Source organism: Durio zibethinus, chromosome 12, assembly GCF_047325235.1.
Source record: "Durio zibethinus cultivar Kanyao isolate XHJ-2024 chromosome 12, ASM4732523v1, whole genome shotgun sequence".
Lineage (NCBI taxonomy): Eukaryota > Viridiplantae > Streptophyta > Magnoliopsida > Malvales > Malvaceae > Durio > Durio zibethinus.
The window spans coordinates 1,748,978-1,807,376 of record NC_143173.1 but is presented as its reverse complement, the minus strand read 5'-3'; the positions used below and the strand labels follow the sequence as shown (position 1 = coordinate 1,807,376).

General features: G+C 31.6%; 2 protein-coding genes and 4 pseudogenes across 2 annotated transcripts in view; all 6 read right to left on the bottom strand.

Annotated features, from left to right (window-relative positions):
- Positions 1 to 19,730: 19,730 nt before the first annotated feature.
- LOC111286855 (peptidyl-prolyl cis-trans isomerase 1-like) lies at positions 19,731 to 20,164 on the bottom strand (annotated as a pseudogene).
- Positions 20,165 to 20,901: 737 nt separating this feature from the next.
- Positions 20,902 to 21,953, bottom strand: LOC111286856 (ethylene-response factor C3 pseudogene; annotated as a pseudogene).
- Positions 21,954 to 24,670: 2,717 nt separating this feature from the next.
- Positions 24,671 to 25,642, bottom strand: LOC149515539 (peptidyl-prolyl cis-trans isomerase 1-like; annotated as a pseudogene).
- A 25,721-nt stretch (positions 25,643 to 51,363) lies between these two features.
- LOC111297379 (peptidyl-prolyl cis-trans isomerase CYP19-3-like) lies at positions 51,364 to 51,675 on the bottom strand (the record flags this gene model as incomplete). The annotated part of the gene is made up of 1 exon (XM_089741709.1): positions 51,364 to 51,675. A coding segment is annotated over one exon (312 nt), but the record flags the coding sequence as incomplete, so codon positions are not given.
- A 926-nt stretch (positions 51,676 to 52,601) lies between these two features.
- Positions 52,602 to 53,279, bottom strand: LOC111284083 (ethylene-response factor C3 pseudogene; annotated as a pseudogene).
- Positions 53,280 to 55,171: 1,892 nt separating this feature from the next.
- Positions 55,172 to 58,399, bottom strand: part of LOC111284084 (receptor-like protein EIX2) — a 3,269-nt gene continuing 41 nt past the window's right edge. Inside the window, exon 1 of the mRNA XM_022872819.2 lies at positions 55,172 to 58,399. This exon is cut by the window's right edge and continues 41 nt beyond it. Within this exon, the coding sequence (XP_022728554.2) occupies positions 55,263 to 58,399 (3,137 nt within the window). The 3' untranslated portion in view covers positions 55,172 to 55,262.

Sequence of the window (58,399 nt, the reverse complement as noted above, 5' to 3'; positions counted from 1 at the left end):
AACATCGACAGAGATTTCACAAGAAAGAGCCACAGATGGTGGAAATGAGCAAGAAACAAAACTTGAGGATATGAATGAGCCAGCCATAGTTGGTGATGAGCTAGATGTAATTAGTTTTGAGCAAGGGGAGCAATCCTCTGTACCTGAAGGTGTTGAGCAGGCGGAGCTACCTTCGATATCAAGTGATGTAGAGTCTCAGCCCAGGAGATCTACTAAAGAGCGCAGGCCATTTACCAGGTATCCAAGTTCAGATTTTATTTTAGTTACCAGTGAATGAGAGCCAGAAAGCTTCTAAGATGTGCAGACAACTCCGGATATAGAGCACTGGTTAAAAGTAATGAAAAAAGAGATTGAGTCATTACGAAAGAATGGTACTTATGATCTTGTTAAACTTTCAACAAGGAAGAGGCCATTAAAGAATAAATGGGTGTTCAAGTTGAAAAAAAATGGTGACAAACTAGTGAGGTACAAAGCTCGATTGGTAGTAAAAAGTTTTTCTCAAAAATCAGGTATCGATTTTGATGAGATTTTTGCTCCAGTTGTAAAGATGAGTTCTATTCGAGTAGTACTGGGATTAGTAGCTAGTTTGAATCTTGAGCTTGAGCAACTTGATGTTAAAACTGTATTTTTGCATGGTGATTTGTAGGAGGACATTTATATGAATCAACCTGAGGGTTTTGAAGTGAAAAGGAAAGAGCACTTAGTTTACAAATTGAAGAAAAGCTTGTATGACTTGAAACAAGCTCCGTAACAGTGGTACATGAAGTTTGATTCTTTTATGGTGAGTCTTAACTATAAAATAACAGCAGCAGATTCTTGTGTGTATGTTAAACAATTTTCTAATGGTAACTTCATTATCCTATTATTATATGTTGATGATATATTAATTGTAGGATAAGATGCTAGTATGGTTTGCAGGTTGAAAGAACAATTGTCTAAGTCTTTTGATGTGAAGGATTTAAGTCCAGCAAAACAGATTCTTAGTATGGACATTATCCGAGATAAGAGAGCTGGAAAGCTATGGTTGTCACAGAGAAAGTATGTTAAACGAGTGCTTGGTAGATTCAACATGCAACATACTAAATCAGTTAGCAGTTCACTTGCCAATCATTTTCATCTAAGTAAAAAATCTTATCCAGTGTCTAAGGAAGAGCAACTAGCTATGTCTATTATTCTTTATTCTTTTACAGTCGATTTTTTAATGTATCTTGTCATAACGTCTAGATCCGGGGATCTATCGCTAGACATTGACTTAAGGGAGTCGCCACCAATCTTTTTTATCTAGGTGCGATTGGCCACCTAAGGAATCTGTCCTTTCAGGGAACACCTAAGCTTGAGGGTCCCTAAAAGAATAGGTTCAGGTCTGCTAACCAGAACAAAGTTCGGGAGTTCGGTTACGTGTGAGGAAGGTTGTAGCACCCTCACAACGCCCATCAAAAGATGGTACCAGCTTAAATTTGTGTTATCCAAAAGCCTTAAAATTTTACCAAGTAATTAGTTGTTGGAAATGATTCTCAATTGACTCTAATACTTTTAGCAGAAAATTGAGAAAATTCCCTCACCTCAGGAGTATGCAAGAAAAACTACTGTTTCACTTGCAGGGGCTCCGTCGTCGGATTTATTAAAGAAAAAACAAAATCATCCAATTAATTATTGGAAATTATTCTCAATTAACTCTAATACTTTTAGCAGAAAATTGAGAAAATTCCCTCACCTCAAGAGTATGCAAGAAAAAACTACTGTTTCACTTGCAGAGGCTCCGTCGTCGGATTAATTAAAGAAAAAAAATCAAAATCAGCCAAGTAATTAATTATCGAAAATTATTCTCAATTGACTCTAATACTTTTAGCAGAAAATTGAGAAAATTCCCTCACCTCAAGAGTATGCAAGAAAAACTACTGTTTCACTTGTAGAGGCTCCGTCGTCGGATTAATTAAAGAAAAAAGAAAAAAAAAATCAAGATCAAAATCAAAGTCAAATAAAAAAAATTCAAAAAAAAAAAAAAAAAAACCTGGAGCGGCTCGGATCGCGGCTCGGCTTGGTTCGGCTCGGCTCGGCTCGGCTCGGAGGGGCTGAAACGCGCGGGTCAGAAAGCGGGTCGACGCTTCGGGTCGGGTCGGGTTCGGCAAAACGCGCGGATCCTCTTATTAACTTAAAGCCAAAACGACGTCGTTTTGGGCGGGTATAAAAGGCACCTTCCTCCGTTTTTCAGCAGACCGTTCCTCCCCTCTCTCTCTCTTCTTCCCTTCTTCTCTGCCTTCTCTCTAGAATTTGAAGAACGCCGGTGCCGGATTCTGGAAATTTCGCCGGAATCTGGGAATTTCGCCGGAAATTGGCCGGAAGTTGGCCGGATGGTCGCCGGTTTCTGGGATTCTCCGTCGGAAACTGGGTCTGTCGCCGGAAACTTCAAAGTTCGCCGGAATTGTCGCCGGAAAATTCAAAAGTCGCCGGAATTTTCGCCGGAATCTGGAAATTTCCCAGAAATTTCCAGAAAATTTTTTCGCCAAATTTTTCTAAAAAATTTTTCTCACTGCCAGAACACTCCTAAACTTTTCCTTAGCTCTCTAAACACCCCTATTCTCTCAATCAGTAGCTTTTGCTTCTGTTTTCTGTGTGTTCTTGAACTGTTCCAGGGGGGTCCCTTTTATAGGGGTTGATCAGGAGTTTCTGATCAATCCCAACTCCTCCTTGGACGGGAATTCAGTCTTTGAATCCAATTGGACTCTCTTGATTGAATTCCCATTCCCAGTAGGATTCTCCAGCTTCAATCTTAGCCCTCCAAAATCAAAAATAAAAAAATACTAGATAATAATCAGATAAATCAAAAGATATTTAAAAAAATATATATATATATTTGATAATCAGGAAAAATCAGAACAGATAATTAAAAATAATAATAATAATAATAATAATAATAAAATAAGATAAACCCAAGTATATATTACAAAAAAAAAATAATAATAATAATAATAAATATATAACTATATACATATAAATCTAATCTAATAAAAAAATAAATAAATATATACATAATAATAATAATAATAAAATACATAAAATACAAAAGAAGAAAAAAAAAATACAGGATTGAATTGGGCCTTACCCATTTGGGCCAGGCCCAATTGATCTGGGCCCGGACCCAATTGGGTGTCTACAGCTGCCCCTCTTTGCACATTTTCTGTGAAACAGAAATTGTGCAAAGACGTAGACACCCAATCAAAATTCAACTCAACATTTTTATTTTTTGATTTTTTTTTTTAAAAATTTTTGTTTTTTTTGTTTTTTTTTGTTTTTTTTTTTTGTTTTTTTTTTGTTTTTTTGTTTTTTTTTTGTTTTTTTTTTTTTTTTGCCGAAGCTCCTCTAAACAGAGGCAACACGACTTTGGAAAGATAAATTGCTCCTCTCAACAGAGGCACCACGACTTTGAAAAGTAAATTGCTCCTCTCAACAGAGGCAACGGACTTTGGAAAGTAAATTGCTCCTCTAAACAGAGGCAACGGACTTTGGAAAGTAAATTGCTCCTCTCAACAGAGGTACCACGACTTTGGAAAAGTAAATTGCTCCTCTCAACAGAGGCACCACGACTTTGAAAAAATAAATTGCTCCTCTCAACAGAGGCACCACGACTTTGGAAAAAATAAATTGCTCCTCTCAACAGAGGCACCACGACTTTGGAAAAAATAAATTGCTCCTCTCAACAGAGGCACCACGACTTTGGAAAAAATAAATTGCTCCTCTCAACAGAGGCACCACGACTTTGGAAAGATAAATTGCTCCTCTCAACAGAGGCACCACGACTTTGGAAAAATAAATTGCTCCTCTAAACAGAGGCACCACGACTTTGGAAAGATAAATTGCTCCTCTCAACAGAGGCACCACGACTTTGAAAAGTAAATTGCTCCTCTAAACAGAGGCAACGAACTTTGGAAATTAAATTGCTCCTCTAAACAGAGGCACCACGACTTTGAAAAGTAAATACTCCTTGACAATCATGTCCAAAGGAGTTGAAAGTTGTGTTTGAGGGAATTTCAGGAGATCATGCCCAAAGGTCTTATAAATCAACCCTGATACCCAAAGACATCCTATTTCAAGGATTAGGAAACTTACCTGACAAGCTTTCTCTTTTTCAGTTTTGCAAAATATCTTCATATTTGTCTTCTCTATGTGGGACGTTGGAACGCCCCTGCATCTTGAGTTTATACACTATACTTTCCTAAAAAGTAGTGTATGCTATGCAAATGCATGTGAATTTCAATGCATGCTATGCAAATGTTGGCCAATCAATTCATGTTCAATGTATGGTACTCAAGTTTCTCAAGCTCTTTTTTTCTTGGGTGTCAAGCCCTTTGATTCTTCCAGGATCCAATTACACTGCTCTTCTAAGATCGAACCAGTGTAGCTCTCAATTGTCTTTTCCACTCACATTCTTCCTTGTTCAGTTTCTCAATACCTTGGAATAAGCCTCATCAAACATTCAATGAATTTCTCAGCACTAGCAAATTTCAAAACAAATTCCATCCACCATCATTGGGTCATTGTCTCAGCATTAACCGTTCCAAAACAAACTCTGTCCACTGATTGTTCTCATCATTCAATCATAACTTGCGAGTCATATCGACCAATTCATCCTTGTACTCATCTCTTGGTTATACCACTTTTCAAAATTTGCCCCATTATATTCTTCATTTGGTCACATCATATATCCTTCTAAATCATCTCTTTTAGGTTTCTACCATTTCTTCATCATCTTAGATTTCTTTTCAAATGAATGCAAGACTCTTTTAAGCACATATTCATTCATTCATTATCATTTCAATTCTTGACAAATACAATGCAATCAAGCATTTTCTCAATTCATTCTAGGGGTGAAACAATGAGAGAACGCAAGGTGAATTATGGTAAAGATAATCAATGAAGATCTGTTTTGGTACAAAACAAATGGGAAAGGAAATAAATTGGATGTCATTGAGATGGATGGTATGTCCAAATGATGAATATTCAGACAATTCTCAACATTAATCTAGGATTCTTTTTCAAAAACTCATTCCATTTACTGTTGAAGTCATCTTGAGCTTGGCGAACTTTGCCCCAGTCTTTGAGGGATCTTCAGATGTCTTTGATCTTCCATTCATGTGAGCCATTTGACCTGGATTTTTTTTTTTTTTACCAAAATCACCCTTTCAGGTTTTCAATTTGAATCTCTTTTTTTTCATTTTCTCATTTCTTTCTTTTTTCTTTTTTTCTTTTTTTTTCCATCATCTTTTTTCATTTTTCATCCATTGTTGATATCTTTCATACATCAAACTTTGGAGCATGATTCCATTGCTTCCTCATGAGCATACCTTCGCTCAACATATGATTATTCAAGTTGAGTATTCACACTTGATCCAAATGGACTTTTCAAGGTTGTAATGTAGGCCAAGGTGAAGGGTCATAAAAAAATGGATATAATAGGCTCAAAACATGTATTAAAAAAGGTTCAAAACCGAAGGATCATTTGATGTAGCTTGGCATTTTGCCCCCACATCATTTCACCACTTTTTCTTTCCTCACACAAAGGATTCTCATTACTTTGCCCCAAGTCATGTGTGGCATTTATTTTTTCTTTTTTTTTTTTTGAGACCTTTTGTGGTGTTTTTTTTTTTTTTTTTTTTTTTAAAAAAAAATTACCCTCCAGTGTAGAGGGTGATCCTTGGTTGGGGTTCTTCAAGAAAAAAAATCATGATTGGCTCAAAGGGGTAGCAATAAATGGTTTTTCCAATGGTAAAAGAAAGATGGCCATTTTTCATCTCAATTGTGAATACCTTTCTTGAATATCATCTATTGAACAAAGCTCATGATCCTGTATGAAGGATTACATATCTTCAAGACATATCTCTCTACCTTACTTCTTGCTCAAATCATCTTCTCATATTAAATGTGGATGAGTTCTCAAAATTAAATCCCAGAATTATTGTTATCATTGTCTAAATATTCATCATCTGAAATTTAAGAATGGGAATGTAAAGTTATGAAAGGTAACAGGGCATGGAGTAATGGTCAAATGAAAGAGAAAAATGTAATGAAATGCATTGACTTGCCTTTATTAAAATGATAACAAGTAAAGTCATGTTGCAAAAAGAAATCCCACATTACTTGAAAAGAAATCTTAAAGTGACAAAAAAAACCTTCAACCCGCCTTATCTCCATTAAAAATTAGCCCCCTATATGATCAGGTGAAGAAATCCCCATTGACATCTTGCCCCTCAATTCATTGTGACTCTCCGGACCCTTTCTGTTCTTGACTTTCACTCAGGGCACTGACATTGGATGTTGTTGCTTTTTCTTGATCAAAACTTACCATTCCATCATTGATCAACCGTTGCACCTTATGCTTTAAAGCAGTGCAATTTTCAGTAGAATGGCCAGTAATTCCATAGTGATAGTCACAGTGGGCTGTAGGATCATACCACTTTGGATAGGGTGGTTTAAGAGGTTCCACATGGCTGGGGGCAATCAAGTGGCTATTATAGAGTTCTCGATATAACTCTGTATAGGTCATAGGGATTGGATCAAATACAGGTTTTTCTCGAGCAGTCCGTTGTTCTCGCGAGCCACTGGCTGGGTTAGTAAGGCGGATTTGGGTTCTTACAGGAGCTTGAATGTTAAGGCGATAAGTGGATGAATAAGATGGTTGAGGAGCTAGCTGGTATGGGTAGGATGAGGCATTGTTCACAGCAGGATAGTATGGAGAGTAGCCTTGGGATGGATAGGGTTGATAACCCCTGAATTGTTGTCTATCAAAGCTCACAGCTTGAGCTTCAGCTTCTTTCTTTTCTGATGCCTTCTTGATTTCTCCTCCTTTCAACTTACCATTTTTTATGGCACTTTCAATAATTTCTCCAGAGATCACCATGTCAGCAAAATTTTTTGTTGCATTCCCTATCATCTTTTCATAATAGGGAGGTTTCAAAGTGCTAACAAACAGCACTGTGGTCTCTTTTTCTGTCAGAGGAGGTTGTACCTGTGAAGCTATATCTCTCCATCTTTGGGCGTACTCTTTAAAAGATTCGTTTGCCTTTTTCTCCAGATTCTGTAAAGACAAACGATTAGGAGCCAAATCGATAATGTGTCGATATTGACTGATGAAGTCATGTGCCATATCGCTCCAAGAGCGAATACGAGTCCTATCCAACTGAACATACCATCTGGCGGCAGAGCCAGTAAGACTGTCCTGGAAAACATGCATTAAGAGTTTTTCATCATGAGCATGAGCTGCCATCTTCCTGCAATACATGGTGATGTGGGTTTTGGGGCACTTGGTACCATCATATTTTTCAAATTTTGGTACTTTGAACTTATAGGGAATAACCACATCAGGGACTAGGCAGAGCCCCGCAGCATCTACTGACCCATAAAAGCTAAATCCTTCCACAGCCCTTAGCCTCTGCTCTAGCATACTAATCTTGGAACTTTCCTCAGCTTCCACTCTTATCTTTTCCTTCTCTTTTTCTTTTAAATCATCTAGATCAGGAATTGGTTCTGCTGCCTTTTCAGTGAAGACAAGATTTATATAGCTATTGTACTACCCTGGGTTGAAAGCTGATGGCATTCCGGGATATGCAAAGTGTTGTGGCGGGACCTCTTGAGCAGATTGGGCTTGAGGTGGGCCAAAACCAGGAGGGTACAAAGGGTCAGCCACTTCTTGCTGGCTTATATTTCCTTCAACTCCTTTTCCTTTATTCAAATTATTAAGAGCCTCCAGAATCTTGCTTAGTTCACTTTCAATCTTCTCTTGAGCTTTTTCTAGCTTTTCAAATCTATGGGAACTTTCTTCCTCCATTTGCCTTGCTCTGGATCTTGTATTGTATGGATGAGCAAGGTTTTTGCTAGATGGAGCTATCCTCGGACCTTGAGTACCATACTTATGATTAGAAATATTATCCTATGCTTTATGTATGATGCTTTGATACACAAATGAAATGTACATTTTTTTGAATGAAATCTAGTATGAAATGAATGCAAATGATTGTGTTAAAATATGATCATGAAAATAATGCAGATGCATACAATCAGACAAACAACATAGTTAGTTCCATGGATGAAATGAAAGTGATGCTGATGCATAATGTTACATATGATAAAAATAATACACAAAGTTAAGCAATCAAAATGATTAGATAAACACCCTTTTTGTGTCCTAATTTCAGGGTATATCTATCATTGGGTAGAAAGGGCTCTATCCTAGGGTTAAGCACTCTTAAGGTTCACTACATGTGGTTTTAAAGTCAGAGTCTAAAGGTCCTCAAATTGTTCCTTACATCCTTGTCCATCACAGACTAGTAAGGCACCCTAATCCTCACCCATTACAGGCTACAAGCGGAAAAGGTTCAATTTGAGTGGGAGTATTTCGCTAGCCACTGCGGAGGCATTAGACCTCACGAAAGCAATAGGTACTTTACTCCCTCCTAGAGGGACAGAGCTCGGGTGTAGAGCTCATGTTATGCACATGCACATGAATGACATAATTAACATAAACATGAATAATAACACATATATACAAACAGGTTCAATTTTATTAGGCTTTTGGATAACACAAATTATTTGCTGGCCTGACTCTCAAAGTCCCCAGTGGAGTCGCCAAGCTGTCATAACGTCTAGATCCGGGGATCTATCGCTAGACATTGGTTTTAGGGAGTCGCCACCAATCTTTTTTATCTAGGTGCGATTGGCCACCTAAAGAATCTGTCCTTTCAGGGAACACCTAAGTTTAAGGGCTCCTAAAAGAATAGGTTCAGGTCTACTAACCAGAACAGGGTTCGGGAGTTCGGTTACGTGTGAGGAAGGTTGTAGCACCCTCACAACGCCCATCAAAAGATGGTACCAGCTTAAATTTGTGTTATCCAAAAGCCTTAAAATTTTACCAAGTAATTAGTTGTTGGAAATGATTCTCAATTGACTCTAATACTTTTAGCAGAAAATTGAGAAAATTCCCTCACCTCAGGAGTATGCAAGAAAAACTACTGTTTCACTTGCAGGGGCTCCGTCGTCGGATTTATTAAAGAAAAAACAAAATCATCCAATTAATTATTGGAAATTATTCTCAATTAACTCTAATACTTTTAGCAGAAAATTGAGAAAATTCCCTCACCTCAAGAGTATGCAAGAAAAACTACTGTTTCACTTGCAGAGGCTCCGTCGTCGGATTAATTAAAGAAAAATCAAAATCATCCAATTAATTATTGGAAATTATTCTCAATTAACTCTAATACTTTTAGCAGAAAATTGAGAAAATTCCCTCACCTCAAGAGTATGCAAGAAAAAACTACTGTTTCACTTGCAGAGGCTCCATCGTCGGATTAATTAAAGAAAAAAAAATCAAAATCAGCCAAGTAATTAATTATCAGAAATTATTCTCAATTGACTCTAATACTTTTAGCAGAAAATTGAGAAAATTCCCTCACCTCAGGAGTATGCAAGAAAAACTACTGTTTTTACTTGTAGAGGCTCCGTCGTCGGATTAATTAAAGAAAAAAAAAAGAAAAAAAAAATCAAGATCAAAATCAAAGTCAAATAAAAAAAATTCAAAAAAAAAAAAAAAAAAAAAAACCTGGAGCGGCTCGGATCGCGGCTCGGCTTGGTTCGGCTCGGCTCGGCTCGGAGGGGCTGAAACGCGCGGGTCAGAAAGCGGGTCGACGCTTCGGGTCGGGTCGGGTTCGGCAAAACGCGCGGATCCTCTTATTAACTTAAAGCCAAAACGACGTCGTTTTGGGAGGGTATAAAAGGCACCTTCCTCCGTTTTTCAGCAGACCGTTCCTCCCCTCTCTCTCTTCTTCCCTTCTTCTCTGCCTTCTCTCTAGAATTTGAAGAACGCCGGTGCCGGATTCTGGAAATTTCGCCGAAATCTGGGAATTTCGCCGGAAATTGGCCGGAAGTTGGCCGGATGGTCGCCGGTTTCTGGGATTCTCCGCCGGAAACTGGGTCTGTCGCCGGAAACTTCAAAGTTCGCCGGAATTGTCGTCGGAAAATTCAAAAGTCGCCGGAATTTTCGTCGGAATCTGGAAATTTCCCAGAAATTTCCAGAAAATTTTTTCGCCAAATTTTTCTAAAAAATTTTTCTCACTGCCAGAACACTCCTAAACTTTTCCTTAGCTCTCTAAACACCCCTATTCTCTCAATCAGTAGCTTTTGCTTCTGTTTTCTGTGTGTTCTTGAACTGTTCCAGGGGGGTCCCTTTTATAGGGATTGATCAGGAGTTCCTGATCAATCCCAATTCCTCCTTGGACGGCAATTCAGTCTTTGAATCCAACTGGACTCTTCTGATTGAATTCCCACTTCCAATGGGATTCTTCAGCCTTCAATCTCAGCCTTCCAAAATCAAAATAAAAAAAAAATAATAGATAATTAGAAAAGATATAAAACAATAAAATCTGATAATCTGAAGAAAATCAGAACAGATAATTTAGAGAGAAAAAAAAAATAATAATAATAATACATAAATTATAATATAATAATAAATATATAACTATATAAATATAAATCTATTCTAAATAAAAAAAATAAATAAATACATATATACATATATTAATACATAATAATAATAAATATAAAAATACATAAAATATAAAAGAAAAAAAAAGAAAAAAAAAATACAGGATTGAAATGGGCCTTACCCATTTGGGCCAGGCCCAATTGATCTGGGCCCGGACCCAATTAGGTGTCTACATATCTTATGGTTTGTACAAGGCTTGACATTTCTCATGCAGTTGGTGTAGTGAGTAGATTTTTTTTTAATTCAAAAAAAGTTCACTGGGAAGCAGTGAAATAGATTTTTAGATATTTGAGGGGTACTTCAAAAATGTGTTTGACTTTTGGAGTTTCACAACCAGTTCTAGAAGGGTTTACTGATGCTGACATGACAGGCGATTTTAATGGTAGAAAATTTACTTCAGGGTATTTGTTCACTTTTATAGGATGAGCTGTATCTTGGTAATCTAAGTTACAGAAGTGTGTTGCTTTGTCAACTACAGAGACTGAGTATATTGCAGCAACCAAAGCATGTAAAGAAATACTTTGGATGAAACATTTTCTTCTTGAATTGGGATTGAATCAGAAAGAGTATGTGGTATTTTGTGATAGCCAAAGTGCTTTAGATTTGAGTAAGAATATCATGTACCATACTAGAACAACGTACATTCATGTTAGATATCATTTGTTACGTTCAGTGATTGAAGAACAGCAGATGCTATTGAAAAAAGTCTATACTAATAAGAATGTAACAGATATGTTGACTAAGATACTTATTAAGGAAAAGCTTGAGCTTTGTAGTAACTTGGCCGAAATGAGTTCCTTGGCCAAAGTAAGTTCCAAATGAAACTGCTATGGTGATGAATCTCTTTCTAATGGGGTTGGAGGGGGAGATTGTTAGGAAAGTGGAATCCAACCTCATGTAAGTGGTTTTGGACCAAGTAAAGGCCATGGGCCTTGATATATCATTTTACACAGAGCCCTAGCTACTTAATAAAAAAGAGGTGGGATTGTTTTAAGGGTGTGTCGAAAACCAAGTAAAGAAAGAAGAAAAGCCAGAAAAAGCAGAGAGAAAAAGGAGAAGGGAGAGTTGGTTGAACGAAAGTCGATCTGTGGTCCGATTAAGTTGGAACCTTGTCAGGAGGTTTATGATTTAGAGTTCTACATTCTTACGGTGAAGATCGGGTTTGAAGCTCTCTAGGAACAAATCCATGGTATATTTGTTGAGTCACTTATTTGTTGAGATTTCTCCAATTATTTTTCTAGTTGTTGATTAGCTCTAGTTTTAGCTAGAGAAGAACTTTGTATACCTATTATTTGATATTGAAGATTTTTCTGGTGGTCCGTGGTTTTTTCCCTCTACACTGGAGGGTTTTCCATGTAAATCTTAGTGTGCTTTATTTTTTCTACGTTTTTTATTATGATTGTTGTCTATTGCTTCTGTATTATTGTGATTATTGCTTCAGGCGCAACATAAACAACCCTACTACTGCTAATATACAAAATAAAGCCTTCCCTTGCTCCCTCCTCCCTCCTCCCTACAAATATTTTCTATCTCTATTTTCCTCACCATTCTCCCATCACCAATTGCCAAAATCCTTTCTTTTCTTCATTTTTGAACCAAAAGCTATCTCTTTTTTCCTTTCACCCCCTATTCGCACCTTCTAAAACCCTCCCAAAACACATCTAAGCTATTCCAATCCCCAGAAACCCCAACCTGTACAGCAACAACTTTACTAACCTTTTAGGCCACCCCCATCTCCATTGCTTGCCCAATTCCATTCCTTTGACCCATGAATAAGAGTCCTATGTTTTGTTAATTGTGGTCATGAATAATAAAAGTATCATGTGTCGGAAATAAAATTGTGATCCAAGTATAATAAGGTAATCAAATATATCATAAAAGAAAGGTAAATGGGTGAAAAAAAAAACCCCATGAACTAAAATTCAACATTTTTTTTATCAATTAAGCCCTTGTTAGAGAAAAGCTAGTTAATTGTTTTCGTCCAATAAAGAGCTTAATTGAATGAAAACAGATGTATAAAAGTTTAATTGAGTGAAAAAATATATGTAAAGGTTTAATTGATTTGAAATAGAAGATTTAGAGCTTGATTAATTGCAATTAAATATTAGGAACTTAAATGATTGTTAAATTTTTGTCTAAGATTTTTTTAAACCTTATCCCTAAAAAATTCATTAAAAAAATTACATAAAATTTAGAGAAGTTAAGACTCTTTTTTCTTATTATTCTTTGCTATAGTTTTAAATCAAATTTTGCTATATACGTTTGGCTAAAATTAAGCAAATTGTTGAAAAAGAATATTAATTCAAATACAACACTAGTTTTATATAAAAATAAAGTTATAATACATTATGTACGTGATTTCAAATGTTTAATTTTGCAAAATTTTAATATATCTTTCGTAGTTAACGTAATTATTTTTTTTTCACTAACTTTTAATAAATTTTAATCACCGTTCACTAACATCATTTTCTCAATTCGTGACTAAGTCTTAAGCACGTAAATAATAATGATAAATATATTGAAAAGTAACAAACACGACGCATAAACATGCCAATTGATCTACCCCGTAAGGAAGAAAGCTTGTGACCTATGCTTTCCAACCTTTCATAGTATGCTAACCACCATGATTTGATGAAATACAAAGCAAGCTTGTGACCTCCAATTTCCAACCTGAATTTTCCACAAATAGCATTTTATGATTCATTGAAATTCGATAATTGTAGAAAGAAGAACAAAAGACTTGACAAAGGAGTCAAATCCACCAAGTCTGTGGAGTAAGTCCCACAGCCAGATAATTAACACTTTAGGTCTTAGAAATGAAAAAAAAATTACAAAAAAATTACAAAAAATTTAGAGAAACTAAGACTTTTTTTATATAGTATCACCAAAATTTTTCTTTATATGTCCAACAAGCAATGGAACTAGCCCCTCACATAAGCCATGGGAAAAATTTTCTCTTCAAACTATAAGAAAAGAATCTACTTAATGACGTATTATATTTTGATTAATTGAATTTACAATAGACGTGATAAAAATTATAATATTTTTTTATTATTTTGATGAGTTTTTTTTTTTTTTAAATTTTATAAACAAATTTACATAATTGAACCATATTAATTTAAGTAATTATGTTTTTATTATTTCGTATTAAATGTTATATAAATTCAGTTTGTATAATTTAAAAACTCCAGGTGATATATATATATATATATTAAATATAAAAATGTTGGGCTAGTTGAGTTTTGCCTTAATACCACAAAGCAAATGGGTTATTATTAGAATCTTGACGGGCCTAAACAAAAGAGTCTTCCTCTTCTCCCTCCTCCGCGCAAATATCTTCTACCTCTATTCTTCCTCACCATGGTTTCATCATACTCTCTTAAACCCATCACCAATTGCCAAAATCCTTTCTTTTCTTCATTTTTGAACAAAAACCCATCTGTTTTTTTCCCCTTCACCTCCCTTTACCACCTTCTAAAACCCATCTCAGCTATTCTAATTGTTGCGCCTGAAGCAATAATCACAACAATACAGTAGCAATAGACAACAATCAATAATCAAATACGCAGGAAAAATAAAGCACACCAAAATTTACGTGAAAAACCCTCCAGTGTAGAGGGAAAAAATTACGGGCCACCAGAAAAGTCTTCACTATCAAATAATAGTTATACAAAGCTCTTCTCTAGCTAAAACTAGAGCTAATCAACAACTAGAGAAACAATTGAAGAAATCTCACCAAATAAGTGACTCAATAAATACACACTGGATTTGTTCCTAGAGAGCTTCAAACCCGATCTTCACCGTTCAGAATGTAGAACTCTGAATCATAAACCTCCTGACAAGGTTCTAACTCAATCGGACCACGGATCGACTTTCGTTCAACTAACTCTCCCTTCTCCTTTTTCTCTCTCTACTTTTCCTGGTTTTTCTTCTTTCTCTGCTTGGTTTTCGACACACACCTAAAACAACCCCACCTCTTTTTTATTAAGTAGCTAGGGCTCTGTGTAAAATAAAAGATCAAGGCCCATGGCCTTTACTTGGTCCAAAACCACTTACATGGGACTAAACCCCATTTTCCTAACAATCTCCTCCTCCAGCCCTATTAGGAGGAGATTCATCACCATAGCAGTTTCATTTGGAACTTACCTTGGCCAGGGAACTCATTCTGACCAAGTTACTGCAAAGCTCAAGCTTTTCCCTGGGAAGTATCTTAGTCAACATATCTGCTACATTCTTATCAGTATGGACTTTCTTCAATAGCATCTGCTGTTCTTCAATCACTGAACGTAACCAATGATATCTAACATCAATGTACTTTGTTCTAGCATGGTACATGGTATTCTTACTCAAATCTAAAGTACTCTGACTATCACAAAATATCACATACTCTTTCTGATTCAACCCCAATTCAAGAAGAAAACGTTTCATCCAAAGCATTTCTTTACATGCTTCGGTTGCTGCAATATACTCAGCCTCTGTAGTTGACAAAACAACACACTTCTGTAACTTAGATTACCAAGATATAGCTCCTCCTGCAAAAGTGAACAAATATCCTGAAGTAGATTTTCTACCATCAAGATCGCTTACCATGTTAGCATCAGTAAACCGTTCTAGAACTGGTTGTGAAACTCCATAAGTCAAGCATATTTTTTAGGTATCCCTCAAATATCTAAAAATCCATTTCACTGCTTCCCAGTGAACCTTTCCTGGATTAAAAAGAAATCTGCTCACTACACTAACTGCATGAGCAATGTCAAGCCTTGTACAAACCATAAGATACATTAAAGAACCGACTGCAGAAGAATAAAGAATACTAGACATAGCTAGTTGCTCTTTCTTAGACACTGGACAAGATTTTTTACTTAGATGAAAATGGTTGGCAAGTGAACTGCTAACTGATTTAGCATATTGCATGTTGAATCTACCAAGCACTCGTTCAACATACTTTTCCGGTGACAACCACAGCTTTCCAGCTCTCCTATCCCGAATAATATCCATACCAAGAATCTACTTTACTTGACCTAAATCCTTCATATCAAAGGACTTAGACAATTGTTCTTTCAACCTGTAAACCATATTAGCATCTTGTCCTACAATCAACATATCATCAACATATAATAATAGGATAATGAAGTTACCATTAGGAAATTGTTTAACATACACACAAGAATTCGCTGCTGTTCTTTTATAGCTATGACTCACTATAAAAGAATCAAACTTCTTGTACCACTGTCGCGGAGCTTGTTTCAAGCCATACAAGTTTTTCTTCAATTTGCAAACTAAGTGCTCTTTCCCTTTCACTTCAAAACCCTCAGGCTGATTCATATAAATGTCCTCCTGTAAATCACCATGCAAAAATGTAGTTTTAACATCAAGTTGCTCAAGTTCAAGATTCAAACTAGCTGCCAATCCCAGTACTACTCGAATAGAACTCATTTTTACAACTGGAGCAAAAATCTCATCAAAATCGATGCCTGGTTTCTGAGAAAAACCTTTTACTACCAATCGAGCTTTGTACCTCACTAGTTTGTCACCATTTTTTTTCAATTTGAACACCCATTTATTCTTTAATGGCCTCTTCCTTGTTGGAAGTTTAACAAGATCATAAGTACCATTCTTTCGTAATGACTCCATCTCTTTTTTCATTACTTTTAACCAGTGCTCTCTATCCGGAGTAGCCTGTACATCTTGAAAGCTTTCTGGCTCCCCTTCACTGGTAACTAAAATAAAATCTGAACTTGGATACCTAGTAGATGGCCTGCGCTCTCTAGTAGATCTCCTGGGTTGAGACTCTACATCACTTGATGCTGAAGGTAGCTCTCCCTGCTCAACACTCTCAGGTAGAGAGGATTGCTCCCCCTGCTCAAAACTAATAGCATCTGGCTCATCACTAACTGTAGCTGGCTCATTCATATCCCCAAGTTCTATTTCTTGCTCATTTGCACCATCTGTGATTCTTTCCTGTGGAATCCCTGTCGGTGTTGAAACATCACACTCAACAGTAACCTGTGTAGTCTTCTCATTTTTCTCAAAGTCTGCTATGGTTTTTTTTTCATGAAAGACCACATCCCTGCTTCTGACTGTCTTTCTCTTTACTAGATTCCATACCCTGTAGCCAAATTCCTCATCACCATATCCTACAAACACAAACTGTGTAGCTTTACTGTCAAGCTTTGATCTCTGCTCTTTCGGCACATGCATGAATGCTTTACACCCAAAAGCTTTCAAGTGAGAGTATGAAGTATCTTTCCCTGTCCACACTCTTTCTGGAATGTCAAAGCCCAAAGGAACTGATGGTGACCTATTAAGTAAATAACAAGCTGTGTTGACTGCTTCACCCCAGAATGGCTTTGGTAATTTTGCCATCCTCAATATACATCTGACTTTTTCCACAATGGTGCGATTCATTCTTTCAGCTATACCATTATGCTGCGGTGTTGCAGGTTCTGTCCTCTCATGCCTGATCCCATGCTTTGAGCAATACTCTTCAAAGCCTTTAGATATGTATTCCCCACCATTATCAGTTCGAATACACTTCAAGGGTAACCCTGTCATCCTTTCAACCATGGCATAAAATTTTTAAAAATATCGCAGTACCTGACTTTTGTATTTCAACATATACACCCAAGTCTTACGTGAAGCATCATCAATAAAAGTAACAAAATATCTGCTACCACCTAATGACTCAACCTCAATGGGACCACATACGTCAGAATAAATTAATTCCAATCTATTTTCTTTTCTCTGAGAACTTTTACGAAAAGAAACTCTATGATGCTTACCAAACAAACAATAATCACATGAATCGAGAGACATACCTTTGGTCAAGGGAATGAGAGAGTGCCTTGCCAAAACCTGTAACCCTTTTTCACTCATGTGTGCCAGCCTCCTATGCCACAAATTTACTGAAGCATCATTTTCAATGGTATTTACCTGGTTACCGTTCAATTGCATCCATGTCTTATACATTGTGCAGCATAGTTTTTCCTTTACAACTACCATAGATCCTTTGAGAAGCTTCCATTGTCTATTCTTTTGTCGGCTTTCATATCCCTCTTTATCAAGGACATTAATAGCAAGCAAGTTCATTCTCATATCTGGAATGTGTCTGACATCCCTTAAAGTTAACATGCAGCCTGTACTAGTTTGTACAATAATATCACCAATCCTAACAATCTGTGACACACTCTTGTTTCCCATCTTGGTACAACCAAAGTCTCCTGCTTTGTAAGTTGTAAACAACTCTCTCTTAAGAACACAATGATATGCCGCTCCTGTGTCAACTATCCACTCAATGCCGGGATTACTAACATGATTGCAATCATCATGTGTACAAAGCAAAGTAACTGAATCACTATCTGAATTCACTGTTGCAACATTGCTATCATCTAAACTCTTGCCTTTCTCATCTTTTCGCTCTTGCTTCAAGATTTTATAGTTTCGTTTTATATGACCTGCCTTACCACAATGGAAACACTTCACTTTACCTCTAGACTTGGATCTATGTTTAGACTTACCACGACCTTTTGAGTCCTGACCTCTGTCGATGTTTCCACCCCTATTCTCTGTGACTAGAGCTTGATTCCCAGGGTCTACATCTTTTCGCCTTCTTTTTTCATTAAGCATACTGTCCTTTACCATCTCCAATGTCACCTTATAATCAGGAGCTGAATTAAGAACAGTCACAACTAAAGTATTTCAGCTGTGTGGCAATGAACCCAAAAGAAATAACGCCTTCATTTCATCATCCATCTTAAGCTCCATAGTAGTCATCCGATTAAATATATCTTGAAAATCACTCAAGTGCTCTGTAACAGATCGTCCATCCCTGTACTGTAAAGTTACAATATTTTTAACAAGCATAACTTTATTCATACATGTTTTTCTCTCATACAATGTTGCCAATTTTTCTCAAACAATGTGAGCATCTGACTCCTGCGCTACATGATGGAACATGCTGATATCAACTCATTTTCTGATTGTAGCCAGCGTCTTTCTACCTAGCTTCTTCCAGCTTTCATCTTTCATATCTGCTGGTTTAGCCGAATCACCCAATACTGGCTCATACAAATCTTTGCAGTATAGATGATCCTCCATCATAGGCTTTCAAATTGAATAATTCGATGCTGTCAATTTTATCATAGAACTTGTATCACCCTCTATGATCTCAAATAGAATTTACTTCTATCCTGGGTTGCTTCTGTATCGATGTCTCAAAATAACCCTCGCTCTGATACCACTTGTTGCGCCTGAAGCAATAATCACAACAATACAGAAGCAATAGACAACAATCAATAATCAAATACGCAGGAAAAATAAAGCACACCAAGATTTACATGGAAAACCCTCTAGTGTAGAGGAAAAAATCACGGGCCACCAGAAAAGTCTTCACTATCAAATAATAGTTATACAAAGTTCTTCTCTAGCTAAAACTAGAGCTAATCAACAACTAGAGAAACAATTGGAGAAATCTCACCAAATAAGTGACTCAACAAATACACCATGGATTTGTTCCTAGAGAGCTTCAAACCCGATCTTCATCGTTCAGAATGTAGAACTCTGAATCATAAACCTCCTGACAAGGTTTTAACTCAATCGGATCACGGATCGACTTCCGTTCAACCAACTCTCCCTTCTCCTTTTTCTCTCTATGCTTTTCTTGGCTTTTCTTCTTTCTCTACTTGGTTTTCGACACACACCTAAAACAACCCCACCTCTTTTTTATTAAGTAGCTAGGGCTCTGTGTAAAATAAAAGATCAAGGCCCATGGCCTTTACTTGGTCCAAAACCACTTACATGGGACTGGACCCCATTTTCCTAACACTAATCCACAGCAACCCCACAAACCTCTACAGCAACAACTTTACTAACCTTTTAGGCCACCCCCATCTCCATTGCCTACCCAATTCAATTCGCTTAACCCATGAATAAGAGTCCTTGTCTATGTTCTGTTAATTGTGATCTAGTATAATTCAAGTATCATGTGTTGGAAATAAAATTGTGATCCAAGTACAATATAAATGAAATTGATCAGTTCCTCTCCTAACCAAAAATGTATAATCTGATAAAACATGACACTGAAACAAATTTTCCTTCAGGAATGCCTCAAATTTCTATTGGAACGTACATTATCAGTGACTAACAAAGTGGATAGAGTCCAAATTGCCATGTAGAAACATAAAAAAGATACAGTACTTCATCATTCCCAGCTTCTCCAATTATCTTTTGGCTGACCACAGTCTTCGATCACAACTGGTTGCAAAGTTCTCCCACTGTCTGAGCCAGCTTTTTCCATCTCCTTGACAACGCTTATCCATCCACTACTTTACCAAACACAACATGCTTTCCATCAGGCCATGGAGTCTTCTCAGTGCAAGTAAAGAATTGGGAACCATAGGTGTTTGGTCCAGCATTGGCCATTGACAAACAACCAGGTCCGGTATGTTTGAGCATGAAATTCTCATCTGCAAATTTCGTGCCATAGATTGAGTCACCACCAGTGCCATTTCCCCTTGTGAAATCTCCACCTTGACACATGAAGCTCGGTATGATTCGGTGAAATGCTGAGCCTTTATGGTGCAAGGGCTTCCCAGACATTCCGAAACCCTCCTCCCCAGTGCAGAGTGTTTGCAATTATATTGTGGGCTAACACGGTCAGTTAATCCGGATTTAGGTCAATTAATTTCAAATTACAAATAATTATAGTGGTATTATGTTGTAATATATTCGAACATGTAGTACGATTTTAATTACATATGATCCTAGTCTAATTTTGTATTTGAATCTATAACATGATGGGTCAATTTTGACTAATATATAAATATATATAAATATATATACGAAGTCGGTCCATCAGATTTTATACTTTTAATTTGAGAGGTAAATAGCAGTTCTCTCCTTTTGTACTATGCAAGCCGTTGATTGAGCACAATAGGCGGCATCGAAAAGCTAATGATGGTAACAACACATCCATGGGCTTGGATTTAAGGGGATTGTGTTCACTTCCACATTAAAAACAGTTTTAGTTATAAATTACGATAGTGATTCGGTAAGCCTGCAGCCAAATTGGTTATAGTTCAATTAGAGCTTCATCTAGTTCAAAATTGGGTCCAAATTGCCTTAGCAATTGCACATATTGCTCAAGGAAAAAGTAGTTAATATTATTCTTTCCCGAAAAGAAAATAAAAAACCTTGATTGAAAAGAAAACAGAATGGCTGTACTGATAAGGATGTGGTTGAAATATGGACAGAAATCTTATAAATTCGAAAAAATATTTTCTTTTATACCCAAAAATAAAAAGAAACGAGAATACAAATTGGCACAATGACCTTTATTTTCAAGTGTTCTTTTAAGCAAAAAAGAAAATAAAACTACTACTAATATATGATTAATATAGATGACAACTCTATGAATTCAAAATAACTAGAAATTGTTATCATATATATATGTATATATAGAAGAATGAAAATTTGTAGAAATGTTCAACTAGTATGTAATATTATTGTTGGCTAAAATTATGCATAGCACTAAACTTTGATTGTACATCATCTCAAAGATTTACAAATTCACAGACGATGTCCAACAAAAAATTTGGTCCTCCTCCACTATCTCAATTGAAAAGGGAGAAGAAACAAAAAAGAGAAGAAAAAATGTTGGTGTTTGAACTCAATTATTCACCAATAAGGAGTTGCACTCTCAGATATACTTAGAAGCTTCTCCAAATAATCAGCTCCTAAATCCTCAAACACCAGGATATTTTCCCTCCCCATTTCCTCCTTTCTTGATCTTCGTGTTCCCTGATCTTTTGCTCTTCATGGAGTACCTTTTCTCAATTGTCAAAGTAGGTGAACAACTTTCTTCAAGTCCATAGTTCATTTCTTGAAGTGAATCATAAACTGTATCCATTGGAAAACTGAGTATCACCATCGGACCTCGCATTGCGAGTGTAGCTTGATCATACACTAGCTGTAGCCTCAGCTATATCCAAGGTTCCAGGCCAAAGCCTAACACCATTCCTTATGGAATCCCTTATCTCAGCTGCCTATTTTCCCCATGGCCTCTTCCTAACTCCTCTATTCTAAACTTCCTTTCCTGTCTCATCTTCATTTGCATTCAAGTTCACTTAATGATCCTTTCTAAAACTATTAACGGATGTGGTATCGAAAGTGTTTTCCTATGCTTGATTTAGGACTCCCAAAGGAAGATTACACGGGAGTCATTTCCATTGAAAGGGTTTGGTTATGGAGATAATTGAATGATTCTAGTGAGAAATTTTTTGAGAAATATAGGAAGAAGAGGATTCAAGAGACAATTGGAGATTTGGGTATTGAAAAAATGAAGAGTCCATGTATGAAAATCAGGTCATTCTTATTATGGAAACGATTCTTCTTAGATCTTATAATTAATTCTCTTTGATTTTGCCTTTTGGTTTTGGTCATAGGAAATGAAATTTGAAGCTCAGTGTTATATATACAGTAATTACAAGCAAGGGAGGGAAAGGCTATATTAGTCAAATATTTATTTTAAAAAAGTTTAAAAAAAAGAAAGAAAGAAAGAACAAATTAAAGAAACGATGGAAAGAGAGTAAAATTATATGAACAAGTTATTAGCGTCGAACATCATTATTTAGTCGTTAATAGTAGAATCAACAGCTGAGTCAAAAGGAATACTTGTCGGGGCATTGTGGCCAGATCAAGTTAAAATTCTCTTACATCGCCCATGATGTTTCACTTTTATGTCCTGCCTATAACTTATATTTTTAGCTAATTAAAATAGTAAATCACTATGCTTAGAATGATCAATTACAATGTTAATTACCTTACATTGATGAACAAGATTTGATTAATATAGTCAGGTTATAGTTAAGTTTGTCGTAATTTTATTTTTATACAAAATAAATTAAATTTGAGAATTAAAAAAAGAATTACAAGTGCATAAATTTAAATTTTAATCCGATTAGAAGTGCTTTTTAAAATATTTGTATAAATCACTTAGATTAGACTTTGAATTTATAAAAAAATTACTTTATATATATATATGCTTTTCATTTAAATTATATAATATAATCATATTATTGACAAGGGTTAATTTTAATTTTTCATGTACCACCAATAAGTAAATGCTGTTGAAATAAAAATTTACCTATCTAATAATAACATATAATATAAAATAAATAATCAACATTTTTTAAAATATTATTTTATGGTGTGATTTTAACAAAATAAAAAAGATATATTTTTACATTGAATAGTTATTTCATATAATCCTTCTTTTATTAATTATGTCAAAATTTATTATAAATAAGTTTCTTAAACTAGCATAATTGATGTTATAATAACTTTTTGAATTGATAATAAGATGTAAAAAGTCAGTGGTCACTTTCTAGGTGCCATTATAGGTTGGTTTTACCTCTTCACTCAAGTGCTACCTTTGTTTCATTTTTTTTTTTCTTCAAATTCACACCCTACATAAGCATAACCTTCCAGCCTTAATTGGATGATTTGCCACTCTTTAATTAGTCTCTAATATTTTATTGGCCAAAACTTTGATTGTTCATATATACATTGGTCATTATTTTATATATTTTTATCCATTACTAGAATTTGATCCCACTATTAATAATTATTTTTAATTAAAATAAAATAAAATTTTAACTTACATAAATATATCAAAATTAAAAAATATTTAATTAAAACGTCATTAAATTAAAGGCGTGTCAAAGATACAAATGCAGTTAATATAATTGCATTTGAATTTTCCACAAAAACCAATTTCCAGCTTGAATTTTCCACGGAAAGGATTTATGGTCCGTTTAAATTCTACTATTGTAGAAAGAAGAACAAAAAAAACTAGACAAGTAAATCAACTCTACGGAGTTAGAATTTTCCACAAAAACCAATTTCCAACTTGACTTTTTCACGGGAAGCATTTATGGTCCATTTAAATTGCGTATATGGTCCATTTAAATTCTACAATTGTAGAAAGAACAAAAAAGACTTAACAAGTAAGTCAAGTCAACCAAGTCTATGGAGAATTTTCCACAAAAACCAACTTGAATTTTCCACGGAAAGCATTTACGGTCCATTTAAATTCTACAATTGTAGAAAGAAGAACAAAAAAAGACTTGACAAGTAAGTCAAGTTCACGGTCAAACAATTAACTCTTTATGTCTTAGAAAACAGAAAAAATAAAAAAAAAATGAAAATTTAGAAAAAAATAAAATTACAAAAAATTTAGAGAAGCTAAGACTCTTTTTCCTTATCATTTTTATGCTATAGTTACTTTCTTTTTTTCTTTTAAATCAAGTTTTAATATATGTATGGCGCCTAAAATTAAGAAATTTGTCAAAAAAAGAATATTAATTGAAATATAAAAGTGGTTTTATATAAAAATCTATGAAAGTAAAACGTTTAATTTTGCAAATTAAAATTTCAGTTTTATCTTTCATAGTTAACACAATTATTTTTTTATCCATTAACCTTTAATACAATTTTAATTACCAAATATTAGTATGATTTTCACAATTCATAATTATAGGTGTTAAAATTTAAATTTTAAATTTATTGAATGTTATATTTTAAAAATAATTATATAAATCAATTAAATTAAATTTTAAATTTTTAAAACAAGATTTCAATGCGTGATTTCATTGTACTTAGTATGATCATATAGTATCACCAAACCCTTTTTTTTTATATCCAACTAGCAATGGAACTAACCCCTCATAGAAGCCATGGGAAAAAAATTCTTTTAAATTATATAAAGAGAGAATTTACAAATTTTAATAACGTGTTGTATTTTGATTGATTGAATCTACATTTGATGTAATAAAAAATGTAATAATTTTTTTACATAATTGAACGATATTAATTTAAGTAATTATAATTTTATTATTTCGTATTAAATGATATATGAACTCGAGTTGTATAATTTAAATGATATATATTTAAATATACAAGTGTTAGGCTAGTTTTGTTTTGCCTTATACCACCAAGCAAATGGGGTATTAGAATTTTGACAGGCCTAAACAACCCTGCTGCTGCTAATAAACAAAATAAAGCCTTCCCCTTCTCCCTCCTTCCTACAAATATCTTCTACATCTATTTTTCCTCACCATGCTCTCATCAACCTCTCTTAAACCCATCGCCAATTGCCAAAATCCTTTATTTTCTTCATTTTTGAACCAAAACCATCTCTTTTTTCCCTTCACCTCCCTTTCCCATCTTCTAAAACACATCTCAGCGATTCTAATCCCCAGCAACCCCCCAAACCTCTACAGCAACAACTTTACTAACCTTTTCGGCCACCCCCATCTCCATTGCCTGCCCGATTCCGTTCGCTTGACCCATGAATAAGAGTCCTCGACTATGTTCTGTTAATTGTGATCAAGTATAATTCAAGTATCATGCGATGGAAATAAAATTGTGGTCCAAGTATAATATAAATGAAATTGATCAGTTCCTCTCCTAACCAAAAATGTATAATCTGATAAAACATGACACTGAAGCAATTTTTCCTTCAGGAGTGCCTCAAATTTCTATTGTAACGTACGTTAGCAGTGACTAACAAAGTGGACAGAGTCCAAATTGCCATGTAGAAACATAAAAAAAAAAATACAGTACTTCATCATTCCCAGGTTCTCCATCAATTTCTTTTGGCTGACCACAGTCATCGATCACAACTGGTTGCAAAGTCCTCCCACTGTCTGAGCCAGCTTTTTCCATCTCCTTGACAACGCTTATCCATCCACTACTTTACCAAACACAACTTGCTTTCCATCAAGCGATGGAGTCTTCTCCGTGCGTATAAAGAATTGGGAGCCATTGGTGTTTGGTCCTGCATTGGCCATTGACAAACAACCAGGTCCAGTATGTGTAAGCTTGAAATTCTCATTTGCAAATTTCATGCCATAGATTGCTTCTCCTCCAGGGCCATTCCCCTTTGTGAAATCTCCACCTTGACACCTGAAGCTCGGGATGGTTCGGTGAAATGCTGAGCCTTTACAGTGCAATGGCTTCCCAGACACTCCGTAACCCTTTTCCCCAGTGCAGAGTGTTTGTAATTATATCGTGGGCTAACACAGTCAATCAATTAATCCGGATTTAGGTCAATTAATGTCAAATTACAAATAATTATAGTGGTATCATATTGTAATATATTCAAACATATAGTACGATATTAATTAAGTATGATCCCAATTTAATTTTGTATTTGAATCATAATGTGATGGATCAATTTTAACTAATATATATATATATATATATATGAAGCCGGTCCATTAGATTTTATAACTTTAATTTGATAGGTAAATAGCAGTTCTCTCTTTTTTTATTATGCAAGTCGTTGATTGAGCTCGATAGGCAGCATAAAAAAGCTCATGATGGTAAAAACACATCCATGGGCTTGGATTTAGGGGGATTGAGTTCTCTTCCACATTAAAAACAGTGTTAGTTATAAATTACGATAGTGATTCGGTGAGTTTTCAGCCACATTCAATTAGAGCTTCATCTGATTCAAAATTGGGTCCAAATTGCCTTGGCAATGGCACATATTGCTCAAGGAAAAGCTGGTTAATATTCTACTTTCACGAAAAAGGATGTGGTGAGATATGGACAGAAATCTTATAAATTCGAAAAAAATATTTTCTTTTATACCAAGGACAAAAGAAATGAGAATACAATTTGGCGCAACGACCTTTATTTTCAAGTGTTCTTTTAAGCAAAAAGGAAAATAAAACTACTACTAATATATGATTAACATAGATGATAACTCTTTATGAATTCAAAATAACTAGAAATTGTTATCATATATATATGTATATATAGAAGAATGAAAATTTGTAGAAATGTTCAACTAGTATGTAATATTATTGTTGGCTAAAATTATGCATAGCACTAAACTTGGATTGTACATCATCTCAAAGATTTACAAATTCACAGACGATATCCAACAAAAAATTTGGTCCTCCTCCACTATCTCAATTGAAAAGGGAGAAGAAACAAAAAAGAGAAGAAAAAATGTCGGTGTTTGAACTCAATTATTCACCAATAAGGAGTTGCACTCTCAGATATACTTAGAAGCTTCTCCAAATAATCAGCTCCTAAATCCTCAAACACCAGGATATTTTCCCTCCCCATTTCCTTCTTTCTTGATCTTCGTGTTCCCTGATCTTTTGCTCTTCATGGAGTACCTTTTCAATTGTGATCTAGTATAATTCAAGTATCATGTGTTGGAAATAAAATTGTGATCCAAGTACAATATAAATGAAATTGATCAGTTCCTCTCCTAACCAAAAATGTATAATCTGATAAAACATGACACTGAAACAAATTTTCCTTCAGGAATGCCTCAAATTTCTATTGGAACGTACATTATCAGTGACTAACAAAGTGGATAGAGTCCAAATTGCCATGTAGAAACATAAAAAAGATACAGTACTTCATCATTCCCAGCTTCAAATAGTTTAGTTTTGCAAAAATTGTAATTTATCTTTAGTAGTTAACACAATTATTATTTTTTATTAATTTTTAATATAATTTTAGTCACCGTTCATTAGCATCATTTTCTTAATTTATGACTAAATCTTAAACACGTAATGATAATGATAAATGTATTGAAAAGTAACAAACACGAAACATAAATTGGCCAGTTGATCTACCCGTAAGGAAGAAAGCTTACCTATGCTTTCCAACTTTTCATAGTAAGCTAACCACCATGATTTGAAAGAAAATTTGTGACCTCCAATTTCCAGCTTGAATTTTCCACAAAATCTTTTTTCATGGTCCATTGAAATTCGACAATTCTAGAAAAAAAAAAAAAAAAAAAGACCCCAACAAGTAAGTCAAGTCCACCAAGTCCATGGAATACGTCCCACAGCCAGGCAATTAACTTTTTAGGTCTTAGAAAAGAGAAAAATTAATTAATTAAAAATAAAAATTTAGAAAAAATAAAATTACAAAAAATTTAAAGAAGCTAAGACCCTTTTTTCTTATTATTATAGTTTTTTTTTTGTTACATCAAAATTTTGCTCTATATGTTTGGTGCCTAAAATTAAGAAAATTGTTGAGAAAAGAATTTAATTCAAATATAAACATGATTTTATATAAAAATGAAGTTATATAAAAATCTATGAACGTAAAATGTTTAATTTTGCAAATTAAAATTTCAGTTTATCTTTCATAGTTAACACAATTATTTTTAGCTAATTAAAAATTGTGTAAATCACTATGCTTGTTCAATTACATAGTTAATTAACTTATATTGATGAACATGATTTGATTAATATAGTTGGGTTATAGTTAAGTTTCCGGTAATTTTATTTTTTATGCCAGCTAATTAACTTTTTCGGTCTTAGAAACGAGGAAAAAATGAAATGAAAAATGAAAAATTTTGAACAAAAATAAAATTACATAAAATTTAGAGAGATTAAGACTCTTTTTGCTTATTATTTTTGCTATAGTTATTTTCTTTTTTTTTTTTTTGTTTAATTCAAATTTTGATATATATGCTTGACTAAAATTAAGCAAATTGTTGAAAAAGAATATTAATTCAAATACAACACTGGTTTTATATAAAAATGAAGTTATAATAACTTTATATATATATATGTCATTTTAAACATTTAATTTTGCAAAATTTTAATATATCTTTCATAATTAACGCAATTATTATTTTTTATTAATTTTTATATAACTTTAATCACCGTTCATCAGCATCATTTTTTTCAATTCATGACAAAGTCTTAAACAAGTAATGATAATGATAAATGCATTGAAAAGTAATGAAGGAGCCTAAACCAACTTATCTACTCTGTATGAAAGAAATCTGGTAACCAATGCTTTCCATCTTTTCATCGTAAGCTAACCACCTTGATTTGTTGAATTACAAAGAAAACTTGTGACCTCCAGTTTTCAACTTGAATTTTCCACAAAAGGCATTTGATGGTCCATTGAAATTTGATAATTCTAGAAAGAAGAACAGAAAAGACTTGGCAAGTTACGTCCATCAATTTTATGGGAGTAAATCCCACGGCTAGACTATTAACTCTTTAGGTCTTAGAAATGATAATAAATAAATAAATAAATACATATTTTTTTAAAAAGTAAAATTACAAAAAATTTAGAGAAGCTAAGACTTTTTTCCTTATTTTTTTTGCTATAGTTACTTTTTTTTTTTGGTTAAATCAAGTTTTACAATATATGTTAGACACTTAAAATTAAGAAAATTATTGAAAAAACAATATTAATTCAAATATAAAACATGGTTTTATATAAAAATGAAGTTATATAAAAATCTATGAAAGTCAAACGTTTAATTTTGCAAAAATTAAAATTTAGGTTTATCTTTCCTAGTTAACATAATCAATTTTTTTATCCACTACAACTTTAATCAGTAATATTAGTTTGATTTTCACGATTTCTAGTTACAGATATTAAAATTTGAATTTTAAATTTATTAAATGTTACTTTTTAAATGTGATTATATAAATTTGAAATGCAAGGGTACCAAGGCATTTATAATTTGGAAAAAAGGTAATCACATGGAAAAAGTTATGAGTGATGGTTTATCTCATTTTGCTTTGAATAAATCCTTTCTCCTTGAAGCCAAGATCTATTCTTGCATCCTTTCTGTTGGGAATAGTGATTGAAATCCTATAAGAGATTTATTTGGGATTGATTAGATATTGTTTGATAGACAAAAAAACTTGTAGAAAAAGAATTTTAAGAGAAAAGGGATTTTTAATAGACAAGTTTGACTTGTAGAAGAAGAATTTTAAGAGAAAAAGGATTCTTAATAGGCAAGCTTTTATACTTATAAATAGGTAAAGTCTTTATAGAGTTAAGGATGAGAAAAATATACAAGTGAGTTATAGGTTTTTATAGGATAAACATCCCATAAGACTACTGAAGATTTACATCTTATGGGTGTGTATGTTTGAATGTTTATAAGTGGACTAGAGGAGACTGAGAGGGTTCACATAAGTATGATGCATGAAAGTGGATTAAAGGAGATTAAGAGGGTCCATATAGGTATAATGTATGGATACATATGGGTATGTGTTTGTTTGTTTTGAAATGATGCACATGAGTTTGTATTTGTTTAGGTTGAGAATACTTTATAGGACTAAAGAAGATTGAGAGGGCCTATGTGTACTAATTGTTGAGTGCTTGATTTGATGTATGTTTGTAATTCTCTACAACTAGTGAATTTTTTTCTTATCCATGAATGTAAGTCAATTAGGTCGAACTACATTAAATTATTATCTTTTGTGTGGTTGATTAATTATTTGATTTTGTTTCTACTGGTGGGATTGGATTAGACCTGAAGGTTCAAGACGTGAAAAGAGCTGAAAGTTCAAGTCATGGGAAAAGACACGCCTAGAGGAGCTCGATTTAAGAGAAGAGTTCGAGTTCTATTTTTTGTTTTTTTAAAATTATTTTATTTTATTTTTTATTAAATTATTATTATTATTATTATTATTAATATTATAGTGAAATGAAAACAGTAGACCCGGACAAAATCGGTGTCTACAATCTTTCATAGTTAACATAATTATTTTTTATCCGTTAACTTTCAATACAACTTTAATCACCAAATATTAGTATAATTTTCACAATTCATAATTATAGATGCTAAATTTTGAATTTTAAATTTACTAAATATCATATTTTAAAAATATTTGTATGAATTAATTAAGTTAAATTTTAAATTTTTAAAACAAGATTTCAATGCATGATTTGATTGTATTTAGTATAAGTCATATAGTATCACCTAACTTTTTTTTTTATATATCCGACAAGCAATGGAACTAACCCCTCGTATAAGCCATGGAAAAAAAATTCTTTTAAAAGTATAAGGAGAGAATTTATAAATTTTAATGAAATATTGTATTTTGATTGATTGAATCTACAACTGATGTAATAAAAAATGTAATAATTTTTTTGAATAATTGAACGATATTAATTTAAGTAATTATAATTTTATTATTTCGTATTAAATTGTATATAAACTCTAGTTGTATAATTTAAACGATATATATTTAAATATAAGAGTGTTGGGCTAGTTTTGTTTTGCCTTCTACCTCCAAGCAAATGGGGTATTAGAATCTTGACAGGCCCAAACAACCCTGCTGCTTCTAATATACAAAATAAAGCCTTCCCCTGCTCCCTCCTCCCTCCTCCCTACAAATATCTTCTATCTCTATTTTTCCTCACCATTCTCTCATCAACCTCTCTCAAACCCATCACCAATTGCCAAAATCTTTCTTTTCTTCGTGTTTGAACCAACACCTATCTCTTGTTTCCTTTCAGCCCCCTTTCCCACCTTCTAAAACCCTCCTAAAACCCATATAAGCTATTCCAATCCCCAGTAACCCCAACCTCTACAGCAACAACTTTACTAACCTTTTAGCCCACCCCCATCTCCATTGCCTGCCCAATTCCATTCCTTTGACCCATGAATAAGAGTCCTATGTATTGTTAATTGTGGTCATGAATAATAAAAGTATCATGTGTTGGAAATAAAATTGTGACCCAAGCATAATAAGGTGATCAAATATATCATAAAAGAAAGGTAAGGGGGTAAAAAAATAAAACCCATGAACTAAAATTGAACATTTTTGTTATCAATCAAGCCCTTGTTAAAGAAAAAACGATTAATTGTTTTCATCCAATAAAGAGCTTAATTGAATGAAAATAGATGTATAAGAGTTTAATTGAGAGAAAATATTTATTTAAATGTTCAATTGATTTGAAATAAAAGATTTAGAGCTTGATTGATTGTAATAAAATATCAAAGACTTAAATGATTATTAAATTTTTGTTTAAGGTTTTTTTTTTTTAACCCTTATGCCTAAAAAATTGATAAAAAAATTACATAAAATTTAGAGAAATTAAGACTCTTTTTTCTTATTATTCTTTGCTATAGGTTTTTTTTGGTTATGCTATATATGTTTGGCTAAAATTAAGCAAATTGTTGAAAAAGAATATTAATTCAAATACTACACTAGTTTTATATAAAAATGAAATTATAATACTCTATGTTTGTGATTTGAAACGTTTAATTTTGCAAAATTTTAATATATCTTTCGTAGTTAACATAAATATTATTTTTTCACTAATTTTTAATAAATTTTAATCACCGTTCATTAGCATCATTTTCTCAATTCATGACTAAGTCTTAAACACGTAAATAATAATGATAAATACATTGAAAAATAAAAAACACGGCGCATAAACAAGCCAATTGATCTACCCCGTAAGGAAGAAAGCTTGTGACCGATGCTTTCCAACTTTTCATAGTAAGCTAGCCACCATGATTTGATGAAATACAAAGAAAGCTTGTGACCTCCAATTTCCAACTTGAATTTTCCACAAAAAGCATTTTATGATCCATTGAAATCCGATAATTGTAGAAAGAAGAACTAAAGACTTGACAAAGGAGTCAAATCCACCAAGTCTATGGAATAAGTCCCACGCCCGGGAATTAAGACTTTTGGTCTTAGAAATGAGAAAAAAAATTACAAAAAAATTACAAAAAATTTAGAGAAACCAAGACTCTTTTTTTTTTTTTTTGCTATAGTTATTTTATTTAATTTTTTTTTGTATATTGTTAGCACATAAAATTAAGAAAATTGATGAAAAAAGAATATTAGTTCAAATATAAAACGTGATTTTATATAAAAATGAAGTTATATAAAAATCTATGAAAGAAAAACATTTAATTTTGCAAATTAAAATTTCATATATCTTTTGTAGTTTAGGTGGTTTTGAAATTAGAAGAGAAGTTTTTGATTGGAAACATTTGAAGCTTGAAGTAGATGAGACTCAGTATGAATTTGTTACTTGTTATAAGGTCGAATGTGAGATTTATACATTTTAGAGAAGTTAAAAGATTCCTTTTTGCTTATTATTTTTTGTTATAGTTATTATTATTTTTTTTTGTTAAATCAAATTTTACTATGTTTGTTTGATTAAAATTAAGTAAATTATTGAAAAGAATATTAATTCAAATAGAGCACTGGTTTTATATAAAAATGATGCTATAATACTTTATATATATATTAATGTGATTTTAAACATTTAATTTTGCAAATTTTTAATATATTATTCACAGTTAACGCAATTAGTATATTTTTTTTATTAATTTTCAATATAATTTTAGTCTCCATTCATTTGTATTATTTTCTCAATTCATGACCAAGTCTTAAATACGTAAATGATAATGATAAGTGCATTGAAAAGTAACAAACACGAAGCCTACTTTGCAAGAAAGAAAGCTTGTAACCAATGCTTTCCACCTTTCTTAAGCTAACCACAATGATTTGTCGAAATACAAAGAAAAATTGTGACCTCCAATTTTCAGCTTGAATTTTCCAAAAAAGTATTTTATGGTCCATTGAAATTCGACAATTGTAGAAAGAAGAACAAAAAAGACTTGACAAGTAAGTCAAGTCAACCAAGTCTATGGAGTTAAAATTTTCCAGAAAAGCCAATTTCCAACTTGAATTTTTTTATGGTCCATTTCTAGAACAAAAAAGACTTGACAAGTAGTTCAAGTCCGCATTGTCTATGAAGTAAGTCCCACGGTCAAATAATTAACTCTTTAAGTCTTAGAAAAGAGAAAAAATATAAATAAAAATGAAAATTTAGAGAAACAATAAAATTACAAAAAATTTAGAGAAGCTAAGACTCTTTTTCCTTATTATTTTTTTTGCTATAGTTACTTTTTTTTTTGTTAAATCAAGTTTTAATATATGTGTGGTGCCTAAAATTAAGAAATTTATCAAAAAAAGAATATTAATTCAAATATAAAAAATAGTTTTATATAAAAATCTATGAAAATAAAACGCTTACAGTTTATCTTTCATAGTTAACACAATTATTTTTTATCCATTACCTTTTTATACAACTTTAATCACCAAATATTTGTATAATTTTCACAATTCATAATTATAAATGTTGAGATTTAAATTTTAAATTTACTGAATATCATATTTAAAAAATATTTGAATGAATCAATTAAGTGAAATTTTAAAATTTTAAAACAAGATTTCAATGCGTGGTTTGATTGTACTTAGTATGATTCTATAGTATCACCAAGCTTTTTTTTTTTTTTTAATATCCAACAAGCAATGGAACTAACCCCTCGTATAAGTCATGGAAAAAAATTCTTTTGAAATTATAAGGAGAAAATTTACAAATTTTAATGACGTGTTGTATTTTGATTGATTGAATTTACAATTGATGTAATAAAAAATGTAATAATTTTTTTAAATAATTGAACGATATTAATTTAAGTAATTAGAATTTTATTATTTCGTATTAAATGATATATAAACTCAAGTTGTATAATTTAAATGATATACACTTAAATATAAAAGTGTAGGGCTAGTTTTGTTTTGCCTTATGGCACTAAGCAAATGGGGTATTAGAATCTTGACATGCCTAAACAACCCTGCTGCTGCTAATGAACAAAATAAAGCCTTCCCCTTCTCCCTCCTCCCTACAAATATCTTCTAACTCTATTTTTCCTCACCAACCTCTCTCAAACCCATCACCAATTGCCAAAATCCTTTCTTTTCTTCATTTTTGAACCAAAACCTATCTCTTTTTTCCTTTCACCCCCTTTTCCCACCTTCTAAAATCCTCCTAAAACCCATCTAAGCTATTCCAATCCCCAGCAACCCCAACCTCTACAGCAACAACTTTACTAAACTTTTAGGCAACCCCCATCTCATTGCCTGCCCAATTCCATTCCTTTGACCCATGAATAAGAGTCCTATGTTTTGCTAATTGTGGTCATGAATAACAAAAGTATCATGTGTTGAAAATAAAATTGTGATGCAAGTATAATAAGGTAATCAAATATATCATAAAAGAAAGGTAAATGGGTGAAAAAAAAAACCCCCCATGAACTAAAATTCAACATCTTTTTTTATCAATTAACCCCTCGTTAGAGAAAAGCTGGTTAATTGTTTTCATCCAATAAAGAGTTTAATTGAATGAAAATAGATATGTAAAAGTTTAATTGATTGAAAAAATATATTCAAAGGTTTAATTGATTTGAAATAGAAGATTTAGAGCTTGATTAATTGCAATTAAATATTAGGAACTTAAATGATTGTTAAATTTTTGTCTAAGATTTTTTTTAAACCTTATCCCTAAAAAATTCATAAAAAAAATTACATAAAATTTAGAGAAGTTAAGACTCTTTTTTCTTATTATTCTTTGCTATAGTTTTAAATCAAATTTTGCTATATATGTTTGGCTAAAATTAAGCAAATTGTTGAAAAAGAATATTAATTCAAATACAACACTAGTTTTATATAAAAATGAAGTTATAATACTTTTTGTACGTGATTTCAAACGTTTAATTTTGCAAAATTTTAATATATCTTTCGTAGTTAACATAATTATTATTTTTTCACTAACTTTTAATAAATTTTAATCACTGTTCATTAGCATCATTTTCTCAATTCGTGACTAAGTCTTAAGCACGTAAATAATAATGATAAATATATTGAAAAGTAACAAACACGGCGCATAAACAAGCCAATTGATCTACCCCGTAAGGAAGAAAGCTTGTGACCTATGCTTTCCAACTTTTCATAGTATGCTAACCATCATGATTTGATGAAATACAAAGCAAGCTTGTGACCTCCAATTTCCAACCTGAATTTTCCACAAATAGCATTTTATGATTCATTGAAATTCGATAATTGTAGAAAGAAGAACAAAAGACTTGACAAAGGAGTCAAATCCACCAAGTCTGTGGAGTAAGTCCCACGGCCCGGTAATTAACACTTTAGGTCTTAGAAATGAAAAAAAATTACGAAAAAATTACAAAAAATTTAGAGAAACTAAGACTCTTTTTCCTTATTATTATTTTTTTTTGGTATAGTTATTTTATTTAATTTTTTTTGTATATTGTTGGAGCCTAAAATTAAGAAAATTGATGAAAAAAGAATATTAATTCAAATATAAAACGTGATTTTATATAAAAATGAAGTTGTATAAAAATCTATGAAAGAAAAACGTTTAATTTGCAAATTAAAATTTCGTATATCTTTCGTAGTTTAGGTGAGTTTGAAAATATAAGGGAAGTTTTTGATTGGAAACATTTGAAGCTTGAAGTAGATGAGACTCAGTATGAATTTGTTACTTGTTATAAGGTCGAATGTGAGATTTATACATTTTAGAGAAGTTAAAAGATTCCTTTTTGTTTATTATTTTTTGTTATAGTTATTTTCTTTTTTTTTTTGTTAAATCAAATTTTACTATATTTGTTTGACTAAAATTAAGTAAATTATTGAAAAAGAATATTAATTCAAATACAACGCTGGTTTTATATAAAAATGATGCTATAATACTTCATATATATTAATGTGATTTCAAACATTTAATTTTGCAAAATTTTAATATATCATTCACAGTTAACGCAATTAATATTTTTTTTTCATTGATTTTCAATATAATTTTAGTCTCCATTCATTTGTATTATTTTCTCAATTCATGACTAAGTCTTAAATACGTAAATGATAATGATAAGTGCATTGAAAAGTAACAAACACGAAGCCAAATTGATTTTCAGTCATAGTCTTAAAATTCTCAAAACAAGTAACACTATTAGAACAACACTTCAATGGATAAAACCACGTATAACAACTGAAATTATCCATAAAATTAATATAATAACAAAACTTAGTAATAGTAATAGTGGACGATAGCCCCCAAAGATCATAATGAATTAATTTAAGAACATTAAAAGTTATCCTAGTAGATAAACCAAAAGGCAAACGTTTATTTTTTCCTACTTTACATGTTGCACAAGTTAAGTTACAAAAGAAAGAATCATTAGGGCAGATGAGCTTATTATATTTTAACTGTGTTGTAATCTTGCTAGTTGGATGTCCAAGTAATTCATGTTAAATTGTTCTAGAAACTGAAGAAATGCCACTGTACAAAACATGTTGGTCACATTGCCCCACACCAACGAATCGCCCCACATTTCTTACAGGGATCACATAAAAGTTGCCTTTAACTGATTCATCTAGAAGTACCTTTCTCGTGCGAAGATCTTTAATAACAAAACCCCAAGGAAAACAATGGAAACCACTATTATTATCTCTGGTTAACTTAGTAATTGACAATAAATTTTTCTTTAATGCTGGAATAAATAGAATATTTTTCAATGCTAATTTTGTAAAACCAACACATATAGCAGAATCAACAATATGAGTGATGTTTAGAAAATTATCATCACCAATAAAAACACCTTTATTGCCAGCATAAGGAGTGGATTGATGCACCAATGATGGATTGGAAGTTATGTGACTAGTAACACCTAAATCTGCCAGCCAGTAGGTATCATTGTCATTGTCCATTGGAGCATTAAATAGAGTATCATTTGAAGTAGCAGTAGAAAGATGAAGACCAGCAAAAGAATTGCTCAAACTATGATCAGATTTATTGCAGTGGTATTGACATGTTATGGTAGTATGATTGAATTGGTGACAAATCTGACACTTTATAGTCCGATTTGCATATTGAGAATGTGAAAAGTTCTTGTTATCTTGGTTATTTGATTGAAAGTCTCGTTAAGGCATATGATTTATGCGAGAAAAAGACCAAGAATCACGATAATCATACCTTTAATTAATCTATCCAGTGCACCTAAAATCACGACAAAGAATATTGAAACTCTGACATCGATTGTTTAGGTGAGTTACCATGGCTGTCTCATGGGAACTAATAATGGCATTCATAGGTTGTGATAACAATACTTGCATTCTTTTCAAGCGTTGCTTATGAAATAATAACCATGTTTTCAAATCATTAAAAAAATGGGATTCTCTATACTTTTAATAGTAAAGACAATTGGTTGATATTCAATGGTATTTGGCAATTCATTCAAAGTATGAGTGATCAATTTTGAATCAGAGATAAGATGATTTATGGCAGCAAAATTATCTAAAATAGATTTTATCTTGGTAAGATATTCTCCAATAAACATAGTTCTTTCACTCAAACTCTGTAACTCATCACGCAACAGATCTAACTTTGCTTGACATTATTGATGAAAAATAATTTCTAAAGTTATCCAAACATGGCGGGAAGAGGACAAACCTAAGACCTATGCTTGTGCACTTGGTGACAATGTTACCTTATGATAGGAGAAAATAAATTGATCATTCTTCACCCACTCTGTATATGCAAGATTAGATGTGGTTTCATTATCTTTAGTTATTATTTTAGGATAATGTGCAATGGTGCCATCAACATGCCCCATTAGATCACAACATAATAAAAAAGGTATTATCTGATCACGTCAAAGCAAATAATTTACTGAGCTTAACTTAATCGAGATAAAGCTAGAAATATTTGGGAAAAAATATGGTATGAAAGAGGATTGGTTGTTGAAAGCCATTAGAAGGTTTAAGAAATAATATATTATAAAGAAAGTTATTGGAGTAGAATGATAAAAAGTAATTATTTTTCGATTTGAGAAAAGGAAAAATATTTAGATCAAATTGAAGATGAGGAAAGAGGGAAGGCAGCCACTTTGATACCATGAAATGAATTTGTAAAGAACAAATGTTTTGTCCTATCCCATTTAGGGTTATAGCATGTATATTTATGTCATGAGTGAACACAAACATATTTACACATAACTAAATATATAATTATTGACAACATATTCTGAGAAGAACAAAGCAATTACTTTGAGGAAGAAAAAAGCATTAGCCACAATCAACTTCCTGCACATCTGAAATATCATCTTGGTACGCTTTTTATTCCATTGCATGATTAAAGTCCATGATACAATTGTTCTACTGGCCTATCAACCGTATAATCGAACATTGAATAGGGGTGAGGTAGGGGAAGATATATAGAATAGTAATTGGCATTCTTAATATAGTGTCATTTTCTTATCAACCTATGCATTCAAGCAAATGGAACAATTGTAACTTCAGATAGCACCATCTAATTTCTAGACTATTTTAGCTTTTTCCCAATGTCTTAATCAGATTACTCTATCTTTTTATATTTAGATTTTGCTGCAGCATTAAAGGGGTTGAAGCCATCATGAAAATCAACCAATTCTTAGGGCAAGGAGCTTGTATATTTAATTAAACTTGGGTGGCATAAGACATAGGATTTCTATAGAATAGCTCTTCAAGCAGGCATATTAGAAGTAGACTGCTTTCCAGTTGTATGCATAATTCAATTCTTTCTGGATGTCTAGCTCTTGGGGCTTGATAGTTGTAATTGTTGTAACAAAATAATGTGTGCAAAATTTTCATAGATTATTATAATTTATAGAACTCTATTTAATTGTAGAAACTATAACTATTTCATGCAAATAAAAGGTATGGGATTTGTTAGACTCAAAGCTCTCAATCCAATTGAATTGAACATTCACATTAGCGAAAGTAAAATTAAATAATCAATTAATCACATGGGAGACAACAACTTAACGTGATTTGGTATAATCGAACTATGTCTACGGATAAGAAAAAAGATCCACTAGTTGTAGATAATTATAAACATACAAATTTCAATCAACCATTCAACAATTAATGCCCATAGACCCTTTCAATCTCCTCTAGTCTTGTAAAGTATTTTTAACTTAAGTAAACACATACCCATATGCACTAATGCACTATATCTATGTGGATTCTCTCAGTCTCCTTTAATCTACTTACAAACATTCAAACATACATACCCAAACGTAAATCTTTGTAATCTTAGAGGGTGTCTATTTCATAAAACCCTATAACTTTCTTACATCTTTTTTTCATACTTATCCCTGTAGAGACTTTACTTATAAATATAAATTTACCTATCAGTAATCCTTTTGCTCTTATAATTCTTCTTCTATAAGTCTTCTTGTCCAAGTAATATTTAGCCAATCCCAAACAAATCTCTTATAAAATTTGAGTTATTATTCTCAACAGGATTCACATGTGGGTGTGTTAGCCTACTTGATATGCTTGCATAAGTTCAAAGTTGATAGAAGCAATCAAGTTGTTAATATTGTTAACAAATTGTCATGCTTCGTTTCTAGATTTGCTAATTATATTGGCAATTATATATCTGAAAGGAAGCAATATAGTTAATATAATATAGAATGATCTCATTACTTATTTATGGACCAAGTTTTATGAATTGGTAGAACATTGGGGTCAGCAAGGGTGAAAATGATCTTACGTGTATTTTTTGAGTGAAAATAATGTATTTAGATAAAAGTGCATCAAATTATATTTAACTAATATAATTGTGTTATTAATTATATATAATATAATTGTATTATATGCATTTTATTTGTTAAATAAAAATGTTAAATATTTTATAAAAATTTTATATAGATGACATGTGATAAATAATAATTGATTGATTTTAAATAATTTTTATGATTCAGCTAAAAAAATATAATTTTAATTAAAAAAAGATATTAATAATTTATAGCATAAATATATTTACTTAATAATATTAGTAAAACATTATATATAAGTTGATAGAATTAGCATGATTAAAATTTAAGTTAAAATGATATATAATTTGAAAGTTTAGAATAAATTATACATTTTGTTGTTTTAAATAATCAATTTATATATTTTCTAAAAAAATACTACTCATGTCTACTCATGTCTATCGGAATTATTTTTTAACCTAAAGATCTTGTTATTTCCAATGACTTTGAAAGTTGCTGACAAGGAAAACATCATTGAGGGAAGAAAAAATTGGATGAAAGGAGTGATATATTTTGGATCCCTTTGTCTTTTTCTCAGAAGTTTCCATCCATTGACCTTGAAGACACCTAGCACCAGCAAGCTCACAAGTTATTATAAAATTGTTACGAAATGTTCAGTCTCAACTTCATTAGATCCATATCCTACAAGTTTTTTTAGCTCTCTGGCTAAAGGCATTGCCACCATGAATGCAGTTTCATACTCGCTTATTTTCTTCTTCATTTTTGGACTACTAATTTCTCATTCTACAGCCATGGCCAAGGAGGCTGAAGCTGCTCCTACCTCCTCTTTGGGTGACATCTCTTCCTCTTATTTTTCTTGTAAGTTTTATGTGGTGTCTGCTAGGGTGTTGCGTCCTCTGAGGTCAATTCTCGTATTTATCATCCTCCTAATTTATCAGCTCCTCCACCACCACCACCACTGCCAACCCGCCACCACCATCGCCGCCATGTTCGTAATCAAAAGTCGCCACCACCATCATCATAGCGTCTGATCTCTTGAAAATGCCAAAAGTATGGTTCAAGAGCTACATCTAATCGCAGTTTATTTTCTTTTTCTTTCTTTCTTTTCTTATGAACTCTTGTATTATGTAACTCTAAACTATTGTGAAATTGTTGTTGTTTTTTTTTTTTTTTTTTTGCAATTGTATGATATTCAAAACAATATAATATTCAAAGATCTCAACTGCCCTGTCAAAGCTACCAAAATTGAAAGTAGTAAAAGTAATAAAACAATATAAAACTACTCTTCATATTCAGGGTTACTTGATTGTAGATGAACCACTTTTTCCTTCAAAGCCAACATGTGCAAATGCCCTCTAACCGAAATGCTTATGATCTTCTGAATTTTTTGTAGTTTATCCTTGTTATGCATGGCATTGAACTGTATATGATTTCAAACTACAATTAGAGCCATGTCTCAATCCGCAATGAACAGAAAAAATTAATAAAAAATGCATGATTCTGATGCTTTCAAATTTTCTGAGTTATATTCTAGAACTTAAGGGAGGTGATTGTAGTTTATCCTTGTTATGCATGGCATTGAACTGTATATGATTTCAAACTACAATTAGAGCCATGTCTCAATCCGCAATGAACAGAAAAAATTAATAAAAAATGCATGATTCTGATGCTTTCAAATTTTCTGAGTTATATTCTAGAACTTAAGGGAGGTGATTGTAAAAATTCAGTCTATATGATTGTTGCGGCAGAAAAACTGGGCAACCAATCCCAATCAAAAGGCCTTCCCCAATGCCAAGTGGACCTGCTCATATGCCTGTTCCTCCAGCACCGACTGACTGTCCAAGAGTTCTGCTGCTACTTCCACCACCCGCCAACACCACCTTATAATTCATGAATACCACACATGTCCTTTTTATTATTATTTTTTTATTTTTCCTCTCCCTGATGAATTGTTTTGTGTAACTGTTAAATCTTTATTTTTTAATGTTTTCCTGGTAATATCTGCTATTTGGACTTTATATATAAAATGTTTTCAGCAGTGTGATTGGCCGATTGCTGTTGGTTAAAGAAACAAATACCTATATCTTTCTAATCAATGAAATAAGGAAAAACTTAAATGGAATTGAAGTTCCCATAGGCTCCAATCAAGAACAGTTAGATTAGGATTGAACTTTCGAATATTAAGTTTCTAACCTAAAATCAATTAACATCATAAAAAGATTTTGTTATATTTATGTGTTTAGAATTGTATCGAATTATAATACTCTATGTTTGTGATTTGAAACGTTTAATTTTGCAAAATTTTAATATATCTTTGGTAGTTAACATAAGTATTATGTTTTCACTATTTTTTAATAAATTTTAATCACCGTTCATTAGCATCATTTTCTCAATTCATGACTAAGTCTTAAACACGTAAATAATAATGATAAATACATTGAAAAATAAAAAACACGGCGCATAAACAAGCCAATTGATCTACCCCGTAAGGAAGAAAGCTTGTGACCGATGCTTTCCAACTTTTCATAGTAAGCTAGCCACCATGATTTGATGAAATACAAAGAAAGCTTGTGACCTCCAATTTCCAACTTGAATTTTCCACAAAAAGCATTTTATGATCCATTGAAATCCGATAATTGTAGAAAGAAGAACTAAAGACTTGACAAAGGAGTCAAATCCACCAAGTCTATGGAATAAGTCCCACGCCCGGGAATTAAGACTTTTGGTCTTAGAAATGAGAAAAAAAATTACAAAAAAATTACAAAAAATTTAGAGAAACCAAGACTCTTTTTTTTTTTTTTTGCTATAGTTATTTTATTTAATTTTTTTTTGTATATTGTTAGCACATAAAATTAAGAAAATTGATGAAAAAAGAATATTAGTTCAAATATAAAACGTGATTTTATATAAAAATGAAGTTATATAAAAATCTATGAAAGAAAAACATTTAATTTTGCAAATTAAAATTTCATATATCTTTTGTAGTTTAGGTGGTTTTGAAATTAGAAGAGAAGTTTTTGATTGGAAACATTTGAAGCTTGAAGTAGATGAGACTCAGTATGAATTTGTTACTTGTTATAAGGTCGAATGTGAGATTTATACATTTTAGAGAAGTTAAAAGATTCCTTTTTGCTTATTATTTTTTGTTATAGTTATTATTATTTTTTTTTGTTAAATCAAATTTTACTATGTTTGTTTGATTAAAATTAAGTAAATTATTGAAAAGAATATTAATTCAAATAGAGCACTGGTTTTATATAAAAATGATGCTATAATACTTTATATATATATTAATGTGATTTTAAACATTTAATTTTGCAAATTTTTAATATATTATTCACAGTTAACGCAATTAGTATATTTTTTTTATTAATTTTCAATATAATTTTAGTCTCCATTCATTTGTATTATTTTCTCAATTCATGACCAAGTCTTAAATACGTAAATGATAATGATAAGTGCATTGAAAAGTAACAAACACGAAGCCTACTTTGCAAGAAAGAAAGCTTGTAACCAATGCTTTCCACCTTTCTTAAGCTAACCACAATGATTTGTCGAAATACAAAGAAAAATTGTGACCTCCAATTTTCAGCTTGAATTTTCCAAAAAAGTATTTTATGGTCCATTGAAATTCGACAATTGTAGAAAGAAGAACAAAAAAGACTTGACAAGTAAGTCAAGTCAACCAAGTCTATGGAGTTAAAATTTTCCAGAAAAGCCAATTTCCAACTTGAATTTTTTTATGGTCCATTTCTAGAACAAAAAAGACTTGACAAGTAGTTCAAGTCCGCATTGTCTATGAAGTAAGTCCCACGGTCAAATAATTAACTCTTTAAGTCTTAGAAAAGAGAAAAAATATAAATAAAAATGAAAATTTAGAGAAACAATAAAATTACAAAAAATTTAGAGAAGCTAAGACTCTTTTTCCTTATTATTTTTTTTGCTATAGTTACTTTTTTTTTTGTTAAATCAAGTTTTAATATATGTGTGGCGCCTAAAATTAAGAAATTTATCAAAAAAAGAATATTAATTCAAATATAAAAAATAGTTTTATATAAAAATCTATGAAAATAAAACGCTTACAGTTTATCTTTCATAGTTAACACAATTATTTTTTATCCATTACCTTTTTATACAACTTTAATCACCAAATATTTGTATAATTTTCACAATTCATAATTATAAATGTTGAGATTTAAATTTTAAATTTACTGAATATCATATTTAAAAAATATTTGAATGAATCAATTAAGTGAAATTTTAAAATTTTAAAACAAGATTTCAATGCGTGGTTTGATTGTACTTAGTATGATTCTATAGTATCACCAAGCTTTTTTTTTTTTTTTAATATCCAACAAGCAATGGAACTAACCCCTCGTATAAGTCATGGAAAAAAATTCTTTTGAAATTATAAGGAGAAAATTTACAAATTTTAATGACGTGTTGTATTTTGATTGATTGAATTTACAATTGATGTAATAAAAAATGTAATAATTTTTTTAAATAATTGAACGATATTAATTTAAGTAATTAGAATTTTATTATTTCGTATTAAATGATATATAAACTCAAGTTGTATAATTTAAATGATATACACTTAAATATAAAAGTGTAGGGCTAGTTTTGTTTTGCCTTATGGCACTAAGCAAATGGGGTATTAGAATCTTGACATGCCTAAACAACCCTGCTGCTGCTAATGAACAAAATAAAGCCTTCCCCTTCTCCCTCCTCCCTACAAATATCTTCTAACTCTATTTTTCCTCACCAACCTCTCTCAAACCCATCACCAATTGCCAAAATCCTTTCTTTTCTTCATTTTTGAACCAAAACCTATCTCTTTTTTCCTTTCACCCCCTTTTCCCACCTTCTAAAATCCTCCTAAAACCCATCTAAGCTATTCCAATCCCCAGCAACCCCAACCTCTACAGCAACAACTTTACTAAACTTTTAGGCAACCCCCATCTCATTGCCTGCCCAATTCCATTCCTTTGACCCATGAATAAGAGTCCTATGTTTTGCTAATTGTGGTCATGAATAACAAAAGTATCATGTGTTGAAAATAAAATTGTGATGCAAGTATAATAAGGTAATCAAATATATCATAAAAGAAAGGTAAATGGGTGAAAAAAAAAACCCCCCATGAACTAAAATTCAACATCTTTTTTTATCAATTAACCCCTCGTTAGAGAAAAGCTGGTTAATTGTTTTCATCCAATAAAGAGTTTAATTGACTGAAAATAGATATGTAAAAGTTTAATTGATTGAAAAAATATATTCAAAGGTTTAATTGATTTGAAATAGAAGATTTAGAGCTTGATTAATTGCAATTAAATATTAGGAACTTAAATGATTGTTAAATTTTTGTCTAAGATTTTTTTTAAACCTTATCCCTAAAAAATTCATAAAAAAAATTACATAAAATTTAGAGAAGTTAAGACTCTTTTTTCTTATTTTTCTTTGCTATAGTTTTAAATCAAATTTTGCTATATATGTTTGGCTAAAATTAAGCAAATTGTTGAAAAAGAATATTAATTCAAATACAACACTAGTTTTATATAAAAATGAAGTTATAATACTTTATGTACGTGATTTCAAACGTTTAATTTTGCAAAATTTTAATATATCTTTCGTAGTTAACATAATTATTATTTTTTCACTAACTTTTAATAAATTTTAATCACTGTTCATTAGCATCATTTTCTCAATTCGTGACTAAGTCTTAAGCACGTAAATAATAATGATAAATATATTGAAAAGTAACAAACACGGCGCATAAACAAGCCAATTGATCTACCCCGTAAGGAAGAAAGCTTGTGACCTATGCTTTCCAACTTTTCATAGTATGCTAACCATCATGATTTGATGAAATACAAAGCAAGCTTGTGACCTCCAATTTCCAACCTGAATTTTCCACAAATAGCATTTTATGATTCATTGAAATTCGATAATTGTAGAAAGAAGAACAAAAGACTTGACAAAGGAGTCAAATCCACCAAGTCTGTGGAGTAAGTCCCACGGCCCGGTAATTAACACTTTAGGTCTTAGAAATGAAAAAAAATTACGAAAAAATTACAAAAAATTTAGAGAAACTAAGACTCTTTTTCCTTATTATTATTTTTTTTTGGTATAGTTATTTTATTTAATTTTTTTTTTTGTATATTGTTGGAGCCTAAAATTAAGAAAATTGATGAAAAAAGAAAATTAATTCAAATATAAAACGTGATTTTATATAAAAATGAAGTTATATAAAAATCTATGAAAGAAAAACATTTAATTTTGCAAATTAAAATTTCATATATGTTTTGTAGTTTAGGTGGGTTTGAAATTAGAAGAGCAGTTTTTGATTGGAAACATTTGAAGCTTGAAGTAGATGAGACTCAGTATGAATTTGTTACTTGTTATAAGGTCGAATATGAGATTTATACATTTTAGAGAAGTTAAAAGATTCCTTTTTGCGTATTTTTTTTTGTTATAGTTATTTTCTTTTTTTTTTGTTAAATCAAATTTTACTATATTTGTTTGATTAAAATTAAGTAAATTATTGAAAAAGAATATTAATTCAAATAGAGCACTGGTTTTATATAAAAATGATGCTATAATACTTTATATATATTAATGTGATTTTAAACATTTAATTTTGCAAATTTTTAGTATATCATTCACAGTTAACGCAATTAATACTTTTTTTCATTAATTTTCAATATAATTTTAGTCTCCATTCATTTGTATTATTTTCTCAATTCATGACCAAGTCTTAAATACGTAAATGATAATGATAAGTGCATTGAAAAGTAACAAACACGAAGCCTACTTTGCAAGAAAGAAAGCTTGTAACCAATGCTTTCCACCTTTCTTAAGCTAACCACAATGATTTGTTGAAATACAAAGAAAAATTGTGACCTCCAATTTTCAGCTTGAATTTTCCAAACAAGCATTTTATGGTCCATTGAAATTCGACAATTGTAGAAAGAAGAACAAAAAAGACTTGACAAGTAAGTCAAGTCAACCAAGTCTATGGAGTTAAAATTTTCCAGAAAAACCAATTTCCAACTTGAATTTTTTTATGGTCCATTTCTAGAACAAAAAAGACTTGACAAGTAGTTCAAGTCCGCATTGTCTATGAAGTAAGTCCCACGGTCAAATAATTAACTCTTTAAATCTTAGAAAAGAGAAAAAATAAAAATAAAAATGAAAATTTAGAGAAACAATAAAATTACAAAAAATTTAGAGAAGCTAAGACTCTTTTTCCTTATTATTTTTTTTTGCTATAGTTACTTTTTTTTTTGTTAAATCAAGTTTTAATATATGTGTGGAGCCTAAAATTAAGAAATTTATCCAAAAAAGAATATTAATTCAAATATAAAAAGTAGTTTTATATAAAAATCTATGAAAATAAAATGCTTACAGTTTATCTTTCATAGTTAACACAATTATTTTTTATCCATTACCTTTTAATACAACTTTAATCACCAAATATTAGTATAATTTTTACAATTCATAATTATAAATATTGAGATTTAAATTTTAAATTTATTGAATATCATATTTAAAAAATATTTGTATGAATCAATTAAGTTAAATTTTAAAATTTTAAAACAAGATTTCAATGCGTGGTTTGATTGTACTTAGTATGATTCCTATAGTATCACCAAACTTTTGTTTTTTTAATATCCAACAAGCAATGGAACTAACCCCTCAAATAAGTCATGGAAAAAATTCTTTTAAAATTATAAGGAGAAAATTTATAAATTTTAATGACGTGTTGTATTTTGATTGATTGAATCTACAATTAATGTAATAAAAAATGTAATAATTTTTTAAAATAATTGAACGATATTAATTTAAGTAATTATAATTTTATTATTTCATATTAAATGATATATAAACTCGAGTTGTATAATTTAAATGATATATACTTAAATATGAAAGTGTTGGGCTAGTTTTGTTTTGCCTTATGGCACTAAGCAAATGGGGTATTAGAATCTTGACATGCCTAAACAACCCTGCTGCTGCTAATAAACAAAATAAAGCCTTCCCCTTCTCCCACCTCCCTACAAATATCTTCTAACTCTATTTTTCCTCACCATGCTCTCATCAACCTCTCTCAAACCCATCACCAATTGCCAAAATCCTTTCTTTTCTTCATTTTTGAACCAAAACCTATCTCTTTTTTCCTTTCACCCCCCTTTCCCACCTTCTAAAATCCTCCTAAAACCCATCTAAGCTATTCCAATCCCCAGCAACCCCAACCTCTACAGCAACAATTTTACTAAACTTTTAGGCCACCCCCATCTCATTGCCTGCCCAATTCCATTCCTTTGACCCATGAATAAGAGTCCTATGTTTTGCTAATTGTGGTCATGAATAACAAAAGTATCATGTGTTGAAAATAAAATTGTGATGCAAGTATAATAAGGTAATCAAATATATCATAAAAGAAAGGTAAATGGGTGGGAAAAAAAAAACCCCATGAACTAAAATTCAACATCTTTTTTTATCAATTAAGCCCTTGTTAGAGAAAAGCTGGTTAATTGTTTTCATCCAATAAAGAGTTTAATTGAATGAAAATAGATATGTAAAAGTTTAATTGATTGAAAAAATATATTCAAAGGTTCAATTGATTTGAAATAGAAGATTTAGAGCTTGATTAATTGCAATTAAATATTAGGAACTTAAATGATTGTTAAATTTTTGTCTAAGATTTTTTTTAAACCTTATCCCTAAAAAATTCATAAAAAAAATTACATAAAATTTAGAGAAGTTAAGACTCTTTTTTCTTATTATTCTTTGCTATAGTTTTAAATCAAATTTTGCTATATATGTTTGGCTAAAATTAAGCAAATTGTTGAAAAAGAATATTAATTTAAATACAACACTAGTTTTATATAAAAATGAAGTTATAATACTTTATGTACGTGATTTCAAACGTTTAATTTTGCAAAATTTTAATATATCTTTCGTAGTTAACATAATTATTTTTTTTTCACTAACTTTTAATAAATTTTAATCACCGTTCACTAGCATCATTTTCTCAATTCGTGACTAAGTCTTAAGCACGTAAATAATAATGATAAATATATTGAAAAGTAAAAAACACGGCGCATAAACATGCCAATTGATCTACCCCGTAAGGAAGAAAGCTTGTGACCTATGCTTTCCAACTTGTCATAGTATGCTAACCACCATGATTTGATGAAATACAAAGCAAGCTTGTGACCTCCAATTTCCAACCTGAATTTTCCACAAATAGCATTTTATGATTCATTGAAATTCGATAATTGTAGAAAGAAGAACAAAAGACTTGACAAAGGAGTCAAATCCACCAAGTCTGTGGAGTAAGTCCCACGGCCCGTAATTAACACTTTAGGTCTTAGAAATGAAAAAAAATTACAAAAAATTTAGAGAAACTAAGACTCTTTTTCCTTATTATTATTTTTTTTTTGGTATAGTTATTTTATTTAATTTTTTTTGTATATTGTTGGAGCCTAAAATTAAGAAAATTGATGAAAAAAGAATATTAATTCAAATATAAAACGTGATTTTATATAAAAATGAAGTTGTATAAAAATCTATGAAAGAAAAACGTTTAATTTGCAAATTAAAATTTCATATATCTTTCGTAGTTTAGGTGGGTTTGAAAATATAAGGGAAGTTTTTGATTGGAAACATTTGAAGCTTGAAGTAGATGAGACTCAGTATGAATTTGTTACCTGTTATAAGGTCGAATGTGAGATTTATACATTTTAGAGAAGTTAAAAGATTCCTTTTTGGTTATTATTTTTTGTTATAGTGATTTTCTTTTTTTTTTTTTTGTTAAATCAAATTTTACTATATTTGTTTGATTAAAATTAAGTAAATTATTGAAAAAGAATATTAATTGAAATAGAGCAATGGTTTTATATAAAAATGATGCTATAATACTTTATATATATTAATTTTGCAAATTTTTAATATATCATTCACAGTTAACGCAATTAATACTTTTTTTCATTAATTTTCAATACAATTTTAGTCACCGTTCATTTGTATTATTTTCTCAATTCATGACTAAGTCTTAGAAATGAAAACAAATTACAAAAAAAATTAGAGAAGCTAAGATTCGTTTTTCTTATTATTTTTTGCTATAGTTATTTTCTTTTTTCTTTTTTGTCATATCAAATTTTGCTATATATGTTTAAACGCCTAAAATTAAAAAATTGTTGAAAAAAGATTATTAATTCAAATATAAAATGAGATTTTATATAAAAATGAAGTTATATAAAATTCTATGAATGTAAAACGTTTAATTTTGCAAATTGAAATTTTAGTTTATCTTTCATAGTTACCACAATTATATTTTTATCCATTAATTTTTAATACAATTTTAATCACAAGATATTAGTATGATTTTCAAAAGTCCTAATTATAGGTATTAGGATTTCAATCTTAAATTGAATGTCACCTCTTATAGGTGACTGTATAAATTAATTAAATTAAATATGTTGATTTGATTGTACTTAGTATAATTTATATAGTATCACCAAAATTTTTCTTTATATATCCAACAAGCAATGGAACTAGCCCCTCACATAAGCCATGGAAAAAATTTTCTCTTCAAACTATAAGAAAAGAATCTACTTAATGACGTATTATATTTTGATTAATTGAATTTACAATAGACGTGATAAAAAATATAATAATTTTTTATTATTTTGATGAGTTTTTTTTTTAAAATTTTATAAACAAATTTACAAAATTGAACCATATTAATTTAAGTAATTATGTTTTTATTATTTCGTATTAAATGTTATATAAATTCAGTTTGTATAATTTAAAAACTCCAGGTGATATATATATATATATATATATTAAATATAAAAATGTTGGGCTAGTTGAGTTTTGCCTTAATACCACCAAGCAAATGGGTTATTATTAGAATCTTGACAGGCCTAAACAAAAGAGTCTTCCTCTTCTCCCGCCTCCGCGCAAATATCTTCTACCTCTATTCTTCCTCACCATGGTTTCGTCATACTCTCTTAAACCCATCACCAATTGCCAAAATCCTTTCTTTTCTTCATTTTTGAACCAAAACCCATCTGTTTTATTCCCTTCACCTCCCTTTCCCACCTTCTAAAACCCATCTCAGCTATTCTAATCCACAGCAACCCCCCAAACCTCTACAGCAACAACTTTACTAGCCTTTTAGGCCACCCCCATCTCCATTGCCTGCCCAATTCAGTTCGCTTAACCCATGAATAAGAGTCCTCGTCTATGTTCTGTTAATTGTGATCTAGTATAATTCAAGTATCATGTGTTGGAAATAAAATTGTGATCCAAGTATAATATAAATGAAATTGATCAGTTCCTCTCCTAACCAAAAATGTATAATCTGATAAAACATGACACTGAAACAAATTTTCCTTCAGGAATGCCTCGAATTTCTATTGGAACGTACATTATCAGTGACTAACAAAGTGGATAGAGTCCAAATTGCTATGTAGAAACATAAAAAAAATACAGTACTTCATCATTCCCAGCTTCTCCAATTATCTTTTGGCTGACCACAGTCTTCGATCACAACTGGTTGCAAAGTTCTCCCCACTGTCTGAGCCAGCTTTTTCCATCTCCTTGACAACGCTTATCCATCCACTACTTTACCAAACACAACATGCTTTCCATCAGTCCATGGAGTCTTCTCAGTGCATATAAAGAATTGGGAACCATTGGTGTTTGGTCCAGCATTGGCCATTGACAAGCAACGAGGTCCGATATGTTTGAGCTTGAAATTCTCATCTGCAAATTTCATGCCATAGATTGATTCTCCACCAGTGCCATTCCCCCTTGTGAAATCTCCACCTTGACACATGAAGCTCGGGATGATTCGGTGAAATGCTGATCCTTTATGGTGCAATGGCTTCCCAGACATTCCGAAACCCTTGTCCCCAGTGCAGAATATTTGCAATTATATTGTGGGCTAACACAGTCAAGTAATCCAGATTTAGGTCAATTAATGTCAAATTACAAATAATTATAGTGGTATCATATTCGAACATGTAGTATGATATTAATTAAGTATGATCCTAGTTTAATTCTGTATTTAAATCCATAATATGATTGGTCAATTTTGATTAATTTATATATCGAAAAGCTCATGATGGTAACAACACATCCATGGGCTTGGATTTAGGGGGATTGATTTCTTTTCCACATTAAAAACAGTTTTAGTTATAAATTATGATAGTGATTCGGTTAGCCTTCAGCCAAATTGGTTATAGTTCAATTAGAGCTTCATCTAATTCAAAATTGTGTCCAAATTGCCTTGGCAATTGCACATATTGCTCAAGGAAAAAGTGGTTAATATTCTTCTTTCCCGAAAAGAAAATAAAAAACCTCAATTGAAAAGAAAATAGAATGGCTTTACTGATAAGGATATGGTGAGATATGGACAGAAATCTTATAAATTAGAAAACATATTTTCTTTTATACCAAGAAAAAAAGAAATGAGAATACAAATTGGCGCAACGACCTTTATTTTCAAGTGTTCTTTTAAGCAAAAAAGAAAATAAAACTACTGCTAATATATGATTAATATAGATGATAACTCTTCATGAATTCAAAATAACTAGAAATTGTTATCATATATATATGTATGTATATATAGAAGAACGAAAATTTGTAGAAATGTTCAACTAGTATGTAATATAATTGTTGGCGAAAATTATACATAGCACTAAACTTTGATTGTACATCATCTCAAAGATTTACAAATTCACAGACAATATCCAACAAAAAATTTGGTCCTCCTCCACTATCTCAATTGAAAAGGGAGAAGAAACAAAAAAGGGAAGAAAAAATGTTGGTGTTTGACTCAAATATTCAACAATAAGGAGTTGCACTCTCAGATTTACTTAGAAGCTCCTCCAAATAATCAGCTCCTAAATCCTTAAACACCAGGATAATTTCCATCCCCATTTCCTTCTTTCTTGATCTTCATGTTCCCTGATCTTTTGCTCTTCATGGAGTACCTTTTCTCAATTGTCAAAGTAGGTGAACAACTTTCTTCAAATCCATAGTTCATTTCTTGAAGTGAATCATAAACTGTATCCATTGGAAAATTGATTATCACCATCGGACCTCGCATTGCGAGTGTAGCTTGATCATACGCTAGCTGTAGCCTCATCTATATCCAAGGTTCCAGGCCAAAGTCTAACACCATTCCTTATGGAATCCCTTATCTCAACTGCATATTTTCCCCATGGCCTCTTCCTAACTCCTCTATACGAAACCTCCTTTCCTGTCTCATCTTCATTTGCATTCAACTTCACTTAATGATCCTTTCTAAAACTATTAACGGATGTGGTATCAAAAGTGTTTTCCTATGCTTGATTTAGGACTCCCAAAGGAACATTTCTTGGGAGTCATTTCCATTGAAAGGAAGGGTTTGGTTATGGAGATAATTGAATGATTCTGGTGAGAATTTTTTTGAGAAATATAGCAAGAAGAGGATTCAAGAGACAATTGGAGATTTGGGTAATGAAAAAATGAAGAGTCCATGCATGAAAATCAAGTAATTCTTATAATGGAAACGATTATTCTTCTTCGATCTTTTAATTAATTCACTTTGATTTTGCTTTTTGGTTTTGGTCATGGGAAATGAAATTTGAAGCTTAGTGATATATATATATATATATATATAGTAATTACAAGCTAGGGAGGGAAAGGCTACATTATTCAAATATTTATTTTAAAAATGTAAAAAAAAGAAGAAGAAGGAACAAATTAAAGAAACGATGGAAAGAGAGTAAAATTGTATGAAGATGTTATTAGCGTCCAACATCATTATTTGGTCGCAGAATCGACAGGTGAGTCAAAAGGAATACTCATCGGGGCATGACGGCCAGGTCAAGTCAAAATTCTCTTACATCACCCGTGATGTTTCGCTTTTATGTCCTACCTATAACTCATATTTTTAGCTAATTAAAATTGCAAATCATTATGCTTAGAGTGATCAATTATAATGTTAATTACCTTATATTGATGAACATGATTTGATTAATATAGTCGGGTTATAGTTAAAGTTTGTCATAATTTTATTTTTTATGCAAGAAAGATTATAATTTGAGAATTAAAAAAAGAATTATAGATGCATAAATTTAAATTTTAATCTAATCTAAAGTACTTTTTAAAATATTTATATAAATCAATTAGACTAGACTTTGAATTTATAAAAAGATTACTTTATATATATATACACTTTTCATTTAAATTATATGATATAATCATATTATTGAAAGGGGTTAATTTTAATTTTTCAAGTATCACTAATAAGTGAATGCTGATGAAATAAAAATTTACCTATCTAATAATAATGTATAATATAGAATAAATAATCAATATATTTTTAAAAATATTATTTTATGGTGTGATTTTAATAAAACAAAAAAATATATTTTTTCATTGAATAATTATTTCATATAATCCTTCTTTTATTAATTATGTCAAAATTTATCGTAAATGAGTTTCTTAAACTAGCATAATTGATGTTATACTAATTTTTTGAATAGAAAATAAGATGTTATACTAATTGTTAATACATACATTGGTCATTATTTTAAATGTTTTTATCCATTACTAGAATTTCATCCCACTATTTTAGGTAAGTTACTTTTCATTGTTTTTAATATATTTATAATTATTTTTAATAAAATAATAATAATAATTTTAACTCACTTGTTGAATCTTATAAATATATCAAAATTAAAAAATAATAATAATTTTAACTCACATGTTACGCTTTTGTTGTTGGCTCTTTTGCTATGACATGAACTTTTATTTTTTATTTTCAAATTTATAAATTATTTGTTCAAATCTATGACGTTTTTCCAATTTAGTTTAAATTATAAACATTTTAAAACTTGTAGAAAAAAGAAAAAGAAAAATACAACTATATTTTTTTATGATGACTTACGTTTGATTTTTAATTTTTTGAATTTTTTTTCTTTTTATATTTCTTTATTTATTATTATTTCAATTAAAATTTTTCAAAATTACATAAATTTGGATAAAAAAGACTATTTTGCTTGATTCATTCATGGGTTAGTAATGTGAAGTGAATTGACAAAATCAGGTTGATCAGATTCGGCCAGCTTTTATATATATATTTTTTCTCGTAAACCGACATTCTCCAATTTCTATATAATTGCAATAAAAGCTTTCACTTCCTTTGGATTTATAAAAAATTGTAGTTTTTGAAATTTTACTTTTGAACAATAAATCAAAATCATAACGAAGACTAGTATAAGAAATATTTCAAATTAGAGGATTTATAAAAAAATTTTACCTTCAAGCCATATTGCATAAAAACTTGAACATAGGTCTACGAATCAAATACATTAACACACACAATTTTATTTCATTTCAATAAATTATAACATGGAATACTACATCCATAGACCGAATACATGGATTATATAAAAAGCTTGCAAATCAAGTTATTACATTACCAAACACACCGAAATGAGCTTCAATTACAAATAATTACATACCGATAGCCCAAAACACATATAGCTTATCACCAATTTGCTCCAGTTTTTTATAATAAGCAAACCTCCAAGACCTGACGAAAACCAGGGGAGCCACTACCCCCCAAAACCCCATCACAAATCCAAGTACTATGCTTACATAAAGCCAATTCACATTAGACCTTTTCTTTCCTCCACTCCTACCTCCATTTGTAGCATCAGGTGTTTCGCCATTTCTGCTGCAATTTTTAGTGACTGGAGGTCCACAAAGATGATTGCCAATGGACGAAAACCTGTCAAAGCTTTGCAGCTGCGTGCCTGATGGGATTTGTCCTGTCAAGTTGTTGTAGGACAAGTTCAAGTGATTCAAGAAGTTCAAGTGATTCAAGAAATTCAAATTGGAGAAACTTGAAGGGATTTCACCATGGAGTCGGTTCATCGATAAGTCAAGAGATTCCAACACCTCCATATTGCCAATGTTCTCCGGTGTCTTTCCTGTTAGGAGATTCCCTGACAAATTTAATGACCGCAGTCCTATGAGATTACCAAGTTCTTCGGGGATCTCTCCTCTGAGACTGTTAACTGAAAGGTCTATGCCGACAACAAGTCCTAGTATGGTACTGTAATCATCCTCTCTTCCTTTCATCACCAATAATGCACCCAAAAGAAACAGGTTATTAGACTCGAATGACCAGGTACTGTTTCCCACGTGTTTCTTGAGGGGTTTTATGGCCATGGCACTTAGGTTACTAAAACATTTTGGAATTGCTCCTGAAATGTTGTTATAACCAAGATCCAAGAACTGAAGAGAATTATGAGCACAAATTTGATCAGGAATATAGGCTTGGAAGTTATTTGAACGGAGGTTTAGAACCACAAGGTTTAAGAGGTTGTCTCCAATCCATGCTGGAATACTTCCCGTCAATTGATTTTCACTAAGATCAAGAATAAGCATGTCAACCAAATTCTGCAGTGTAGATGGTACTTCTCCAAGTAGGTTATTGTTACGAAGGTTTAATGACAGAACACGGCGCAAAAATCCCAAGGATCTAGGAATTTTCCCAGTTAGATTGTTGTTTCCCAAATTTAAGACTTTCAAAAATTGCCAATTTTCCCAACAATTTGGAATTTCACCAGATAGAAGATTTGATTCAATGTCAAGAATGGTCAAAGGTTCCAATTTAGTTGCGGAATTGCAAAGAAAATTGGAAAGTGTTCCTGAAAATAGATTCTTAGACAAAAATAAAAACATCAAATCTGAGGGTGCTTGTAGCAATGGACCTGTGAATAGGTTGGAACTCAAGTCAACAACCAAACTCCTAGGAAAATATGAAATCTGCCCGACTAGTTGGTTGTTGGAAAGATTTAGATATTCAAATTGAGTCGAAAGGTTCCAAAACCAAGTGGGAATGACACCTGAAATTTCAGCATGGGAGATATCTAAATGAAACAAGTTCTTTTGGAATTTTAGCCACTGAGGAAATTCCGGACCAAGATGACAGTTACCTAATTCAATATTTTCACAGTGGAAAGGAGGAATCCAACTTGGATTTGGTTTAAACGTTAACATGTTGTTAGATGCCCTGAAAATTCTCAATCTTGTGAGATTAGAGAAGTGCATTTCTGATATATTTCCTACCAACATATTATTGCTAACGTCTAAATGTTCCAAATTCCCAAGTTGTCCTAAACTTTGAGGAAGAGTTGCATTCAATTGATTGTTTGAAACATCAAGCAACTTCAAAGATGATAGCTCCCCTACCGGAAGAGGTCCGGTTAATTGATTGTACGAAACATCAAGAACTTTCAATGATGACAACTTCCCTATTGAGAATGGAATGGGACCAGAAATGGAGTTTTCAGAAAGGGAAAGGTATGCCAGATTTTTAAATTGGCTGAGTTGATCAGGTAAATGGCCAGAAAGTTTGTTAGATTCAATATTTAATGACTCTAATCGATCCAAACTACATCTAGACAAACTCTCTATGATTTCTGATACCTTATGATCAATTCCGTTATTTGACAAATCCATCTCTCTCAGATTACAAAGACTCTCCAAACATTTGGGTTCTATAATTTCAAGCTCGTTATGTGAAACATCAAGATGAGTAAGAGAGCTTAAGTTTCTAATGGCACATGAAAAATTACCTTGTAGGCCGACACTGCTAAGACCAAGGAATTGAAGTTGGTTGAAATTAGACAACCAGCTGAGTGTCGATGAAGAAGAGAATGAATTCCTACTAAGATCAAGAAATTTGAGAGAAGACATATTTTGAAAACCATTGGGAATCACACCTTCAACTTCATTGGAGCTAAGATCAATGGACACAAGACTACGAAGACTGAATATCCATGTAGGCACCGAAGACAATGTGTTTGTGGAAAGATCAAGAACAGCAAGAGATTTGTAATTAACACTGATTGGAGATGAATCATTATTTAGATTGCAGCCTGACAAGTGTAACTCTACCAAAGAAGGAAGTTTGTGTGTTGCCTGCAGCCAATCAGTTGCTTTACCAAGATCTGCAGAACTCAAATCAAGATACTGCAGAGAAGAAAGACCAGAAACCCATTGAAGAGTTTTAACTTCAAATAGGGAATTATATCCAAGATCAAGGCAATGCAAATTTGAGAGATTTCCAAGCATATGGGGAATTGTTCCTCGAAAATTTGCCCGAGAAAGGTTAAGATATGTCAAACTCTTCATCGAACCAATGAATTCGGGAATTGCCAGACCTCCAAAGTCGTTATTGCTTAAGTCTAGGAAATTGAGACATTTCAACTCGATCAAAGAAGGATTTACTCTGCCCCCTAGCTTTGAGCGAAAGTAAGCATCCCATTCAGCTAACCGAAAATAAGCATCCCACAGAGCAATTGGCTTATCCTCTTGAGCATCCCTTTCAACGACTGGCACATCCTCAGCGGGACTTCTTGAAAGAAGCCCCAAGTGCAGCTCTTTGACGTGGCCAGTCAAGTTATTGCAGAAAACACCAAGCCACTCACAGCAATTCTCACCTTCAACCCAAGAAGATAGCTTGTTTGATTGATCAATGAGGTCTTGCTTGAACTTCAAAAGGGCTTGTCTCTCACGTTCAATGCAAAGCGCATTGGAATTCCCATTACAAAAGCTAATATCGATGGCTGCGATGGCAA